Source organism: Xenopus laevis, chromosome 6L, assembly GCF_017654675.1.
Source record: "Xenopus laevis strain J_2021 chromosome 6L, Xenopus_laevis_v10.1, whole genome shotgun sequence".
NCBI lineage: Eukaryota > Metazoa > Chordata > Amphibia > Anura > Pipidae > Xenopus > Xenopus laevis.
Window position 1 is genome coordinate 23,437,268 of NC_054381.1, and position 72,089 is coordinate 23,509,356.

At 39.3% G+C, this 72,089-nt stretch overlaps 1 protein-coding gene across 6 annotated transcripts; it reads right to left on the minus strand.

Annotated features, from left to right (window-relative positions):
- Nucleotides 1-11,727: 11,727 nt before the first annotated feature.
- wac.L (WW domain containing adaptor with coiled-coil L homeolog) lies at nt 11,728-47,150 on the minus strand. 6 transcript variants are annotated; one of them, XM_018267202.2, is made up of 14 exons: nt 46,743-47,149; nt 46,463-46,565; nt 42,097-42,289; nt 37,078-37,172; nt 35,214-35,329; nt 35,031-35,125; nt 29,058-29,363; nt 24,716-24,952; nt 19,326-19,448; nt 17,541-17,689; nt 16,050-16,168; nt 13,907-14,090; nt 12,827-12,954; nt 11,728-12,720 (listed from the first exon to the last, which is right to left on the minus strand). In XM_018267202.2, the coding sequence occupies exons 1-14, from the start codon at nt 46,781-46,783 to the stop codon at nt 12,651-12,653; spliced, it is 1,959 nt and encodes a 652-aa protein (XP_018122691.1). In that variant the 5' UTR covers nt 46,784-47,149; the 3' UTR covers nt 11,728-12,650. The 6 variants fall into 6 exon arrangements, with proteins under 6 accessions (XP_018122691.1, XP_018122690.1, XP_018122693.1 ...); XM_018267201.2 differs by having other exon boundaries at nt 13,907-14,093; XM_018267204.2 differs by having other exon boundaries at nt 46,532-46,565; nt 46,743-47,148.
- Between the last annotated feature and the right edge of the window lie 24,939 nt (nt 47,151-72,089).

The window sequence follows — 72,089 nt, forward strand, 5'->3', positions numbered from 1 at the left end:
TAGGGTTTACAAACTAAAAGGTTAGGGTACAATTGAGACATTAGGATTGTATAAACACTTTGTCATTTTTGATACAGCAATGATTAATTAAGGTACATCGAATAGGCCTCTTTAAACAGATGGGTCTTTAAGGAGCATTTGAAAGTTTGGAAAGAAGGAGAAAGTCTGACAGCTTGTGGCAGAGAGTTCCAGAGAAAAGCAGAAGCCCAAGAGAAGTCTTGTAGACGAGAATGGGCAGAAGTGATTAGAGGAGAAGTGAGGCGAAGATCAGAAGCAGAGCGTAGGTTTCGTGAAGGAGTGTATTTGGAGATTAGAGATGAAATATAGGGAGGGGTTTCATTATTAAGGGCCTTGAATGTGAGTGTAAGTAATTTGAATTTGATTCTAGAAGAGAATGGGAGCCAGTGAAGGGACATACATATGGGAGCAGCTGATGTTGAGCGGCGAGCTAGATGAATGAGTCTAGCGGCCGCGTTTAGAATAGATTGGAGTTGTGAAAGGTGACTTGTTGGAATACCTGTGAGGAGTAAGTTGCAGTAATCAAGGCGGGAGATGATGAGAGACTGAATCAGTGTTTTAGTTGATTCTGAACTGAGATATGGTCGTATTCGAGCAATGTTGCGCAGTTGAATACGACAAGATTTTGCAAGTGTTTGAATGTGTGGTGAAAAAGACAGATGTGAGTCTAAGATGACTCCTAGGCAGTGTGCCTGTGTGGTGGAATGAAAGGTGGTGTTGTTTACTGTGAGTGATATCTGAGGGACAGGGGAAGATCTTGGAGGAAATATAATGAGTTCTGTTTTAGCATTCATTTCAAAGTTCAAAAGAGGCACAAAACAACAACAATGAATCATATAATATCTGCCTTATTGCTGGACCACATTCACAGGTACCACCAGAATCGATGTGGCCTATGGGAACTCTGTGATGCCATTGGGACCATTTTTACTGATGGCACAGGTGAGACAGTAATTGAGAATTGTTGGGTATTATTTATTACCAAGCACCCAATAAGGGTCAGTGCAATGATGACAGCCCACACTATTTAGCAGTCAAGGGGTGCCACAAGGCAAACATCTGCCCAAATTACATGAAATGCTTCACTTTATACTCAACATTTCTAAAAGTTTATAGTCTCTACATACCATTTAGACCAATCAATCCACTCGATTATAAGTAAAGGGGTAAATACAAGAGTCCTCTGCACTCAGCCCATTATCAATATATTTAAGGCATTGAGACATTTTGTGCATACTGCTACTGAAAAATGCCTTACCCTTTAAACAAAACAGAGATTGTTTGTCCATATATTGCAATATATTTAAGATGGCCAACTACATCAAAGTCATCCCATATCTGGCCAGTCCTACACTCAAATGTCATCTGATTCATTAAGAATTCTAATGACGTAGTTGGCCAGCTTAAATATATTGCAATATTTGGACAAACAATCCCTGTTTTGTTTAAAGGGTAAGGCATTTTTCAGTAGCAGTATGCACAAAATGTCTCTGTCTTAAATATATTGATAATGGGTTGAGTGCAGAGGACTCTTGTATTTGACTATATGTATTTTGTGGTCACAGCCTCATTGCACCCCCGCCTAATGGTTTTAAAAATTAGTGGTGAGCACAACTTTTTCTTTCATTCTTTCGAGTAGAGGGGTGTCCGGGGGGCGATCGGGAGAAGTCCGGACTAAGGAGGAAGCTTTGGGTAGAAGTCCAAGTTCAGCGGTATCTGAAAGGGGTCAGACGAAAGTGTAGTCAAACCCAGGAACACAAGTCAGGAATTCCTATAATCGGGCATCAAATCCGTGACCCGGAAGTTCTTTTATTTCCAAATTTTGTGCCAGCATGTGACGTCATCACGGCGCCGGCATCGATCCACATGGGTCATGGGCGCCGCTATCTTGGATGCGCGGCGCCGGAAATGGGAGCGCCATCGGGTGCTCCTGACAAAGGGTAGTAAATGTGCATTAAAGTGAATCAAGTTAGCCCAATGGGGTTCCCTGATCCACAAAAGGTAGTGGGGATCCAATAGTTTTGTCTTTTCACTCTACTGTAGGAATAGTTGGATGCTGCTGGCGAGTCTGAGGTAGGGGGCCCCAGTAGAGACCCCAAGGCAGGCCAGAAGTCTTAATAAACATCAGGGAAAGGGATCCCACAAATTAGAGCTTGTAGCAAGTGTCAGTAACCTGTGATTATATTAAAGCTATGCCACTATAATAAGCAAAGTAAAATTTCCCTTTTTCTATATCATTGTTAAATATATTGTTCCTGTTCAAAAAGCCACTGGTGCCCAAGATATATTCTGAAAGTTATAGCTCAGCTTTGAGACCCTTTAGCTCCACTATTCTTCAACTGCTTGAGAGGGAATTTGTATGAAGGTTTAAGGGTGCATGGGTATTTATCATAGCAACAGGGATGTTGCTATGTTAAATAGGTGGAGTTAATATCATTTGGTAGTTGTATTTTATGGAAGTTTATTTTTATCATTGTTTATTCCAATCAATGTTTACACCGCTTAGGTGTACCGCTCTGGAAGGAGGCATCCCTCAGGGTCAGTGAGGAAGGAAGGGTATTGCCCTGGGAAGTTCTCATAAAAAAAGCAAGTAGTTGACCCAGGTCTCTTTGGCTGATAAAAAGAAGAAGTGATGATGCCAAGAGCCCGAGGACCAATAACTCAAGAGAATTGCACAAGGTGAGCGATTTATCCAGTATCATTGAGGTAGACCAGATTGCATTCCACTCATCTTAGCTGGTGAGAGATAGGAGCACCTGAGGAAGGGGTTTTCCCCCAAAAGCTTGTGAAATTCCGCTGAAATAAAATGTTTTAAAGGCAAAGTCTGAGGATGGTGTGCTTCATATCCTGTTATTCAAGATAAGGAATTTGGCTGACTTGGAGGCAGCATGGGAGTGGATGCACCCTGGAAAAAGTAAGTGGTGTGCTGAAAAGAATCGTATTTGGAGAGATAGACCAGCAAGCTAAGCAAGGCTTGACCAAGTAAGGTCCCCCTGGGAATACTTGCCAGTCAGGGGCACAGTTTAATGGTCTAGATAGGTTCTTGTTCTGCCCAGAGTGGTAAAACTTTAAGGACAGTGGAAGACCCTCCCGCCCAGCACTGATGGGTCCAATGTGTCCTTATTCAATCATCAACTTTATCATCATAACTGGATTGTTTTTCCATTCAATGTCAGGTAAATAGAGGATTTTATTTCTTTTTCCACTGGCTGTCCCTATAGAACTATATGAAATCCTCTTGCACAAATGCTTTAAGGAAAGGGTTTCAGCAGTGATGTAACTAGATGTTACTGGGCCCCACAGCAAATTAATTTTAGGGCCCCCAACATATACACAGGTTGTCCTGTCTTACCAATATTTATTGAAATGTATATGAATTAGATCCTCATGGGCCCCCTGCAGCCTCAGGGTCTGCTTCCTCTGTAGTTACGTCCCATGGTTTCAGGCCCCTATAGGAATAAGTTGTCTGCTAGAGATTGTACTGTAACCTTCAAAAATGTAATGTTTCTCTCTTTCAGCTGTAAAGGTGCAATATTTAACCCTGTTCAAACCCAAAATGACGCTGCAGCTCGGCACCAGGAATATCATACCCTGTTCATTCCACACAAAGCGTCTGCTCAACCCTCTCAAAGTAGAGCTTGAGTGGGGCAAAATCCCAGTGGGTAAGGACAAGTACGTCCCTCTAATACGCCTAAAAGAAAACCAGGTGACAACGCCCTCACCCGATCTACTGGATCTCTACAACCTTTTTGTGTCTGAGATTTCAAGAGGGAACTGTTCTTTGGTCATCCGCCACACCACAACCCAACCCAAGACAGCGGCACATACATGGTAGGAAAAGCTGTTTGAGCCTGTTCCATAAATCAAAATCAGAGTTATGAATCTGCAAACAAGTATGTTAAATGGGGAAAAATCTATTTAGTGGGGGGATATAAATTGTAATATTGATTCACTTTGCTACCCATTGTATATGAGAAAAAAACTCTGTTATGTTACAATGTTGATGTAGGTGGAAAGCACAGGCGCTATTCTCATTGTATTTAAAAGATGGGTAATAAAAGTCAGGAACAAAATCTCAGGGAGCCTAAATCTGCATGACACACAGAGATTCATGTTCTCCGTTTTGTTTTGGCAGGGACATCACAGGCTACAATATCACATAATAGAGGGAATGATGCCAGAAACCTGAAAGGAAAGAAAGAAGAGCCAACAGCAACCACCGCTCAAATCACTACGACCACCACTAAAATCACTACAACACTTCCAACGACAGTAACATATATATATATAAATGGAAATGATTTTATCAGCTGGTACATCCTCCCTAAACTCAACGGCAATGAGACTGTAGCCCTTATTATAGTGCTGGTTGTTGGAGCTATACTTACTGCATTCTCTGTGTTGGGAGTCGTTGCATGGTAAGTCATTCCTTGTTCTGTATTTAGAAAGAACTAGAGCACTGAGCATAGAGAAGACTATAAACAACATTACGCTGCTAAATTAGGGAAACTTTGCCCTCAGCTTTCTTCTCAAGATCTCAAAGCCCCCTCTGAAATACGAGGGATCCAAAAGAGAGGAATAAAAACCCATATTTTCTTTTCAGGGCACTGTATTTTAAACTTAGGAAGAAAATGTCAATTGGTGATGTAGAAAACCCAGTAGAAACGACTCCAACAGCAAGCTGTAGCGGGTATGTATGCTTGAATAAAATTGGGTTCATTTGCTGAACCCATGTCTTTCCATATATTTCCATGTAATGAGGATACTGTTCAGTAGATGGAAGGACTGGCGTCGCATATAACAAGTCTCCCTCAAACTGTGGGACTTCAGCAGGTGTGACAAATAGGAATGCACCAGATCCTTACTCTCCAAAATTCTCAGAAAGATTTGCTCAAATTCTAATTTGCATATTCAAATTTGAGAAAAATGATTGCATCTGCTGTAAATTAAAAATTGTTACAGTAAAAAAGGTTGAAATCCCGTATTCAGTGCACCCCAAAAGACAAGAACTATAAAATCTTTATGCCAAGTGGCTTTTATACACAGGTTATAACAATCATTTAGGAAGCTTTAAGAACCTGTGCCCTTGTTATGTCTGTGCAGAAAGAACAAAGAATTAGCTGAAATGGAAGGTGAGGTAGAGAAAGCACATTCTGAGAAAGCAGAGAATGAAGATGAATCAGATGAGGAAGAAGTTGAAGAAGAATCAGTTGAGGAGGAAGAAGTTGAAGAGGTATCAGTTGAGGAGGAAGAAGTTGAGGGAGAAGAATCAGATGAGAAGTCATCTGAGGAAGTAACAGAATAAGACAAGGAAGATGAAATTGAAGGAACTTCAAAACTTGCTCCTATCATCTGTTAGATTCTATTTATTTTTATATCAATAAATCAATGTAAAGCTAATTCTGTGTTCTCTTTGTGTTTATTTATAGGGCACTTATTTCAGCTTTTACATTTCCTTACTAGTGAAATGAATTTATTATTTTTACAGGAAGTTCCAAAATTATTTTTAGGTAAGGGATACAGAGTGACTAATGGCTATTTTTACAATGCTCTTCATTTGTAAAATAATAAAAGGGGCAGTGTTCTCCCAGTTTAAACTAGAGGTACAGTGGTGTGAAAAACTATTTGCCCCCTTCCTGATTTCTTATTCTTTTGCATGTTTGTCACACAAAATGTTTCTGATCATCAAACACATTTAACTATTAGTCAAAGATAACACAAGTAAACACAAGTAAACACAAAATGCAGTTTTTAAATGAGGGTTTTATTATTTAGGGAGAAAAGAAATCCAAACCTGTGTGAAAAAGTAATTGCCCCCTGAACCTAATAACTGGTTGGGCCACCCTTAGCAGCAATAACTGCAATCAAGCGTTTGCGATAACTTGCAACGAGTCTTTTACAGCGCTCTGGAGGAATTTTGGCCCACTCATCTTTGCAGAATTGTTGTAATTCAGCTTTATTTGAGGGTTTTCTAGCATGAACCGCCTTTTTAAGGTCATGCCACAACATCTCAATAGGATTCAGGTCAGGACTTTGACTAGGCCACTCCAAAGTCTTCATTTTGTTTTTCTTCAGCCATTCAGAGGTGGATTTGCTGGTGTGTTTTGGGTCATTGTCCTGCTGCAGCACCCAAGATCGCTTCAGCTTGAGTTGACGAACAGATGGCCGGACATTCTCCTTCGGGATTTTTTGGTAGACAGTAGAATTCATGGTTCCATCTATCACAGCAAGTCTTCCAGGTCCTGAAGCAGCAAAACAACCCCAGACCATCACACTACCACCACCATATTTTACTGTTGGTATGATGTTCTTTTTCTGAAATGCTGTGTTACTTTTACGCCAGATGTAACGGGACGCGCACCTTCCAAAAAGTTCAACTTTTGTCTCGTCGGTCCACAAGGTATTTTCCCAAAAGTCTTGGCAATCATTGAGATGTTTTTTAGCAAAATTGAGACGAGCCTTAATGTTCTTTTTGCTTAAAAGTGGTTTGCGCATTGGAAATCTGCCATGCAGGCCGTTTTTGCCCAGTCTCTTTCTTATGGTGGAGTCGTGAACACTGACCTTAATTGAGGCAAGTGAGGCCTGCAGTTCTTTAGATGTTGTCCTGGGGTCTTTTGTGGCCTCTCGGATGAGTTGTCTCTGCGCTCTTGGGGTAATTTTGGTCGGCCGGCCACTCCTGGGAAGGTTCACCACTGTTCCATGTTTTTGCCATTTGTGGATAATGGCTCTCACTGTGGTTCGCTGGAGTCCCAAAGCTTTAGAAATGGCTTTATAACCTTTACCAGACTGATAGATCTCAATTACTTTTACTAGTTTATTTTTTAACAAGGGGGGCAATCACTTTTTCACACAGGCCCATGTAGATTTGGAGTTTTTTTTTCTCCCTTAATAACGTAAACCTTCATTTAAAAACTGCATTTTGTGTTCAATTATGTTATCTTTGACTAATAGTTAACGGTTTTTGATGAGCAGAAACATTTAAGTGTGACAAACATGCAAAAGAATAAGAAATCAGGAAGGGGGCAAATAGTTTCACACCACTGTACATTAAAAGGACAGAAAACAGTTCTCTATGATTGAGCTGTTGTGAACATGGGGTGATACTGTGCATAATCCTGCATGGCATTGTTTGCACTGTGGGAGAGGAATGCCAGGTCCATCTAAAAAAATAGGAGGCCTAAGGCAAATGTGAAATGTGGGGTTTAAGTGAGGGAATGTACAGCCACAGGCAGCAGCACAGCAAGTAGAATTGGTTAAGAGGAACAGGTGCAGCAGTGTACAAACATGGGTCACACACAGATGACAATGACAGATATTCCAACTCTCTGCCAAGCCCCTTTAGCAATGAGAGATAAGACAGTTACCATACAACTCAAGGCATTTGCCGTTCTTATTGAGCACCCATAACTAGAGTCGCACCCAACCCTCCTTATTGGACTCTGCCGAATACCAAACTGAATTTAAACCCCAAGTGTGGCCAATAAATGTAAGCTGTACAATCGGAGACATTGCTAGGTACCAAATGTGCCCATATACAGGCCTGTACCCATATCTGTTCTGAACACTTCTCCATTCACCTTCAGTTTATCCAACTTTCCGTTCATGTCTTCCACAGCCCCTTCACTTCTGCCCTAGTGCAATTATGCCTTTTATTTCCTACATTATGTTCTTCTTAGCACATGTGTGTACCCTCCAGATATTTAATTTTTTTTTGCTCCTTTCATTCAACATTTCTCTTTCCCTCTCTCATCCTGCACTTTGCTTTTTGCTTCTCTTAGCAACCCTGTCCTTTTCTGCTCTTTCAACACATTATTCCTCCACCCAAACATGTTCTTTGCTACTCTCCATCTTTATTCCTAGAAATAACACTTCTTATCAGAGATAATAGATGTTAGGATGGTGGCACACATGAAGATTAGTTGCCCAGCAACAAATCTCCCCTACTTTGGGCGATTAATCTCCCCAAATGTCTTCCCGAATTGCAGACGGGATAGCATACTTTTCCGAAGTCGCCTCACGAGGAATCTTCGGGTGACTTTGGAAATCCAAAGTGATCCTCATGCCATCCGTCTAACGGTACAGCATTTCGGCGAAATTAGTTTAGAGAGATTTGTCGCTGGTTGACTAATCTCCCCCGAATCTTCACATATGCCACCACCCTTAGAGGGGAATGATACATATGAATAGCAGTAATCCCCACGGCAGGGCATTAAGGGGCGTACGCATTATAATATGTTGATATTGTGCCATGTTTTTACCTTCAAGTAACTGAATCCAATTGACCGAGGAGCACATGGGGCAGTGTAGTCTTCACTCGCTTCTACTTTGTTCTGTCCTGTTTCTAAAGTTTTGCACTTACTGCAAATCCCACGTAGATGGTTCAGAAGATATAAATTCTTTCGGTTCTGGCACAAGCGATGACAGTGGCGAGATTGTTGCTTGTCCCGGTTCTACGTTTGGGCTGTCTGTTTCCAAGCTAAGAACCACAGGCATTGTAAGCTAAAGCAGAAATCGTCAATCATCATGAATTGAACTGGAGGCAACTCCATGGTGAGGACCTTGTGTGCACCGTTAGAGATTTCTGTTTTGGGGCCAACCATGATTTTCCCAAATATCCTGTTGGGCCAGTTTGAGCTTGATCAATAGTCTTAGTTATATTTTACCTGTTATTCAAGTACCCTGTGTGATTTAATACATTTTAATTCTAATTAAGTATGCTTAGTGATGCCATCAATTATAATCGGTACCTAATGATTTTACTAGAACATTTAAATCTATGAATTACAAAATAAAAAGTCATACCTGCTGTAAAACAAGGAAAACAGAAGTCACCTTGGAGTTCCAAGACCAATGTATAATAATCTGCCTGCAGTTCTATACCATTTAATATATCATTTAATACACAAGAGTCAGGATTATCCTTTAAATTATATCCTTATAAACGGTGCTTGTGATGTCATTGGTTATAATCGGAGCTTAGAGATGTAATTTCTGTCACATGACTCACTGAAACTTGTGTATTATAATAAATTAAGTAGTAGCTTGGGGTTGAATGACCTGTATAAAAACTTCAGCCTTGTGTTTTTATATGGTCATGGAACTCCTCTGTAACTTATAATATCCTTATAATACACAAAAGCCATGAATATCTTGTAAATTATATCCTTATAAACGATGAGTTCTGATGTCATCAGTTATAAACGGTGAGCTCTGATGTCATTTCTGTCACATGACTCACTGAAACTTATGTATTATAATAAATAAAGTACCCCCAGTTGCAAAATATGAGGATATTAGAAGTTACCGAGGAGTCCCATGGCCAGTATAAAAACACTTGGCCTTTGACCTCGACTTTTTATATGGTCATGAAACTCCTCGGTAACTTATAATATCCTAGTAGGGGCTACTTTATTCCCTATATATTTTGCACGTTCAACTCCATCTTGCCTTCTAATACCCTTATAGCTATTATAGAGAGTGCATTATTCCCTGTTTAAAGTACAGGTTTGGGACCTGTTATCCAGAATGCTCAGGACCTGGAGTTTTCCGGATAATGGGTCTTGCCATAATTTGGATCATCATATCTTAAATCCACTAAAAAATTATTTAAACATTGATAAAACCAAATATGATTGTTTTGCTTCCAGTAAGGATTAATTATCTCTTAGTTGGGATCAAATACAAGCTACTGTTTTATTATAACAGAAAAAGGAATTTTTTAATAAATTTAATTTATCTTCTATGGAAGATGGCTTCAGGTAATTCAGAGCTTCAGGATTCCACACCTGTATATTATTTATAAAGCAGGTCACCTTGAAATTAACCTTATGACAACGCAGAAAATGCTGTTCTAACAACTGGCAAATGGATTTGTATTCTTTGCATATTTTTTGTTGAGTTGCTCTACAGTTTGGTATGTAAACCTTTATCTGGTTGCTAGGGTTCAACATACCCTAGCAACAAGACAACCTATTGGATGTCAGATAGGAAGATGAATACAAGTCTACAAGTGATTAACAAGCAAATCGAGCCCCAGGACGACTGCGCTTTCCAGTTTTCCTGGCATTGTGGCCTTTACAATACAATTAAGAGGGTTAGTTATCAAAATCTGAATATGTAATTTTCTGAAATATACTCCGAACAAATCTGCATCGTTTATTTCCTGTTATTTATCAGCACATTTTCCCGAAAACAAAGTCAGACAAAAACTTGAAAAAATCGTGAAAATCTTCCAAAAATTCGAATCGTATGTTTTTTTCGCCCGAAAAATCAATTGTTTTTTTTGGATTTTGCCCAAAAAAAAACACAAAATCTTTGGATTTTTGCACAAAACCCAGCAGAGATCAGGATGTATTCAGGACTTCTCCCATTGACTTGTATAAAAACTTGACAGGTCTGCGATGCTGGATTTTCGAAATCAGACTTTTTCCATCCGCGGGTATAATTAGTCACAAAAATTTGGTTTTTTCCCACTAAAAATTCGGGGGGGGGGGGGGGGGGAGAAAAAACTTGAATTTTTCAAGTTTTTGGCATTCAGACTTTAATAAATAACCCCTTAAGTGTCAGGCTGGAAAATCAGATTCTTTAAGAACCAGGAAAATTAGGACTGTATATTGTCTGGATACCCCCTATCTACAAGTGAACTGACCCATTAACAGTTACCCTTAAAAAGAAAATGTAAAAAAAAAAAAAAAAAAAAAAGCTTTTTAGTTATCAACAGAAGGCTTTTTTCTGTTTATTTGTATATTTTAGAAAACAATATACAAAGCTGAGACTTTCCACTATCTGTAGACAAACGCGAGTGGTTTGAGATGGCTAAAAACAGTTAAATCGACAGCAGACTGCGGCACAAACGGTATTAAATGAAAAATGGACACCCAACAAGACAGATAAAAGAAAGTCATTACACGGGCCAGCTGCTGGGGACACACTGAGATCAGGCTGGAAATTGTACAGGCATGGGACCGGTTATCCAGAATGCTCGTGACCTGGGTGTTTCCGGATAACGGATTTTTCTGTAATTTGGATCATCATACCTTAAAGGGGTTGTTTACCTTTAAATTAACTTTTCATATGATGTAAAGAGGGATCTTCTGAGACAATTTGCTGTTGGTTTTCATTTATCATTTGTGTTTTTTGAGTTATTTAGCAGCTATCCAATCTGCAGTTATAGTAGTCTGGTTGCTAGGGTCCAAATTACCCTAGTAACCATAAACTGATTTTAACAATTAACTGGAATATGAATAGAAGAGGGCCTGAATATAAAGATATGCAATAACAATAAATTTGTGGCATTACAGAGCATTTGATTTTAGATGGGGTCAGTGACCCCTATTTGAGAGTCAGATGAAAACGGCAAATAATTCAAAAACGGTTAAAAATAAACAATGAAGACCAATTGAAAAGTTGCTTGGAGGTGGCCATTCTATAACATACTAAAAGTTAACTTAAAAGTGAACCACGTCCAAGTCTACTAAAAAAAACAAAAACATGTAAATAAACCCAATAGGCTGATTTTGCTTCCAATAAGGATTAATTACATCTTATTAATTATATCAAGTACAAGCTACTGTTTTATTGTTGGATAATGGGTTTCTGGGTAACAGATCCCATACCTGTACTGTAAAACTGCCTTGGGCAGTTGCTCTGCAATGAAGCGCGGATTCATCGCCTCGTATCTTACACAGAAAGAAAGTAAATAGGCTGATCTCTCTTTTAACATGTTTATTACAACAGATACAGTTCACATCTGACTAGCTTGGTTTCTTCTGTTCCCCCACACAACCATATTATGTATATCTTATTTGGGCTAGGGTGGTTTTTTTTTTGTATTATATGACTGAGCAAATGATGTACTTTAAGCACACATGCCCAACTGCTATGAGTAGCTCTTTATAGGGTGCGAGTGGAAATACATTTTTTTTTTCAATAATTTATACAAACGAGTGGCTTTCGCTCAATCACTGCAATGGAAGCTACTGTACACAGGAATGAAAAAGAGAATAGGAAAAAAAAAGTGCCATAGCAACAGTGCCATAAACGAAATGGGGGGAAAAAATACTGAGTCTAGAACGTGGGGAGGAACAATTATAGGATATATTTTTTATAAAATAAAAAAAAAAAATAAGGAAAGCACTGCTCTTACACAAGGCTGTGGTGCATCGGATGAGAAAAATGTTTTTTTGTACACTGCCCAGACTGTGAGATTTCAGACATGGATACATTGCCCGCTGCTGGCATCTAATTTCTGGAAAAGCGAGGATTTCTGAATGATAAATTAACAGAAAAAAAAGAAAAAAAAACAGCTACATTTTCAGACGCATAGATGAAAAAGGCATTTAACCACCTCAGCATTGATTAGTTTTGGATGTCAAAGCTCTGATACACATGGGCTTCCCATGGCTTCAATCTACAAAACATATTTACAACGTGAAGGATCCATCTACAAGAAATCTACATTTCAGGGTTTTTTTTACAAATCGCTCTTGTATTTGCCTCCCCCTGAATTGACTTCCTCCAGTCCCCACACCCCGTGAAGAGTCCACAGTCTAAAGCTTGCTCGTGAGCAGTCCATAAATCTTGAGACTGGGCTCTTCCTTTTACAGTTCTAAAACCTTGTGCAAGTCAGGTTTTCACACCATGAAGGAATTCTGGTTTTTCAGTTTTTCAAGTTCCTTGATTTGTTGTCTCAAGAACAGTATCCTGAAACACAAGGCAAGGAAAGAGTCAATGGATTGTAGAATAAAAACATACATCCCTGCGTGGTGCTTTGATACGCCCTCACTACAGAGAATGAATTCCCACTAACCTTTGCTCACGCAAAGTTGCTTGAATTTCACAAACTCGAACTAAAGACCTTAAATTTTTCAACTCTGTACAAACTTCAGACATGTGTATGCTTCCCATATTGTGGGCTTCGTCCCGTAATCTTGATGCCTGAAACGAGAACAAGGTATTGTTTAAAGGAGAACTAAAGATGTAGCTAGAAATGTTGTAAATTATGTGTTGGGCTTCTGTACCAGCCCAAGGCAACCAAAGCCCTTTAGCAGTAAAGATCGGTGTCTCCAAAGATGCCCCAGTAGCTCCCAATCTTATTTTCTGCTGATTCACTGCACATTCTCTGTGCTGCTGTCACTTACTGATCTTAGGGATTGACGCACAATATACTGAAGATATACAATATAAATGTCACATTTTTAACTTAAAGTAATGGTGTTTTTCTGGCCACTCTTCCATAAAGCCCAGCTCTATGGAATGTACGGCTTATTGTGGTCCTGTGGAAAGATACTCCAGTCTCTGCTGTGGAACTCTGCAACTCCTTCAGGGTTACCTTTGGTCTCTGTTCTGCCTCTCTGATTAATGCCCTCCTTGACCGTTCGGTCAGTTTTGGTGGGCAGCCCTTTCTTTGCAGGTTTGTTGTGGTACCATGTCAGAAAAGGTGTTTATATACTGACAGATCATGTGACAATTAGATTGCACACAGCTGGACTTCATTTTACTAATTATGGGACAGGATTTTTTAGGGGCTTCATGGCAAAGGGGGTGAATACATATGCACATGCCATTTTTCAGTTTTTTTTTTTTTTATTCTTTTTTATATATATTTTTCTCATTTGATTTCACCAACTTAGACTATTTTGTGCAGCTCCATCACATAAAATAAGATTAAGAAACATTTAAATTACAGGTTGGAATGTAACAAAATAGGTTAAAAGCCAAGGGGTGAATACATTTGCAAGGCAGTGTATTTATCTATCATCTACCCACCCGCCTATCATCTGTCTATTAATGTATTATCTATCTATCTATCAATAACCTGCAGGAAAAATGCATAAAATCAAGGCACTGATAACTAATGAAAGCCACAGAGCAGATCAAGTGTGTTTACCTGCTTCTCTGCATGATCAGCGGGCCATCCTTGGACATGCTTTACAAGGTTTTCATTGAAGTAGGCAGCTAGTGTAGGCGTCAACGAACATGAAGATCGGGCAGAGGAGTTCTGTGGTGCAGATGTACTTGATACACAAGTGCTGGAGTTATGATTTGGACCAGGAGACGGGCTTCTCTGACTACTACTTTTTGTGGGGGGGAAAAGATGGCACACTCAGCATTCAGGGAGAAAACACGTTACCTTGGATACGGAAATGGCCAAATGTCTGTTACCAAATTCCGAAATATTAAATCAAACTTAAAGGGGACCCGTCAGCCAAAAAAATTATTCAAAATCCTTTTTTATCACATTAGTCAAGCAAAATGAACTTTAATTACACTATATAAATTATTTGAATCGTGTTTCCTTCAGTCTGGGAATTCATAATTATAGCAAGCAGGCAGCAGCCATTTTGTGGACACTGTTATTAGGACAAAATCTTGTTTGTGCACCAGAATGGGGGACCCAATGTCCATCCCCATGCCCTGGCTACACAATTAAATGAATAGAGAACGGAGGAATATGTGGAGAGCAGTGTCATTTAGGAAGTGCTGAATGGAAAGTGAAAGTAATTGTCTGCCCCGCCTCTTTGCCCAGGGCATAGAGGATTGACAGCCAATATTTGATTGACAGCGGAGATTTTTAAATGAGTTTACAACAGCTATGAATGCTTTAATAAAAAATAGAAATTGGATTTCATGTTTAATTCAAAAAGGACTTTTATTATACAGATTTGTGTGTCTGGGTGACAGGTCCACTTCAAAGGAACAGTTCAGCGTGAAAATAAAAACTGTGTAAAAAGATAGGCTGTGCAAAATAAAAAAATGTTTATAATATAGTTAGCCAAAAATGTAATGTATAAAGGTTGGAACAATTCATTTAAAGAGGTTGCTCACCTTTAAATTAACTTTAAGTATGATGTAGAGAGTGATATTCTGAGACAATCTGCAATTGGGATTAATCTTTTATGATCTGTGTTTTTGAGTTATTTAGCTTTTTATTCAGCAGCTCTCCAGTTTGCAATTTCAGCAATCTGGTTGCTAGGTTTCAAATTACCCTAGCAACTATGCAATGATTTGAACAAGGGACTGGAATATGAATAGGAGAGGGTCCAAATAGAAAGATGAGTTACAAAAAGTAGCAATAACAATACATTTGTAGCCTTACAGAGTATTTGTTTTTAGTGCCAGTGACCTCCCATTGGAAAACTGGAAAGAGTCAAAAGAAAAAGGCAAATAATCCAAAAACTATAATTCTAAGCAACTTTTCAAATGGCCTTCGGTTTTTCTTTTTTAGCCATTCTATAACATACTAAACGTTAAAGGGATTGTCATAATTTTTATGATGTTTTTATTTCTAAATTACACTGTTTACACTGCAAATAATTCACAATATAACATTTCATTCCTGAACCAACAAGTGTATTTTTTTTAGTTGTAATTTGTGGTGTGTAGGTGCATCTCAAGTCTTTTTGCCTGGTCATGTGTTTTCAGAAAGAGCCAGCACTTTAGGATGGAACTGCTTTCTGGCAGGCTGCTGTTTCTTCTACTCAATGTAACTGAATGCGTCACAGTGGGACCTGGATTTTACTATTGAGTGCTGTTCTTAGATCTACCAGGCAGCTGTTATCTTGTGTTAGGAAGCTGCTATCTGGTTACCTTCCCATTGTTTTGCTGATGGGGTACTGTGGTGGTGGTGGGGTGATATAACTCCAACTTGCAGTAAAGAGTGACTGAAGTTTATCAGAGCACAAGTCACATGACTAGGGGCAGCTGCGAAACAGAATATGTCTAGTCCCATTTCAGATTTAAAAAAAAAAAAAAAGTTTGCTCTTTTGAGAAATGAATTTCAATGCAATCCTGCTGGAGCAGCACTATTAACTGATACATTTTGAGAAAAACATTTTTTCCCATGACAGTATCCCTTTAAAGGTGAACCACCCCTTTAACAACCCCTGTCCTGTCAGTCAGTATAACCCGATGCTATAGCTGCAAGAAATTAAGACTGCTCCTAAGAAACGACTTTGTCTGTAGTGAATTATTTCAATGAAGTGTACAGGTGAAACCTTGGGTAGAGCCAAAGCAAACTTCACACATCTTACCTTTGACGCTGCAGGTTTCGAGGAGATGCAGGCTCATGCCCTTGGGATTTGTCAGTAGCAGAGGACTGCTGAGATACTGTCTGTGCGGATGATCCTTGCTTTGAACCAGTGGTACTGACCTACAAAATGCCAGTTGTTTACAAATGTGGCAATGACACCTTTTATTGGGGATGGCTAATCCCTTCTCATACAGTTAATGAGTTTAAAACTACAAACTGAGTTAATGAAGGCCACCAAACTAAAATTAAACCAAAACAGTTCTTGTCTGTTAAGAGAGCAAAGTATTTTTCAGTTAAATGAAGCTCCTGAAATCATGCTGCACAAATCTTAAGTAGTCGACTACTGCATGTTAAACCAAAAATGTTCTCTATATTCATGCTGTTGTAAAATGTATTTATGTCATATTAAAGGACCAGTAACATCAAAAATTTGTTAGAAAATTCGTTAGTATACAAGAAAAATAAACACCAAGACAAATTAAACTTTTAAATAGCAAAGCCTTTATTAAGAAATAACTTACAGAAACTCCACTTCCGCGCCTCTTCAGAAAAGGCGACAGGGCGACCATCCATCCTGCGGTGTTCGATTTCTCCTCCCTGGAATCAGTACAGCCAGCACAAACCCTGCTCCACCAGCCAACACGCTGCTGTCAGTAGAATTGCCAGGGAGGAGAAATCGAACACTGCAGGATGGATGGTGGCCCTGTCGCCTTTTCTGAAGAGGAATGGAAGTGGAGTTTCTGTAAGTCATTTCTTAATAAAGGCTTTGCTAAAGTTTAATTTGTCTTGGTTGTTTTAACAAAAAATTTTGATGTTAATGGTCCTTTAAAATACATAATCAGCCCACATGGAGCCTAACGCGTTTCATGCTTACCCAGCACTTAATCATAGGCAATCCCAAAGGACAAATACGTCTCTCTCTCTCTGTTTTATTTTTATATTTTATTTATTTATTTTTTTCAAATTGTCCCACTCATTTATTAAAACCAATCGTAAAAAAAAAAAAATTATTTCTACATAACGAAAAAAACCCACCAAGACACAACTTTAAATTCTCAAAGTCTGTATTAAGAAATAACTTACCGATTCATCCGCTTGTGCTCCTCTTCAGAAACTGCGACATGGCAGCGATCCATTGTGTGGCACTCGCTTTCTCCTCCCTGCCTTATATAGGAGATAGCCAGGGAGGAGAAATCGAGCGCAGCATAATGGATCGTCACCATTTCTGAAGAGGACTGCAAGCGGAGAATCGGTAAGTTATTTCTTAATAAAGATTTTGCGTATGTAAAGTTAAAAGCTCAATTACAATTGGTTTTAATACATGGATGGGTCTGTTTGAAAAAAAATATATTAAAAAAAAAGGCCCTGATGTGGGCCGAAACGTTGGATTGATGTACTAAATAAAGATTTTGTTTGATTAACTACAAATTGGAGTCTCTCTCTCTCTCTCTCAGCAAAAAGAAAATGTTGCTATAAAGAATGTAAGCATTACCTTTGGCTGTGATGTCACAGGTTGCGTGTTAAGCAAAGGTTTGTGAGGAACGGTGTTTGTCTGGGGCGTGCTGATTCGAGGGGATACATATGACCTTGGCGATGAGGCATCCGATGTCAGAGACATTGGAGACTGATTAGACTGAGCAGCTGAAAAACAATGGTATTTTTTTATTTTTTGGCCCATACTTACAACTATTTCAAGTTAAAACACAAATGTTTACAGAATTTTCCCGACTGCACTTAATCATCTATACAAATATTGTATGCGGTCAACCAAATATTGTCAGAGTTAACAGCTATGTATAAGGCATAAACAATGGCTTCCCAGATAATGTACATGTACAGGTATGGGGGCTGTTATACAGAATGCTCAGGATCTGGGGTTTTCCAGATAACTGATCTTTCCGTAATTTGGATCATCATAACAAGTCGACTAGAAAATCATGTAAACATTAAATAAACCCAATAGGCTGGTTTTGCTTCCAATAAGGATTAATTATATCTTAGTTGGGATCAAGTACAAGGTACTGTTTTATTATTACAGAGAAAAAGGAAATCATTTTTAGAAATTTGGATTATTTGGATAAAATCGTAATTGCATATCGTAATTCGGAGCTTGCTGGATAACTGGTTTCTGGATAACGGATCCCATACCTGTACTATAATAATGTACTAGGTCATTCCAAGATATTTCTTGCAAAAGCTGGAAAAACTGTGGCCAGTCACTGACAAAGTTCTCACCTGAAGAGCACAAGTCCCTACATTGAGTCAAATTGTTGATCTGGGGGTCAAACACTCAAGGTCACCAAATGAGCAGAACTACCTTTGCCTAGCCGGTTTCATACAGAAAAAACTGTGTTGACAGTTGTTTTTAAAATATTTAAAACCAAAACTTGGCAATATAGACCATTTATGTAACATGAGCCCGATAGAAAGGGCTTGGGTTGCAAATCTACTGCATATTCTGAATATCTGTCCGTCACTAAACAATACAGAACGAGACTGGATTACATGTTTTTGGTCATAGGAAGAAGGCAGTAAACCAAATTACTCTCCCTGTTTAAAGGGGAACTATAACAAAAATGAAAAATTAATATTAGCTTCATCATACTTAAATAATAAACTTTCTAAATAAAATAATCAAGTTTATCTTCACTATTCATCTTTCAGCATCTGTTTCTTCTCATTTTCTCTTCATGCAGAAGATGGGTGTCAGATGAACGATCCAATATATTTTATAGGGGGCTCCTTTTGCCTAGATCTATTAAAGCTCACTATTAAAATCACCAGAAATCCTGTGTCTCTACATGCAGAATTTGTGCAAAAGGCAGTTATTTTGTTAGATTTTGTTTGTACTGGAATCAGTTATTTGAATGAGCTCTAATACATCTGCTAGGAAAGGGAGCCCCCCCTATAAGATATATTGGATCATTCATCTGACATCCAACTGCTGCATGAAGGCAGAATGAAGAAAAACAGATGCTGAGAGAGGGATAGTGAACATAAACTTGATTATTTCAGAAACAATGCAGAATTTTTAATTGATTGTATTTAGAGTTTCTTACTTCAGAATGAGCAAGATTATATTCCATTTTTATTTTTGTTATCGTTCCCCTTTAACATACTTGCAAAAACAAACAGTCTCCTTATCTCCAAACCTGTAACAAGTTGGCAACTGGGAGAAGAGTGGAGAAAATGTCAAAGTGTTCTTCCCTAAAGCAAAAGCAATTAACATTTCTGTGCAAAGCTCGTACAAAAAGAAATGCCCAGAAGAAGTTCTCACCTTGTGCCGATAGCTGTGCAACTTGAGAGATCAGAGAGGTGATATTGAAGGCTGATGGGCCGGCAGTGAGAATCTTATGTAGAATCGATTGCAGAGAAGCCTGTGTCACAGCCGCTGTAAGGACTAACGATAATAAGCATGTTAATGAATATGAAGATGGGCCAGAAAGGGACAAACATGGACACACACTGGTGACATTCGGATTCATTAGAAATTAACAACGGTTTCCCATACCATTATATTAGTAATGTGTGGCACACCAAGGATTTATTGTATTAATTAAAATGCTATATGTGAAACATTTTTTATTTTGCACAGCCTATTTACCTCGTTTTTATTTTTACACTGAACTGTTCTAATTATTATTATTATTAAACTATGTGATCAGCTACAAGTAACTTGTTAAATCTAGAACAGAACATGAAAGGGGAAAACCCGTAACAAGAAATACTAAAATTCTACACGGCTTTCAGTAGTAAATGGGCCAACTTTTCTGCGGGCATATTTTAACTGGCCACAAGTGCTTGTGATTGCCTCCTGTGGTTTCCAATAACTCAAATGGGAACACAGAACTATGCAGGTGGGAGCATTTTGTGACCCAAAAACACTTTGCATGTTCAGGTCATAAACAGTTTAAAACTATGCTGCGCGGTATTTTTCAGGTCACAGAAACCTTAAATCTGTGCTGCCCAGTATTTTCTTTCAAGTGAATACAGGGTGAAATAAACCTTATAAAAATATAAACATTAACAAGGACATACTGACATTGTTCATCAAATCAAATAATCTTTAATCTATTAAAAGCATGGATTTGAAAGTTTACTAAAACACCACAAGATGGCAGCAGGGAGTAGCCTTTGTATTGACATACAGGTATGGGACCTGTTATCTAGAATGCTCGGGACCTGGGGTTTTCCGGATAACGGATCTTTCCATTATTTACATTTTTATTAGTTACCTCTAGTAGAAAATCATGTAAACATTAAATAAACCCTATAGGCTGGTTTTGCTTCCAATAAGGATTAATTATATCTTAGTTGGGATCAAGTACAAGCTACTGTTTTATTATTGCAGAAAAAAAAGGGAAATCATTTTTAAAAATGTGGAATATTTAGATAAAATGAAGTCTATTGGAGATGACCATTCCATAATTTGGAGCTTCTGGATAATGGGTTTCCAGATCGCATACCTATCACATTAATTCAAGCTTTTATTGCATTCTTCAACTCTGTGACGCTAATTTTATACAGTAAAAAGCAAGTAGTAGTGATCAGCATAATGTCTTTGAATAGTTTCTCCTTATGAATTTTCTTCTCTCTATGCATTTCTGAACATTAAAAATGCAAAAATAAAACCTGTAACGTTAACCAGTGCCAACCTGGCCTCAAAACTTAAAAATAAATCAATAAGCAACTAGTGATGTGTGGGTGGACGAATTGTTGATCAGCACCAACCTGGCCTCAATCCAACAAGCATGTAAAAAACAATATTCCTCTTTCCCCCAAACTCTCCAATCTAGAATTGCCTTGTGCTTGGTTAGAGCTCGGCACCTCTCCCACATTAATAAAACTACAAAATACCATGCACACAAAAGGCACGTGAAGCAGGGAGAACCCCTGCATGTAGGGGTTCACCACACTCAACCCAACGAGGTCATTCAATGACAGAATTAGACCTGTGCCCACCTCACCCCTCTCAATGATGTCATGGATTGGCGAGCAAAAACATGTTAAAGCGGTTGTTCAGCTTCCAACACTTTTTCCAGTTCAGTTGGTTTCAGATTGTTCTCCAGAAATAAAGACTTTTTCCAATTACTTTCCAAAATCTAATGTTTAAAGTGTTTGATGTTAATGATTGAGTCTCGCAGCTCAGTAATTCAGGTGCAGATTCTGAACTGTTATAATTTTGCAACATTTAGTTGATATGGTACATTTCTCAGCAGAATCTCTGGAATATTAGCAACTATTGTATCAATTCTAACAGCTGCCTGTAATGAAACTCAGAGATTCTACTCAGAAGATACAAAGATAAGAAATGTATCAACTAAATGTATTAATTTAGAACAGTTTAATGAGTTGGCGACTGCTCCCCCCCCCCCTCCCAGAGCAGCTTTAGTAGGTGAAAAATTACACTTCAATATTAGAAAAACAGGCACACATACAAAGTAGAAAGTAATTGGAAAAAGTCTTTATTTCTGGTGAACTGTCTAAATGAAGTGTTGGAAGGTGAACAACCCCCTTTACGTGATGCTGAGGCAGGCCCTGCAACTAGCCACTGGGGGTAATTTACCAGCCACCCTCAGTTCAACAGTGGGTCAAACAGCAGATCCCGTGGGTGCTGACCAGGCCCATGCACCAGTAAAAACTAGCTATACATACGCTGACACTGGCTTCTGTACTGCACCAAAATTTCCAAACAATATCCAAGTGCAGATTGCTCCAATATGAAAATCCTGTAGTACAAAGACCTAGAACTAGTTGGTCAAATCAGCAATAAAAGGAGAACTAAAGCTTAACTAAAGAAGTAGCTAGAAATGTGTTTTGTGCTTCTGTACCAGCCCAAGGCAACCACCGCCCTTTAGCAGTAAAGATCTGTGTCTACAAAGATGCCCCAGTAGCTGCCCATTTCTTTTCTGCCAAATCACTGCACATGCTCTGTGCTGCTGTCACTAACTGAGCTTAGGGACCCACTCACAATATACAGTACACATAGAATAGAAATGTCACAATATAAGGCTGATTAGTAATTAATACAGATAATTGCTACAAGGCAGAACAGAAACTAGTGCAACTAACATCAGAATTTAATAATCAGCCTTTATTACAGGCCAACCTCATTTTCTGCTGGATAATTAGTGACGAGCCCTAAGCTTAGCTTCTCAACAGCTGCTCAGAGCCCACTGAGCATGTGAGTGTCACAGACACTTTCCAAGATGGTGACCCCCTGTGACAAGTTTGAAGTCCTGGATCATTGCTGCTATTGACAAGCTGAAACTTTAGGCTGGTGCAACAAGTTCAGTATATAAAATATGGGATTTTAAATCACATTTTTAGTTATCCTTCAATGCTCTCTCTTATATGCTATCGCTGTAGTCAAAGACCTCATCTGCCAACAGAATACAATGTTTTAGCTTATCACAAAAGAAGGTTTTTTTCTCCTTACATCAATATAAATCAAACAAAAAAACATTCTTTTTTGTTTTTTTAAAGGAGAAGAAAAGGCTAAAATTGAGTAAGCTTGATCAGAAATGTCTATATACAGTGGTGTGAAAAACTATTTGCCCCCTTCCTGATTTCTTATTCTTTTGCATGTTTGTCACACTTAAATGTTTCTGCTCATCAAAAACCGTTAACTATTAGTCAAAGATAACATAATTGAACACAAAATGCAGTTTTTAAATGTTTACGTTATTAAGGGAGAAAAAAAACTCCAAATCTACATGGGCCTGTGTGAAAAAGTGATTGCCCCCCTTGTTAAAAAATAACTTAACTGTGGTTTATCACACCTGAGTTCAATTTCAAAGGTTATAAAGCCATTTCTTAAGCTTTGGGACTCCAGCGAACCACAGTGAGAGCCATTATCCACAAATGGCAAAAACATGGAACAGTGGTGAACCTTCCCAGGAGTGGCCGGCTGACCAAAATTACCCCAAGAGCACAGAGACAACTCATCCGAGAGGCCACAAAAGACCCCAGGACAACATCTAAAGAACTGCAGGCCTCACTTGCCTCAATTAAGGTCAGTGTTCACGACTCCACCATAAGAAAGAGACTGGGCAAAAACGGCCTGCATGGCAGATTTCCAAGGAGCAAACCACTTTAAGCAAAAAGAACATTAAGGCTTGTCTCAATTTTGCTAAAAAACATCTCAATGATTGCCAAGACTTTTGGGAAAATACCTTGTGGACCGACAAGACAAAAGTTGAACTTTTTGGAAGGTGCGCGTCCCGTTACATCTGGCGTAAAAGTAACACAGCATTTCAGAAAAAGAACATCATACCAACAGTAAAATATGGTGGTGGTAGTGTGATGGTCTGGGGTTGTTTTGCTGCTTCAGGACCTGGAAGACTTGCTGTGATAGATGGAACCATGAATTCTACTGTCTACCAAAAAATCCTGAAGGAGAATGTCCGGCCATCTGTTCGTCAACTCAAGCTGAAGCGATCTTGGGTGCTGCAGCAGGACAATGACCCAAAACACACCAGCAAATCCACCTCTGAATGGCTGAAGAAAAACAAAATGAAGACTTTGGAGTGGCCTAGTCAAAGTCCTGACCTGAATCCTATTGAGATGTTGTGGCATGACCTTAAAAAGGCGGTTCATGCTAGAAAACCCTCAAATAAAGCTGAATAACAATTCTGCAAAGATGAGTGGGCCAAAATTCCTCCAGAGCGCTGTAAAAGACTCGTTGCAAGTTATCGCAAACGCTTGATTGCAGTTATTGCTGCTAAGGGTGGCCCAACCAGTTATTAGGTTCAGGGGGCAATTACTTTTTCACACAGGTTTGGATTTCTTTTCTCCCTAAATAATAAAAACCCATTTAAAACACTCATTTAAAAACTGCATTTTGTGTTTACTTGTGTTATCTTTGACTAATAGTTAAATGTGTTTGATGATCAGAAACATTTTGTGTGACAAACATGCAAAAGAATAAGAAATCAGGAAGGGGGCAAATAGTTTTTCACACCACTGTAAATACACCAGTAACCCCTCAAAGTAATGCTGCACTGAGTCAGAAGAAATATCATATTTCTTTCCTTCTATTGTGTACACATGGGCTTCTGTATCAGACATCCTGTTTTCAGCTTAAACCTCCAGGGCTCGGGCTTGAGCATGCTCAGTTTGCTCCTTTCCCCCTCTCTTCCGTGCTGTTATTGGAGCCCAGAGCTATGAGAGCAGGGAGAGACTCGGGCAGGAAGTGATGTCACAGCAAGCTAATATGGCTGCTATAGTAAATAAACAGTGTCTAGAGCGGTCTACTCAGGTACGGTAAAGTATTCTGCAAATTATATATAGTGTTATAGCTTTTCTTCTCCTTTAAGGGTAGGAACTTTAAGTTGAGCCAAAGCAACAACCTGCCCAACACATCTGACTGGGTTAAAAATTAGCTTTGGACAATGACCAAATCAGGCTATTTATACAGACCTCTCCTGTCGGGCTACACAGCACGTGGGCAAGGACATATTTTCTATGTCTCAAGTTCCATGGAATAAATTCATCATTTTTAGATTTGGCTAAATGCAGAATCTTCCACAAAAGATTTGGCCAAATACCAAACCCATCTTAGCATATTTAAAACAAACAAAAAAAATATATACTTTCAGTTGTCCAGAACTTTAAAGTCACATGATTAAACACTTCGGCCAAATTGTACTGTGGAAGTAAGCATACCTTCATTAATTTTGGATATATCCACATTGGAATTATTTAACTGTAGAGTGGCTTGCAAAGCAGGAAGGAGCTGCCGCAAAAGGTTTGGATCATGCAGTATTTGGGGGATTGGGGACTGCGGCACAGGAGAGACTGGGACTGTGGAGGAGGAAGAAGGAGGAGCAGCAGACGGGTTTAATCCAGGCGCAGATGATGTGGAAGGAGTTGTACAGGATGATTTATCAGAAGGTGTAGTTTCTAAAAAAAAAAAAAAAAACAGTAATTAGAAATATTCCATTTTGTGAGGAATGGGTAAATATGCCCACTTCATACCTTAAGTCTTCAAAAAAATCATGTAAGCATTAAATAACCCCAATAGGCTGGTGTTACCTCCAATAAGGATCAATTATATCTTAGTTAGGATCAAGTACAAACTACGGTTTTATTATTACAGAGTAAAAGGAAATTTGTGTCAACAATTTGGATTATTTCATCATAATAAGAGTGTATGGGAGACGGCCTTCCTGTAATTCGGAGCTTTCTGGAAAACGGGTTTCCAGATAACAGATCAAATAGCTTCTAGCATTAACTTTTACACAGTAGAACATTGGTTGTCACACATTTTGAGCTTGCTTAAAGGGCATGTAAAGTCTAAAATAGAATAAGGCTAGAAATGCTTTATTTTGTATACTAAATATAAACATGAACTTACTGCACCACAAGCCTAATCAAACAAATAATTTATGCTTTCAAAGTTGGCTACAGGGGGTCACCATCTTGTAACTTTGTTAAACATCTTTGCAAGACTAAGACTGTGCACATGCTCAGTGTGGTCTGGGCTGCTTAGGGATCGTCATAAACAAAGCTGCTTGAGTTCTGCATGGCTGGGAAGTAAGGCGGGGGCTCCCCCTGCTGTTCATAAGTATGATTGTTTCCCTGCTCAGCAGTTAGGGACCATCTGACAATTCCTATCCACAGCAGTAAATGATGGAAGAATTTTACAGCATACAGGCAGGTTTCTTATAAAAACGGTACACATTTTTTAATTAAAGTATATTGGAGATAGGTTTATTTTTCAAGAAAGTAAAAATGGGATTTTATTTTTTGCCTTTACATGCCCTTTAAAAAGCCTTTGTTTGGTCAGTGCTCCCCTTGGCTCAAAACAAGGATACTTATTGAACAAAAGTTGACCGGCAAATATCAGCATAAGTAACCTTTAAGATAGGCTTCTAGGAGGAAGTATGAGAGTAAAAAGGCATTTGGGACAATTCTCACCTTATCTGGTCACCCTCCCAGTTTTGTCATATTGTTTTTTTTATTTAAGATTTTTGAATGCTGCAATTCAAACAGCTTTATGGTTCTTTGAGTTGTCGACAAAGCAACAAAAAGCAGGCTGTGAGGTCTCGTGGTATTGCTTATGTTTTTGTTATTGACTTCTATTCATCACACAAGGGAAACGCTCAATAAGCTCCTACACCTTGTCCAGCCCACTTGTACGGATTTACAAGTGGGCTGCGTCACATTCAGTTACATTGAGTAGGAGAAACAACAGCCTGCCAGAAAGCAGTCCCATCCTAAAGCCTACAGACCAATATTACAACTAAAAAAAATATATACTTGCTGGTTCAGGAATTAAATTTTATATATTGTAGAGTGAAATATTTGCAGTGTAAACCGAGTAATTTAGAAATAAAAGCTACATCATAAAAATCATGACAGTATCCCTTTAAGTCTACTAGGAAATCCTTTAAACATTAAATAAGTGCAATAGGCTGGTTTTGCTTCCAATAAGGATTACTTATGTCTTAGTTTGGATCAAGTACAAGTTACGGTTTTATTACTACAGAGAAAAAGGAAATAATTTTTAAAAATTTGGATTTGGATACAATTTTAAGTCTATGGGAGATGGCCTTTCCGTAATTCGAAGCTTTCTGGATAATGGGTTTCCGTATAATGGATCCCATACCTGTACCACCCGTGCCAGGAGCATTTCAGATCACGTGAGATGGGTTTCTTGGAGCAGAATTATGTTTGACCTATTCCTTCTACGGATGTCTAGTAGTAGCTTAAGTTTTATGGTGTCATTAAAGCCCCTCACATTCCAGATAAGTTTAAGAGCCATATTGTATTCACTGGGGTATATATTGAACCGTGTTTCCCACCCCGTGGCTTGGTATAAGTATCGGAACATTTTAACACTGTACCTGAACCATAACAGTAACCATGCAGCAACATTAAGACCCCAACTCTAAACCCCCCCCCCCCGTCGCAACCTTCCTGCCCGGAACCCCAACACCTTGCAGAGTTCACCCCACAACTGTGAACAATTTTAGGGTGCTTTCAAGTGCTAGGCCACTCCAACAAGGCCTTGAACGAACAAGTAGGTGTTTAAAAACAACAAGTCAACAATGGAGCATTCTGCTGCCGGTCTGTGTAAACAAGGGCGACCAAAAACTCTCAGTGCAACTATATGTCCAACTGCTTGGGAGTCACTGCCTCTGGACCTTGGGGAAGGCATATAAAGGATTCCAGGGAGTTTCCTTCCGCTCTCTCTGGGAAGCCGATAAAAAGGTTATTGTGGCAACATCCAAGTCGTTGGATTTTGAGGTACATGCCGTGACCCCCTGGTTGATGTGCAACACCCAGTCTGGGAATGCTTGACAGAGATCTTCCACCGAGCTGACTCTTTGCTCCAACCTTGCTGCCCTCTCTTTTTGTAAGTCTTGCTTAATAATAGAAAGCTCGATTTTAATCAAGCTGGAGCAGAAGTCCTTGGACACCCAGATCACAGTAAGTAGATCTGCCAGTCGGTTCATGGTCTGAGTAAGTAGATGGTGTTGTGTTCAGATGGGTCTGGTGATTGAGCACCTGCACCATTTTTGACACTCTCTGGTATACTTCTCTTATCGAGCTGCAGCATCCGATGCCTTTTTTTGTCCCATGTTCTTTGGGGTAAAGACTGCCAGGTGGGTTCACTTGGCTCCATTGTTGAATGGGATTTTTGGGTGAAATTTAAGATTTTGCAGACCGGGATGAGGAGCACTCTTGCGATGCCACCACTCACTATTTTGGATTTGGCCAAACTCCCGAATCCTTTGCGAAAGATTCGGCCAAATATCGGTTGGGAAGGGGAAAACATTTTTTACTTCCTTGTTTTGTGACAAAAAGTCATGTAATTTGCAAATGCAAATTAGGATTTGGATTCAGTTTGACCTGGCAGAAGGATTCGGCCAAATCCTGCTGAAAAAGGCCAAATCCCGAACCGAATCCAGGATTGGGTGCATCCCTAAATATTACCGACTCGAAAACTCTAATCGAGTTTTTTTCTCCAAAAAATACTCACTGTCAGGAAGGCTATTAACATCTTTAAATGGGTCACTGGACCACTGCCACTGACTTACACATGAACTCGGCAGGTTTTAAGTGGCGAATAGTCAAGTTCTAATTATTCCAAGGGTAAAGGTTTGATAAATCTCAAATTTACTCTTCGATAAATCTGCCCTAAATGTTAATTTAACAATGACTTAAAGGGGTTGTTCACCATTAGGTTAACTTTTAGTATGATGTAGAGAGTGATGTTCTTAGACAAATCACAATTGGTTTTCATTTTTTACGATTTGTAGTTTTTGAGTTATTTAGCACCTCTGCAGTCTGCAAGTTGAGCAATCTGGTTGCTAGGGTCCAAATTACCCTAGCAACTAAGCACTGATTTGAATAAGAAACTGGGGCTGAATAGAAAGACGAATAATTAAAAAGTAGCAACAATAAATGTGTAGCCTTATATGAGCATTTGCTTGTAAATGGGGTCAGTGACCCCCCATTTGAAAAGAAAGCGTCAGAAGAAAAAGGCAAATAATTTAAAAACTATACAAATTAAAAAATGAAGACCAATGGAAAAGTTGCTTAGAATCTGCATTCTAGAACATATTAAAGGTTAATTTATAGCTGAACCACCCCTTTAACAGAACTCAAACTTTAAACTTCGTGAAACAGCAGGAATCCAGCATATTATAAAAATCACAGGTACAGAGAAAGCTGTGAAATATTTTTGAAACATATTGATAAAGGAACTCCGCTATGTCTGATATGCGACGTATGCATGTTATTGATGGAGAATGCTTATAATAAGTCCAGGTTCTGCCATACAGACAATGACATCATAAAATACACCACTGTTGTGCTGGCCTGTTCGTTTCATTGGTATCCCTCCCCCCCATACTTCTGGACCTCAGCTCCCCAAATCCACATGTCTAGATAGGAGAATCTGTATGTTATTATGCAGAAGAGAGGCTATCATTTCCAAATTATTACACCTAAATCCTGTGCTTGCTTCTCTAAAAGGAGGCGTATTTATAAAACATACCTTTCCTTTCAGATTTCGGCACTGGTATGGAAGACGTGGGTGTAGGCAGTTTGGATAAAGGAGCTCCATTTGCATCATAAGATTTCTTTGGAGGAGGATCAGGCTGTACTGTAAAAGGACTAGAAGGAATCACACTTGGAGCGGCAGCTGGGTGAACGGCGGTTTTAATGGAGTGTTGCACTGGGGCAGCACTACTGTGAGTGTCTGTTCGTGGGAGTCTGTAGTCTCTGTCATTGTGCCGGCTTGTTTGAGACAAGATATTCTGTGGCAACATCGTGCTGGCGTCACCGGAATGTTTCTCCTCCACTGGTTGGTCGCGTGAAGAAAAAAAAAGAAAAAAAAAAAAAAAAGAAAAAATAATTGATGTGATTTTGTTTCCTTTTTTTTTTTTTTATAACATTCACCTCCTGTATGGCGGGATTTAGGAAAAGCTGTGCCAGGTAGCAATTCATTTTATACTAATTATTTATTGCAAAGTATTTTGCAGTAACACTCCCTTTAAATACAATAAATAAGAATGGTCAACGGAGTTGGTAGCCGCTAGAAGACTGCAATGAAAAAACAGACACCGTAGTACTATACTTGAGTAATAATAAACTTTGAGGTAGCTATTGTTGAAGGGGGCACAAACAATCAATCATAAACTGGAAAATTGTGTAATAGAAGAACAAAAAAAAATGTTAAAAAGGAAAATATGGAAACAAAATACGGACATTAAATAGTAATAGGGATAAAATGGAAATACCCGGGAAAGCATATTAAAGGGGACCTGTCACCCAGACACAAAAATCTGTATAATAAAAGTCCTTTTTAAATTAAACATGAAATCCAATTTGTATTTTTTATTAAAGCATTAATAGCTGTTGTAAACTCATTTAAAAATGTCAACTGTCAATCAAATAATGTCTGCCACTCCTCTATGCCTCCTCTATGCCTTGGGCAAGACAATTACTTTCACTTTCCATTCAGCACTTCCTAGATGTCACTGCTCTCCACACATTCCCCCGTTCTCTTCACCATTTAATTGTGTAACCAGGGCATGGGGATGGACATCAGGTCCCCCATTCTGGTGCACAAACAAGATTCTGAGATGATACAAAGCTTGTCTTAATAACAGTGTCCACAAAACGGCTGCTGCCTGCTATAATTATGAATTCCCAGACTGAAGGAAACAAGATTCAAATAATTTAGATTGTGTAAATAAAGTTCATTTAGCTTGACTAATGTGATAAAATAGGATTTTGAATATTTTTTTTGGGTGACAGGTCCCCTTTAAGGAGATTTATTAAGGGTTGATTAGTAAATTTGAATTGTTTTATGGTGTCAAAATTCACACACTTCTAATTCGAATATTCGCCACCTAAAACCTGACAAATTTATGTACAAGTCAATGGCAGAAGTCAGTTGAACCATTTGAATATGTTAATTGCCTTCATGACATTCACAGAAAACTCGTACGATTCAAATTGGTTTAGAATTCTATTCAAATGTGATTCGAATTTTCAGGTCGGGACTATTCCATCGAATATTAGACAAATTATTATCTTAAGCTGCCATTCGAGTATATTATATTCAAATTTATTAATTCGCAAACTCAAAATTTCGACCTTTCATAAATCAGCCCATAATAATTTTCAAAAATAGTTAAAAATAAAGGACCATAAAATGCTACAACCACCTTTTTATGTTTGCCAAGAACATTCTTTGGGAAATGTAGTCTTTTCAAAGACACTTAAATATTTCCATTTCCCATATGCTCCAAGTACCTCAAAACTGGAAAATACAAAAACCCACATAAAAAAAAAAAAAAAAAAAAAAAGGATTCCACATGCAAGGCACACTATACAAGCAGATTTATAAATTCCTCTTTCAAATTAGGTACAAACATCCTAAACCAGGAACAATACATTGTCCTGAAATTATAATTCATTTATCCATATAAAAAACAATCTAAAGAAGCCAGAGTGCCTACACTTTATATAAGATAGTGGTCAATATTAGCTCCTCAAAGACACACAAGCAGCTCATGGGGAGAGAAACAGAGTCAAAGAACCATGTCCACAGCTACAAATAAAGATTTTATTAGAGAGGCTATATTTTTTAAAAAATGCTCTATTTTGTTTGGGTTTTTTTTGGTTGATAGATGTATACAATCAACGAAGAAGTCATTAAAGGGCATGTAAAGTCTAAAATAGAATAAGGCTAGAAATACTGCATTTTGTATACTAAATATAAACGTGAACTTACTGCACCACAAGCCTAATCAAACAAATAATTTATGCTTTCAAAGTTGGCTACAGGGGGTCACCACCTTGTAACTTTGTTAAACATCTTTGCAAGACTAAGACTGTGCACATGCTCAGTGTGGTCTGAGCTGCTTAGGGATCATCATAAACAAAGCTGCTTGAGTTCTGCATGGCGGGGAAGTAAGGCGGGGGCTCCCCCTGCTTTTCATAAGTATGATTGTTTCCCTGCTCAGCAGTTAGGGGCCGTCTGACAATTCCTATCCACAGCAGTAAATGAAGGGAGAATTTCACTGCATACAGTCAGGTTTCTTATAAACACAGTACACTTTTTAATTAAAGTATATTGGAGATAGGTTTCTTTTTCATTAAAGAAAGTAAAATGCCCTTTAAAGAGATACTGAAACCAGAAATTAAACTTTTTTTTTTTTTTTTAACATCATAACATTGTCTTGGCATGCTATCTATAATTGTGCCATAAAAGTATTCACAGATGCTTTTACATTGCCCATCTGATTCCCCATGTTCCTCTCTGAGGGTGCTGCCATATTTAGCATTAGAAACGGACATGTTGAGAAGGGACAGTCAGGTTGACAAGTCAAGGTTTAGTAACTTCAAGTAACAATTATTACAAAAGCAGCCCTATGAGTGAAAAATGATCAACATGACCTATAGGTAACTTTTAATGTACATGAATATTTTTTTAGTGTCAGTATCACTTTAAGCTTAGAGAGTTTACGCTTTGATGGAGTTCTGCTAAAGGTTTCGTTCACCTTTAAAATAACCTTTAGAATGTTGTACAGTTGGTCTTAATTTTGACCAATTCAGCCCAGCAGAGGTTTCAATGAAAGACTAGAACAGTGCTGTCCAACTTCTCTGGTAACGAGGGCCAACAATAGTCAGTGTTGGCAACTCCCCCTTTTAAACCACACCCATATTACCACAATAACTTTTAAGATCATATCCACATTAACGGTGGCAGCACACCAAAAAACCAAATGGTTGGTGCTCACTGCAGGGAAATCCCTCATCACTCATATGTGAAAAATTTAAGTCATGTTAAAAACATACCCTTAAATCCATATGCCTCTTCCTCCCCCTTGGATAATACAACAACCCCCGAACACACGATTAAACACCTTAGGGGCCCTTAGCAACAATTTCCAAATGCTAACAAACCCCAAGAACAAACCCCTAACAGGCTTACATCCCACAGGTAGCGTAGGGCAAGCAGAGAATGGCACACCCAAGCCGCACTGGGCAAGCAGAGAATGGCACACACAAGCAGCACTGGGCAAGCAGAGAATGGCACACACAAGCAGCACTGGGCAAGCAGAGAATGGCACACACAAGCAGCACTAGGCAAGCAGAGAATGGCACACAAGGAGGGAAGACAGAACAGAGCAGGAGACAGGGAAAGCTATCACTCTAATATGTACTACATACAATGATACAGTGCTGGTGCCCCATTAGCTTTTTGAACAAGGTATAAACAGGTGAAGAAAGTGGGCAGTTTCAGTCTGGGTCTCAGGTGTGAACAGTACAGGGTTTTAGGATATAAACAATAGAGGTGTCACAGGTGTGAACAACCCAGGGAATTGGAGTCTGAATTTGAGGTTTAAACAATGCAGGGGCCAGTTAATCTCTGTAGTGATACCCTTTAAAGTTTACATATGGTAATCAGACACAGCATGTGGGGGGCCACAGAAGGGGGGGCAGTTGGACAGACCTGGACTAGAAGATTAATATGAGAGGTCTGAAGAGAATAAGTAATAGAGAAATAAGAAACATTCAAAAGCTGTAATTAGGCAAATGACGATAACGTCATGACACACATCAGCCAAAGCAATCATCAGCTGAAACATATTCCATCCTGCCCCTATCTGAATGGAATATCAGATTGTTTTAGGCTACAAATAGGCCAATATTAACTTGATTTGGAAAAATATGGCCTCTGTGCTCAACATTAACGTAGAATGTTTCTACAAATGATAAAAGTTAAAGGGGTGGTTCACCTTCCTAACACTTTTTTTCAATTCAGTTTTTTTTTTTTTTTTAGATTGTTCCCCAGAAATAAACACTTATTTCAATTACTTTCCATTATTTAGTTTTTACTGTTCAAGTTTAAAGTTGAATGTCCCTGTCTGGCAGCTCAGTAATTCAGGTGCAGACTCTAAACTGTTACAATTTTGCAACATTTAGTTGATCCATTTCTCAGTAGCATCTCTGGAGTATTAGCAACTATTGTATCAATTCTAACAGCTGCCTGTAATGAAACCCAGAGATTCTGCTCAGCAGGGACAAAGATAAATGTATCAACTAAATGTATCTATTTAGAACAGCTTACAGGGTTGGCGACCCCCCCCCCCTCTCCCAGAGCTGCTTCAGAAGGTGAAAAATGACACTTTACTCTTCAATATTAGAAAAACTGTCACACATAGAAAATCATTGGGGGAAAAAAAAACGTTATTTCTGATGATTATCTGAAAACAACTAGTTGCTTGAAGGTGAACTGCCCCTTTAAGGACTGTGCAAAGGCGGTACCTAAAATCTAAGTAGATAGCCAGCCTGCATATTACTTCTTTAATTAAAGGAACTGTAAAACCAAAAAAATTTTAATGTTTTAAAGTAATTATAATGTACTGCACTGGTAAAAAAAAAATTGTTATTGCTTTACAAAGATCACTATAGTTTATATAAACAAGCTGCTTTGTAGCCATGGGGGCAGCCATTCAAAGCTGAAAAAGGCACAGGACAACAGTTTTGTAGAATACAACGTGATTCTGTTATATACTATGCAACCCAAGCCTTTTCTCTTATTTACCCCAGACTGAATGGCTGTCCTAATGGTTACATGGCAGCTTGTTTGTATGAACTGTATGTAGTAGGATTTCTGAATCAAACTGATCAGGTTTACCAGCAGAGAGCAAAAGTAATATTTTTTATTACTTTAAAAAAAAAATATATTTTTGAGGTTACGGTTTCATTAACCAGCTTCAGTTAGAGGACTAAGAGAGTACATCACAGAAGGTGCACCTTCTTTAGAACACACGCCTCACTTTTACAACAAATGATTTAAAACGCATCTTAAACAGCAGACAGCAGCCCCTGCAGAGATTCAGATAAAAGCGGCATGTTGATAGACAGAATAGTTCCATTCCAAACACAAAAACCTGTAATAACTTCAGAACAAGCTAGTGTGTTAAAGGGGTTGTTCACCTTTGAGTTAACTTTTATTATGATGTAGAGAGTGATATTCTGAGACAATTTGCAATTGGTTTTCTTTTTCGATTTGTGTTTTTTAGTTATTTGGCCTTTTATGTAGCAGCTCTCCAGATTGCAATTTCAGCAGTCTGGTTGCTAGGGTCCAAATTAGCCTAGCAACCATGCACTGATTTGAATAAGATGACTGGAATATGAATAGGAGAGGCCTGAATAGAAAGATGAGCAATAAAAAGTAGCAATAACAATAAAATGTGTAGCCTTACAGAGCATTTGTTTTTAGATGGGGTCAGTAACCCTCCATCAAAGCTGGAAAGAGTCAAATACAAGGCAAATAATTAAAAAACTAACAAATGAATAATGAAGGGAAATGGAAAAGGTGCTTAGAATTAGCCATTCTATAAAGTTAATGTAAATGTGAACCACCCCTTTAACTAATGGCAGAAGCAGCTTAAAACGGACATTGCCATTGGACCAGTATTTGAACTTGAACTGTGAAAACACTCACCAGCTGCAGCAGCTTGCATTGATTCTCTTCTGTAGTCTCTATCCTTGGGGAAACTGTTAACTGCCACTTTGCTCGACTCTTTTTGTCGTTGCTCTCTGCAAAACATGAAATTGAATATAAAAAAAAGAGATCGGAAAAAAAAAGAAAATATATATAAAAGTTATTACAGTAAATATTTCTCACCGTTCAAGCCAGTCTTTAGGTTTTTCCCACTGGGAAACTTCAGTTCTGCAGTTATAATAGTATTTTTTTCCAGAAGAACTAATATGCTCAGACCAGTCATCTGTAGGATCATACGCCTAAAAAAAAACAAAAAACGATGCATTGGGATTGTATTTGACATATGCACCTGGCATTCAGCTCATTGTTACCCTAGTTTTATGTAATATTACCATCTTAAAATGTATTCACAAAACAGACCTGATTTATTTATCTATGATTAACCTGATGAGTAGAAGCTGGAGCTACCATGTTGGTTGGTCTGAAATGGATTAATTATATCTCATCAGAATAATCAGTAAATGCCGGGGGGGGCAAACCTTCATAAACAATATAAAGTTAGGTCCATACTTATTTAGACCGAGAACCTTTTTCTAATTTTGGTTCTGTACATTACCACAATGAATTTTAAATGAAACAACTCAGATGCAGTTGACCTGCAGACTGTCCGCTTTAATTCATTGATTAAACAAAAAGATTGCACAATCACTTAATTTCAGGGGCTCAAAAGTAATCGGACAAATTAAAAAACTGAAAATAAAATGTTCATTTCTAATATTTGGTTGAAAACCCTTTGCTGGCAATGACAGCCTGAAGTCTTGAACTCATGGACATCACCAGATTCTGGGTTTCCTCCTTTTTAATGCTCTGCCAGGCCTTTACTGCAGCGGAAAGCCCCAGGTCACGAGCATTCTGGATAAGAGGTCCCATACATGTACAGTGCTGTGGAATATGTTGCCACTTGTATAAATGTGTTATGATGTTGTGTATTTCACAAGATCAGTGGTCCTTTCTAAATGATTGTTGGGAGGCTATAGGTAAACAAATCCTATACAAGCTTTTTTAATCTAAATCTGATTGATGGATTTGCATTTTCTTCCCTGTTTTTGCTGACCTTTACCATTACTTGCACAGCTTTTGTGCAACCAAAGCCCCCGGCTTTAGAAAGGCTGTTTTAACAGTTTAACATTCAAGAGATGTAAAAAAAATAAGAAATCACATTCCTAAAGGTGGCCATACATGTAGAGATCTGGTCGCTTGGCAACCTCGCCAAACAAATGGATCTCTCCCGAATATGCCAACCTTGAGGTGGGAGATGATCCGATCATGAGCACTAAGACCCAACAATGGGATCACAACATTCAGCATATGTGCAGTAGGATTAGGGATGCACCAAATACAGGATTCGGCCTCTTTCAGCAGAATTCGGATTCGGCCGAATCCTTCTGCCCATCTGAACCGAATCCAACTCCTAATTTTCATATGCAAAACTAATTTGCATATGCAAATTAGGGACAGGAAGTTAAATTGCGTGATTTTGTGTCACAAAATAAGGAAGTAAAACAAGTTTTCCCTTTCCCACCCATAATTTGCTTATGCAAATTAGTATTCGGATTGGCCGAATCTTTCGAGAAGGATTCAGGGGTTTGGGCAAATCCAAAATAGTGGATTCGGTGCATCCCTAAGCAGGATAGAGGAACGCTTCAACAAACCAATGCGGTCCGTGATCCCATGAGATTTTTAACCCTGCCCGATCGACATCTGCCTGACTTTTGGACGTCTATCAATCAGGGAAGCCTATTGGAGAGCCCCATACACTGGGCAATAAGATGGCAACTAAATCTGTCAGTAGCTTATATCTGCCCGTGTATGGGGTTATTAAGAAGGCAAAAGGAGGGTGCTTGCAACTAATAAGATCTGAGAAGCATGCAGATCAAGAAAGATGTTAGGAAGTAAAATGAAGACAGGAACTTGAGCCACAGGGTCTATGTGAAACAGAGCACCCAATGAAAATAAAGAAAGCAATGGTAGATTAATGCAAACTTACAGAATCAGCCGTTTTGCTTGGAGTAGAAGAATGTGAATTTGAGCTATGAATAGCACTGTGGTTATGGGAATTTTCTTGTGGAGAAAAACTGGTCCCTGGAGGTAGGAATAAAACACAGAAGCGTTACAATAGTTATTTACAATAAAATCAGTGTGTACATCCCTAAATGAACATTGTGCTGCTGCAATATCAAACTGTTGAATTAAAAGATCATAAATGTATTTTCAGACTGTCTTGAATTCAGTATAAACTTTATTCAGTCATTAAATCAATCTTAATTACATTTGGGTTTGGAATGAAAAAATAAAGTAATCTGTATAGAAGCATCTGCAGTCTCATCAATGCTGCTTTATTCCCAGTAGTGGGAAATAAGCCTAGGAAACAGTTAAGATAAGCAGTAATCCATAATCAGAAGCTATCCTTCACAGCTGTTTGGTCCTTATACGTTATTTATTCAGAAGACTTCCTATCCCAAAAACAAAAAAAGGAAATTTCAGATATAGGATATTGTTGCACTAAACAGGTTAAAACAGAAATCATTTTCACTTTCCAACTGCCTGGTGCTGCCTAGTACCCATTTGCAGATAAGGTAGTAAAATAAATTAACAGTCAACAGATTAACCCTCTGTATAACGCGTTATGCATATGCAAGTTAGGGGCAGGATTGTGTAGCCAGGGCATGGGGATGGACATTGGTTGCAGAAACAAGATTCTGAGATGATGCAAGGCTGGTCTTAACAGTGTCCACTATTGCTCCTGCCTGCTTGCGATAATTATGAATTCCCAGACCAAAGGAAACAAGGATTAAATAATTAAGACAGTGTAATTGAAATTAATTTTGATTGACTAATGTGATAAAATAGGATTTTGAATAATTTTTTTTTTGGTGACGGGTCCCCTTTAAGGGGTTAGTTAGCAGCTTGCCTGCCGCTGTACGGGCCCTACCTAACAGATATCTGGATGAAAATCAGGCAGATAGCCATCAGCCAATTTTAAAAATTCCATTGGGCAAGGGCTAACAGAGTGGTGTTCACAAGTTAACAATACTCCAGAGTTTCTAACCTTTTGGTCTGTAGATGAAACTGTACATACGATATTCTGCCCAGTGCAACCTATTTGCTGTGCTGGTAGAGAAAACCAGTCTGGTGACTGTAAACAGCCTACAAAGCTGCCCTGTTCTTCCTTCATTTGATTACTGAACTTCACTTCTGTACCAAAGTGATTCATGTAGAGGCATGGGACGTATTATCCAGACTGATTGGGGGACCTGGGGTTTTCCAGATAACAGGTCTTTCTGTAATTTGGATTGTCCTACCTTAAAGGAATTGTTCAGTGTAAAAATAAAAACTGGGTAAATAGATAGGCTGTGCAAAATAAAAAATGTTTCTAATATAGTTAGCCAAAAATGTAATGTATAAAGGCTGGAGCGATTTGATGTATAACGTCAGTCAGAACACTACTTCCTGCTTTTCAGCTCTCTTGGCTTACACTGACTGGTTACCAGGCCTCAGTGACTTGAGGGGGGGCCACATGGGTCATATCTGTTGCTTTTGAATCTGAGCTGAATGCTGAGGATCAATTGCAAACTCACTGAACAGAAATGTACCATGTGGCCTCCCTTCAAGTCGCTGACTAACTCAGAGTTATAGAGCTGAAAAGCAGGAAGTTGGATTCTGGATGTTTTATTAGACATCTGTTCACACCAGCCTTTATACATTACATATTTGGCTAACTAACTATATTAGAAACATTTTTTATTTTGCACAGCCTATTTACATAGTTTTTATGTTCACACTTTAAGTCCACTAGAAAATCATGTAAACATTAAATAAACCCAAAAGGCTGGTTTTTCCTCCAATAAGGATTAATTATATCGTAGTTGGGATCAAGAACAAGGTACTGGTGAAAGGAATTGAAAAAAATTAATTAATTAATTAAAAAAACACTAAGTCCAGTTGATTTTACTTATTTCTACAGATATACCATGACCTGGATGAATGAGAATTGTCACAAACATACATGCAGAAAGATACAGGGCAGATCTAGTTAGTTTGGGGCTACATTGTGCAGTTTCATGGTATCTTTATAAATGAATAATCAATGTACTGCTGATCAGAAAGAATTGAAGATGTAGTGGGCTAGCCCCCCTCCCATATACTTACATTAGGAACCTAAATTGTAGCTTCCACAAAGTAATAACTTTTCTAGAATTTTGTAGTTCAAACAACTACTTTCATCAAAAAATACATAACAGTGGCGGTCATAGCACACATTATGTAAACCGCTAACATCAGACACACTTGTAAACTTAAAGAGGTGGTTTGCATTTAAGGTAACTATTAGTATGTTATAGAATATCCAAGCAACTTTGCAATCAGTCTTCATTATTTTTATTATATAGTTTTTGCCTTTTTTTGTATTAGCCTTTTTTCTTCTGACTCTTTCCAGCTCTCAAATGGGGGTTGCTGACCCCATATATAAAAATGCTCTGTAAGGTTATAAATGTATTGTTATTGATACGTTATTGCCCGTCTTTCTATTCAGGCCTCTCCTATTCATATTACAATTTCTTATTCAAATCAATGCATGGTAGCTAGAGTAATCTGGACTCTAGCAACCAGACTGCTGAAATTACAAACTGGAGAGCTGCTGAATAAAAAGCTAAATAACTCAAAAGGTACAAATAAAAAAAAAAAAATGAAAACCAATTCCCAATTGTCTCAGAATATCCCTCTCGACATCATACTAAAAGTTAATTTAAAGGTGGAATCCATGTTCTGATACATAAGCCAGGAGCTTGAGTCCTGCGCGGAACCAATTTCTAAGAACCGGACCCAAACCGGCAGCATGCGACTCGAAATGCAACCCGCATATTTACCCACTTTGATCCGCTACCCGGACCCGCAACTGCCTTATCCGCAAACCGCCGATCACCATCTAACAGTAAGTGATGGTGCTGTAAACCAGAAGTTACGTCATCAAAAGTGGGCGGGGAAGAAAAAAGTTTTGTAAAACTTTAAAAGGAGTAAAATATAGACAATATAAGATAAGATAACAAATTTAGATGAGACCCACAACCGACCCGCGGGTATACCCGCAACTGAAAATCCTCCCCTGGCCCGCTGCAGGACTCTACCAGGAGCATACTAGTGGACAGCAATTTGCTGCAATCTCTCACCCTTGGTTCGATAAATTCCTGGTCTGTGCATGGGGTCAACAAACTACTGAGGTGGGCATATCGGGGAAAGAGCCACAGAAAAAGCTGATCTTTAGCTGACAGTAAAATCATGCCTTCAGCTGATTACAAGGCAGGGTTGTTACTTCTGCTTAATAAAAGGGAAATTTTAATTTGAGAAAAAAAAGTGCAAAAAGCTATACAATATTCATTGAAAGGAGACTGTAGAGCACAGCAGAGACATCCTGACGCGTTTCGTATCTAAACGATACGTAATCATAGGCATGACAGTACAGCTGGGTACTATGCTTCACAAGGTAGCAAGTGCTAACTTATGGTTCCCATTTAAGTTGAAGGGACAGTATACACACCCCTTTTTAAAAAAAGCTGAATGAATAGGGCTTGTGAACGATAACTGATCCAATACCTGTACATTCCAAGTGTATCCAGCATAGATACAGTAATATACAGCTTTAGGCTTTTCTAACCTTAGTTCGGAATACAACAGTATATATACTATGAGCCTAACAAGTTAAGTGTAAAAGTATTTGGCATAAATGTACAGGGATGACAGCAAAGTCTTTAAAGTCTTGCAGGAATAAGCAGAGACCATACAACTAGAGGTCCGGTAGAAAAAGTTGCTGACAATAAACCAAACTGAAGATAAGGGACAGTACACAAAAAAAATCAAAGAAACTATAAAAGAGAATGTAATTTTACTTTCAATTTCGCCCTGCCTAGTGCAAGGAAAATATATATATATATATTTATATAGTATGTACCCTAAGCAGACGCAAACTTCAGTATGGGCACAGCAAAAAATAAAATGTAACTTACATTTCAGAAAATAATCAAGTTTATCTTCACCATCCCTCTCTCAGCAGGTTTCTCTTCATTCTCTTTTCATGCAGTAGTTGGGTGCCAGATAATCAATGACAGTTATATCCGATATATATATTATCTATTAAAATCAACAGAAATCCTGTCTCTCTCCATGCAAAATTTGTGCAAAAGGCAGTTATTTTGTTAGATTTAGCTTGAACTGGAATCAGTTATTTGAGTGAGCTCCAATTCATCTGCTAGGAAAGGACGCCCCACCCTAAAAGATATATTGAATCTAACAGTCAATGATTATCTGACACCAACTGCTGCATGAAGACAGAATGAAGAGAAACAGATGCTGAGAGAGGAATAGTGAACATAAACAATTATTTCAGAAACAATGCAGAATTTTTAATTGATTGTATTTAGAAAGTTTCTTATTTCAGTAAGGAAGCTGATATTAAAGTTTAATTTTAGCGATACTTCTCCTTTAAGTTTTTCTTTTTGCAGCAAAAAGTAGCAGCAGTTAAAAGTGCCGTAGTATTTAAATATTGGAAGACACCGGCAGACAGTATTATATATATCACAGCTGGCTGACATGCCAGCAGGGTACCACACTTTAGTGGGAAGGTGGTGAATTTTCACACAACCAATTTTTGCATTTAACACAAAGGTAAAAACAGCTACTTCAGTTACTTTCAGCAAAAAGCACCTGTTTGTCACTAGTTTTGATAAAGAAACCGCAATTGCAGGGTCTATGACAGACGTGATTTGGACAGGTGAAGCATTGTTTGGAAAAGCTTAAGTGTTGATTGTGGTTTGACTGCCGTTTTCAACCTGAGAACAGAGTTGGTTGAAACGCCCAGTGTAGAACTGATCTAAAGCTGGCCATAGCCTTGCAGGTATTACCTTTGTATCCAACGAATGATCGACATCTCAATCTTCCGATTTACCACTAACCGTTCAGATTAAATAAAGTAGTAAAAGAACAAATCAGACGATATGAATGAGCCTCAACTTACCTCCATCCCTCTCACGGACTCTGTGAAGGTGCACACTTTTGGCTTTCCCGTGTCCTGCCCCGTCAATATACTTATTTTCAGGACTGTTAGATCTTCGCATTTTGTTTGGTGGAGAAGGATCGGTGGAGTCTCGCATCTTGTCATGACGGTGATCACTGCTGCTGGGATGACTCTTGGATGAATACTTAAGAGTCTGGAAAAATGATGGAGCTCTTTTATACGCTCTGTTATACGAACACATCCAATATGGATGTTTTAATCTAACAGGTAAGAAAACGTAGACAGGCATCTACATGGGATTCATTTTAAAAGGATACCATCAACCATATGTGAAGAATAGCTGCCTACACACCAAAGCGTCTTGCAATTTTGCTGTATTTGTAATCTCATGGTGTAAGCCAAGCAAATACAATTAGCAGTCTCAATTATTCCTACAGGTTTTCTACAGACATTTTGCAATTTGAGCTTACCATCTGTACTGCTGCTTCAAAGAGGAGCAAATGTTAAATGTCCTTTAAGTGTACATAACACCAGCAGATAGTGGCCACTGCAGAATCTACAGTCACTAAAGTACATTTCCTCAAAGGTGTTATGGAATGTCATTGGCAGTTGCATTTAGAGACTTTTCTCATTCATGCAAACATTTGTACAATGGGAAGACAGAAATGAACGATATCCCACAGGTACAAAAGCTTTAAGCATGGAGACACTTAAAGGCACATTTATCAAGGGACAAATTTCGTGTTTTTTTTTTTTGTTTTTTTTTTTAACTACCATAAATTCGACCAATTGAAATGTATTAATAAAATCAAATTGTCTAAGCTCGGACGAATTGAATCAACCCGAACACTCTAATTGAATTAGAAAAACTGTCAGGAAGGCTGCAAACATCACCAAATTGATTCATGCAGCTCTCCCATTGACTTATACAGCAATTCTGCAGATTTAAGGTGGCGAATGGGCGAATTTGAGTTCTTAAAGAGCCAGAGTATGATAAGTCTCGAAATTTGAATTAAAACAAATCAAATTTGGGCGTTTTGACCAATAAAAATAAAAGCAAAATTTAAGAATTTTCACTTTAACCCTTAATAAATCTGCTCCAAAATGTGGCACCTTCAACAAGGTATTGCTGTAGTTATGCAAGTCTGGAGAACACTAAGAATCACCATCTTCATCAGCCTGAAGACTAAGTTATTTACTACTGAAAAGGTTTAATGTACACACTCTTTATCAAGTACAATCAGAATGCACCCCTTGTACCCAGAATGTACATTGATACAACACATTTAAAATCTACGGCCAGAGCAGCGCAAAAGATGTATGACGTGCAGGGGAGGGGGGCAAGGTTGGTGCAACCACAATGCAAAAAGAAAAGCAGTGTTTTAATCTGAATAACTAAAGGAAGAGTGTGCTTTAGGAGAAAAAAAAACTACAGCAGAAAACCAGTCTGCAATAATGAGAGCAATCAGTCTGCTTCCAAATATCTGCCTTTTCTTCTCCTTTAAGTGGAAAATAAACACGATTTGCAGCCAATAACTTTGGTTCAGTCTGAATGAAATTATTTTACATCTTAATTAAAGATTGAAACTAATATATTTCATTATTTGGGGAATAATTGCAAAGTACACAACAAATGAGCCAAACTAAAAACCTAAAAAGACTATTAAAAGCCCTTGGAAGAGATCCTTTCCTCAATATTGAATTTACTTTTATTTCTTCTCCCTATGGTGTAACTTTACTCCTTGTACTTTCTAATTGTAAACTATATGAAGACTTTATAGGACATATCAATAAATGCATACATATTTAAGAGCCCTAACACTGAAAATGCATGCACATCAGCAGTCTTAAATTAATTTACATGCCTCAGGAGCACTTTGATGCATTCCAGGGGAAGACAGGTATCATGAGCTCAAAGCAAGTGCTGTAGTGCAAATGCTTTTAGGAACTGCAACATAATGCATCTATGGTCCAATTCAATTAGTTGGACGAATAATTACAATGTATTTCTATGGAGTTACCATACCAAATCTATGTAACAAACAAAATCAGATTTCACATGGGGGCTTGCTGCAATAATATTACAAACTGTTTCGCGACATTAACAGACCTTTATATTTTGCATTAGAGGAAGACCTTTTGCTTGCACTTTTCTTCTCCTGCTCAGGAACATGTGCAGCCTCTTGACAAGGAAATGATGAGTGCAAAGAAAGTATTTTTCTTCCTTGTGATATGAACATATAGCCTAAATCCCTTCCTGCATTTACATATGTAAAATAATGTTCCATTATCAAATTAGGTATTTAACTGCTCCCATAAAGTGTCACTCTAAGCAGCTTTCTAATATACATTGAAGTTATGTTTAATTACTGTTGAAAGCAGTATATGTCTGTTTATACGATCTGCACTGCAGACTGACTGCACTGCAGACTGAATTTAAGAGTCAAAATAGAAAAGGAAAAACAAATACTGCTTTCAGCTGCTGAAACACCCCTATAAACAAGCTTAGTGTGTAATGATGTCAATATTGTCATATCCTACTGAACTAAATTATAAATTGTACTGCAAATTACGTTTTTTTTTACTGAGCAAGAGGAGAAGGTAAAATAGTTGGAGAAGACATTACGATGATCTGAATACCTGACAAATCGAATTGATTTCCCATAAAGCTTCTACTTGTATTGTTAGTTTAGCAGAGTGAAATGCAAGTAAACATCAGCTATACTGCCCCATGCTCCCCCTATCAGCTTATCAGCAAGAACCAAACCCCAACTATAGTTCCCCTGCTAGTATAAATTCTCACAAGTTTTCCCTGGCAAAGCAAATATGCCAAATGCTCAGAATAAAAATCTACAGTCAAGTACTTGCTTTCTATTTCTAACTGTTTCCAACAGACATTATGCTTACTATTCAGGTAGTAATCATAAAAGTTTTTAGGGGTTCCCATAATGTTCACAGAGGTGTATACAGAAAGCTGCTGTCTTGTCTGTTGTGCCTGGGTAAACCTGCCACTGCTAATACCGCTGTCACTTAACACCTAGATACAAACTGGAGATACCTAAAGTATTCACTAGTAATGATTTGGAAAATAATGTGCAGTATTCAATATAAAATTTAAGAAGGCGTGCATTTACAGTTCAAATAATAGTGACTGGGAGTTGCTATTCATGCTGGATGTATGCCTGATGTAAACACTTAAAATATACACCAAATAATACACAATATACCCTGTCTCTCATAAAGGCCTTTGGCAAATAAACGCTCTTCAATAATCTAAATCTGTCTCTAACAAAATCCCTAAATTAAAGAGATAATTCACCATTAGGGCAGACACACACGTGGAGATTCGGGGTTACTCTGAGCGATTCGTTTTCTTTAGTCGCCCGAAGTTTCCTCGTGAGGCAACTTCAGAAAGCAAAGTGCTCAGAGTGCCATGTGGAGATTTGGGAAGATTTAGTCGTCCGGTGACAAATCGCCTCTTCGGGCGACTAATCTCCCCGAACTGCCTTCCCGTCGGCTAGAATCTAAATCACCGGCGGAAAGGCAGTTAAGGGAGATTAATCACCCGAAGAAGAGGCGATTTGTCGCCGGGCGACTAACTCTACCCGAATCTCCACATGTCTCTGCCCTTAAGTTAACTTTTAGTAGGTTACAGAATTGCCTGTTCTTGACAACTTTTTATGTGGTCTTCATTTTATTTAAATAGGTTATTCTGCCTCTTTCCATCTAAAATGCTTACTGGCAGTGTGGGAGGGGGTGGCTGTCCCATGCAAACCTGTTGCTCTGTTAAGATACAGGTTTATTATTACTTATGTGTCTATTCAGACACCCTTCTATCCATGTTCTGGTCTGTCAAAAAAAAGCACTGCCTACTTGCTAGAGTGATTAACCCCAAGCAACCAGAGTAAAATTGCTAAATAATTCAAAAAGCATAAATAGAAGTAAAAATAAAGGGCAAATGAAAATGTTAGTCTACATTATACTAAAAGTTCATATTAAGGAAACTATCCCTTTCATGTGCAGCTGCCGGAGACAGGTATATAGGGAGACAGGTATATAGAGAGACAGGTATATATAGGAGACAGGTATATATAGGAGACAGGTATATATAGGAGACAGGTATATATAGGAGACAGGTATATATAGGAGACAGGTATATATAGGAGACAGGTATATATAGGAGACAGGTATATATAGGAGACAGGTATATATAGGAGACAGGTATATATAGGAGACAGGTATATATAGGAGACAGGTATATAGATGCAGCTGGAAGGGCCGCGGGATAGACAGGCCTCGGAGAGAATGCTGACAAGTTGGTTTCACACAGACTACTACCCCTATTGCTGCAGTACTAAAGTCAAACCTCCGATCCGGGGCCTACTGTACAGGCCGAAGCCTGAGCTAGAGTAGCGGCGGCGCTCGTAGGCGATACCTGGTAGGGTTGGGAGTCCCTTCGGTCGTGACAGCTGCAAAGGACAAGGAGAGAGAAGCGCCGTTAGAGACGATGAGGTGGATAAAGAGAGAGGGGGACAAGGCTCCCTCCCGCCTCCACTTCTCGGGGGGTTCGCAACAAAAATGGCGTCTCCGCCAGAGGGGAGGAAAGAGGGAGAAGGGGGTGAGGTAACGAGAAAGCGGTGCATTACCCATCACTGAGTCTCGCTTGTTTCCTTGCATACATTACCATCAATGCCGTGTGTGAGTGGGGTGTGGAGGCGAGAGAGAGAGCTAGGAGGAGGAGGAGGGGGAGGGCTGGAGATGATGAGGATAATAATAATAATAAACCCGACCACCGGGAGGCGGCGGGACTCGGAAACCTTCGGAGGTATCCGGGAAGTGGGCGCCTCTATTTTAAAAGGCTCGGGAGACTTTATACAGGGGGTTCGATGTGTTTAATGGGGCGAGTGCCCGCGATCCATCTTCCCCCCCGCACACACAGACACAGACGGCACGACGCAAGCAGTGGGAGCGCGGATATTCCGGGGACGCGCAGCGACTCTACCAAAACCGACTCATCCGTGAGCGCATGCGCACACCAGCCTTTCCTGCGTCAGTGCGCGCAAGCTCAGCCCAACCTCACCTTCCTCCGCCCTGATTTCCTACAGACAGCTACGTCACTGCTTCCTTTTTCTAAAAAAAAAAAAAAAAACTTTATTTGTTTCTCACAATTACAATACACGAAAATCGGGCTTCTCAGGTTTTGCTTTGAGTAGACGTGTACCGAGCAAACTGGGGATGTTTGATATAATACATTTTGCCATGCAGGCACTATTTTGAAAGACTAATTCTTCTAGCTTGTTTAGCGAATACAATAAAGGTGCAAATCGCGTTTGACAACCTATTAAAGGGTTTTTTTACTCTGAAATTAACTTTTAGTACGATGTAGAGAGCAACATTCTGAGGCAATTTGCAATTGGTTTTCATTTTTTAATTGTGGTTTTTCAGTTATTTAGCCTTTTTATTCTGCAGCTCATTTTCAGCAATCTGGTTGCTAGGGTCCAAATTACCATAGCAACCGTGCATTGACATTGAAGTGGGCGATATCGGGCTGATCTCATCATGGGCCCTAGGGCCCAACGATAGGATCAGAATGGAGGCGATATGGGCAGTTGGATTAACCGCATAAACGCACAAATTGCGCCCGCTTTCCAACTGAGATATGGCCGACTTTCCGCCACATATCGATCAGGGAAGCCCATCGGATGGCCCCACACACGGGCCAATAAGCTGACAACTCTGTCTGTCGGCATCTTTTATCATCCCATGCCTTTAGAGAGGGCCTGAATAGAAAGTTGTTATAGAAAAATAGCGATAACAATACATTTCTAGCCTTATAGAACATTTGTTTTTAGATGTGGTCAGTGATCCCCATTTGAAAGCTGGACAGAGTCAGAAGAAAAAGGCAAATAATTAAAAAACTATAAAAAAAAAACTGAATAATGAAGACCAATTGAAAAGTTGCTTAGAATTGGCCATTCTATAACATACTAAAAGTTAACTTAAAGGTGAACCACCCCTTTAAAGGAGAAACAAACCCATAACATAAAAAACCTCTATCCTCTACCCTTCGTAGACCTTCCCTCCCTCCTCCCCCCTCAGCCTTGGTGGTACCCGGGGGAAAATTCGGAAATTTACGTGACTGTCGGCACATGTGCAATTGTTCGGGACTGGACAATTACTCCAACTGTGCATGCGCCGAAAACAAAGGTCTGCTTCAGAAGTTTATCGAAGAAAAGAAGATGGCTGCCTTGAACTGCGGCATAGGCGGAGGGTGACTTTTGAGTTTGGGAAGGCTAATTAAAGATCGCCTATCACCAAAAAAAAATTCCCCTATTAGAGGTGCAGGCTAACAGTGCCTTCAGTGCAGATAGGTGAAACAATAGAATTTTTTTTAAGATAAGTCCCTTATAGAGTGCTATAGCCACCTCGCTCATTAAGCAAATACGTGTGCCCCAATGTGGTCGTCCATACCAGGAGAATTCCCCCAGTGCAAAGGCCACAGTGCTTGATAGGGGTCTTTTCTTAAAACAGAACTGAACCCTAACAGTAAATAGTAATGATCTAGGACTTCAATGTTGTCACAGGAACTCCCTATCTTGGATTTGTTAAAGGAAAACTATACTCCCAAAATTAACACTTAAGCAACAGATAGTTCATATCATATTAAGTGGCATATTAAAGAATCTTAATAAACTGGAATATATATTTAAGTAAATATTGCTCTTTTACATCTCTTGCCTTGAGCCACCATTTCGTGATGGTCTGTGTGCTGCCTCAGAGATCACCTGACCAGAAATACTACAACTCTAACTGTAACAGGAAGAAGTGTGGAAGCAAAAGACACAACTCTGTCTGTTAATTGGCTCATGTGACCTAACATGTATGGTTTGTTGTTATGTTTCTGAGTACAGTGAATCCTACGATCCCAAGGGGCGGCCCTTATTTTTTAAAATGGCAATTTTCTATTTATTATTACCCAATGGCACATACTACTAGAAAACTATATTATTATGAAAATGGTTTATTTACATGAAGCAGGGTTTTACATATGAGCTGTTTTATGCAATATCTTTTTATAGAGACCTAAATTGTTTGGGGGGGTATAGTTTTCCTTTAAGAGTGGCATTAACACTCACATGCTCAGTGAGCTTTGAGCAGCTGTTTAGAAGCTAAGCTTAGGGCAGGGCCGGAACTAGGGGTAGGCAGAGTAGGCACGTACCTCCTCTGTCGCCTACCCCAAGTCCGGTTCCCTTCTCTTGTCGTCTTTTCGCACTTTGTGCGCTTCTGCACATGCGCAAATTCACGCAAGCGCACGTGAGCGCAAATTCACGCACGCGCATACTAAACAGGCGCTGCGACTGCCGGGCCTGCCCAGCGTGGCCCGGCACTGGCTTAGGGGTAGTTGCAAATCAGAAAATAAGGTTGGCCTATTATATAAACTGGTACTACAGGCCTGATGATTACATTCTGCTGCTAATTGTGCTGGTTTGTACCAATAATCTGAATTATGTACTGATCAGCCATAGATATAAATATATATTGTGTGTCTGTCCCTAAACCCAGAGCATGTGCAGTGAAGTAAATGATTGGGAGTTGCTGGAGATGGGGAGCTACTGGGGCATCTTTGGAGACACAGATCTTTACTGCTAAAGGGCTGTGGTTGCCTTGGGCTGGTACAGAAGCCAAAACATAATATACAACACTTCTAGCCTATTTATTTAGTTAGGCTTTAGTTCTCATTTAAAACAAATATTATTGTGTGCCCCATTTGGAATGAATCTCTGGTTGGTGAAACATTTTTTAGATTATAGGCATCCTAAACAAAAGCTATGGTTAATAGTAACCCTTCATGAATTCTCTCTCTATATACCTGTATATGTTTTGTATTCCAGGTTTTCTATAAAATCCAGTTACAGCCGTGATCAAATAAACTAGTTCCATGTATAGTGTATAATATCCCTGACAAACACTGAAAAATAAATGCAGCGTAAACATCAAGTATAGCATAGTATATGTCAGAAATTTCTTTTGTGAACCTAGTGGAAGCCTTCACCTAAAAAAATATATATTTTCCCCAAAATATAAAGTTATGTGATTACATGAAAAAGATACAAACTAAGGCTAGTGTCTCTAAAAAAAAAAACAAAAAAAAAAACTGTGTTTCCTTGCTTTATTTCTCTTCACTTTCCTCCTCCCTGTACTCTAGTATTGGCACCAGGATTCCATGTGAAAAGCACATCTTGGCATGGAAGGGGTAAAAATGCAGCAAGCTGACTTTGATTAAATAAATTGTAACCATGGGATAAAGGAGTACAAAATACATGTTATACACACAGCAAACTTTCAGACAAGTAGTAGGGAGTCAATGGGATGGTTAGTACATATAGTTGCTTCCTGACTGAGGAGTCCATATCACATCTGCTCCTCTTTGGGCTATGGGGATCAGACAGGGGCATAATATAAATCTAAATAGGCAGAAATGCTCTTCTCCCTATCTACAACTCTTGCGTGTCTCATAATAATCCCAATACCTCCGTATAATCATAAAGCAGTCGGAGCTACTTGGAATTGTAGTTTCCAATTGCCTAATGGTTCTTTGGAGTTTGCACTTTGTACATTATTTCGAACCTGCCTGTATACAGGATAATGGGTTACTTGCAGGGCTGGTCCTATCAAATGTGGGGCCCAATTGGGACCATGTTGGCGGGGCCCCTAGACAAAGTTTTGCTGGCTCCCGACACACCAAGTATTTAGGAAAATAAGGGCATACAGGCACAAAATAGAAAGGAAAGGGGCAGACAAGGTAAGAGAGTGAGAGGAGTTGGGGGCAGGCCAGGCAGCATCATGTGCTGGGGGAAATATTACCTGTGCTGCCTTCTGGTGCGGGGCCCCCAGAGGCGCGGGGCCCAATTGGGCCCAATTGGTCCAATAGGCCTAAGGCCGGCCCTGGTTACTTGCACATTAGTAGAGCACCAACATATCCCACAGTCCTGTACAGCATATGGGATTATACATAAAACATAATGACACAATTCTCAACACAGGAGGTGTATGATTAGATACTTTCTCAATGATATATATATTTAATCAAATGACGGCCCACCCTCCTTTACAATATGTATAGAGAGAAATAAGCAGTTTTACCCATCACACTAAATTACACTAAAAACAAATTAAGTTTATTTACTAAAGGGGTTGTTCACCTTTGAGTTAATTTTTAGGGGCAGATAAATCAAAGGTCGACTTTCGAAGTGAAATATACTTCGAAATTCGACCATCGAATGGCTATACTTCGAATATCGAAGTCAAAGTTTTTTTACCGAATCTGACCCTTTTGCAGTTGAAATAAAATCGTTCGATTGAACGATTAAATCGTTCGAATTCAACAATTCGAACGATTTCAGCGATCGATCAAACAATTTTACTTTGACTACAAAAAACTTAGAAAAATGCATTAGAAGGTCCCCATAGGCTAACATAGCACTTCGGCAGGTTTAATTTGGCGAACTATTGAAGTCGAAGTTTTTTTAAAGAGACAGTACTTCGATTATCGAATGGTCGAATATTCTAACGATTTTACTTCGAGTCGAAGTAAATTCGAAGTCATAGTATCCTATTCGATGGTCGAAGTATACAAAAAATTACTTTGAACTTCGAATTTTTTTTACTTTGAAAATTCCCTCGAATTCACTTCGACCCTTGATAAATCTGCCCCTAAATATGATGTAGAGAGTGATTTTCTGAGACAACATGTTACTGTTTTTTGTTTTTTATTATTTGTGTTTTTTTTATTCATTTAACTTTTTATTCAGCAGCTCTCCAGTTTGCAATTTCAGCTATTTGGTCGCTAGGGTCCAAAACTGGAATATGAACAGGAGAGGACCTGAATAGAAAGACGAGTAATAAAAAGTAGCAATAAGAATACATGTTAAGCCTTGCAGAGCATGTGTTTTCTAGACAGGGTCGGTGACCCCCATTTGAAAGTTGGAAAGGATCAGAAGAAGAAGAAGGCAAATAATTCAAAAACTATAAAACAAAATAAACAATGAAGACCAATTAAAAAGTTGCTTAGAATTGACCGTTCTACAACAGGGGTGAACCACGACGTTTTTTCCTTTATTCTTGTCCCTGTGTTTGGCAGGACAATGGCGCACTGCCTAACAAACAACTGCCCAAAACAAAGAGGAAAGAAAGGAAGAAGAGAGGATGCTGTTCTGATCTTGTTTCCTGCCAGGCTTCCCAGGATCAAGCAGTAGTTGCGCAGTGTTGGCAAGCATCGAATGAGGCAAGAAGTCCACGATCTAGACATGTTGGCGCAGCATATTTTGGAGGAAGCGAGCAAACGCATCTGTTCAGCTCATTTCGCTCCAAAAACATTTTTTAAAATACGTAAATAGGAGAGCACTGGGGAACAACACTGTACATACTGTTTTCGGACTTGGCAATGTGAGCTGTCCTGTACAATGTGACAGCACAAAATACCCGTAGAATGTACCCTGGATGATACATCAGAACCTTTATCCTATACAAATATGCCTCCTCACTTTGCAATCATTCGTTGTTTTTTTCTTAAGCGACTTTTGGAAAAATGAGGAGCTTCTCATAGAAAACAGAAACAAGACTAGCCCGCCAAGGCTAAATACAAGTCATGGGGAAGAGAAAGAAGCCTGGGTCACCTTCCCTGATCCCAGTGTTACAGGGACAAGCCCAAGAGGTAAACAACATTCACTGTACCGATTCACCAGGACTTTAAAGTCATTCAAGTGCAGAAGTCTAGTATCAACTTTGGAAACTGTTCCAGAGGTATCCAAAGGCCTAGTGGGGCAGAGCTTTTCTTGAACAGAAAAAGGAGGCTATCTTTTTATTTATTCAGTAAATTATTTTAATAAATTCTGATGAACTAGACACAGCATCTTGCATGGGTTGTACCTGTATTGCCATGTAATCATTGTCTAAATCCGTGAGGCTTATATCCCTAATCACATACATACATACATTAATGATGTTAAAGGGCAAAGAAAGTCCAGTTCACTGGGCGGTACCAAATATTAGATACCCTTAGGCAATTCTATTTGGTAACTTTGGATCCTTGGCCAGTGCTCTGTTAAAAAATGCACCGTTTGTATGGGAGCGATGCACCAACCATCTTTGCCTTATTTTCCATGGGTTCCAGCACGTGTGGACTATAGACAAGTCTGTAATTTTACTGTAGATCTATCAAAGTTATTCTGTGCTAGTATGCTTTTCAGCAGTGGCATAAATAGATATTACTGGGCCCCACTGCAAATTATTTTTCAGGCCCCAAAAACTTTTTTGTCCCTCTTTTTATTTTCAAAATGTTGGGAGGTATGCCCTATACCTCCTTGGCCCCCCTGCAGGGTCTGCACCCCGACTTTTCAGCATAGAGTGCTGGCCCAAGGTCCAAGTTTAGTGATTGGTTTCACTAACAAATGAGCACACATTGGCTTTCATTGTCATTTAATCAGAATCCAAGAGAAAAGCTCCATATATTAATGAGTATATTGCAGGGATGCCTATCCTTTTTTACTCATGAGCCACATTCAAATATTGGAAAAAAGTTGGACAGGAACACAAGCATGAAAAAAGTTATTAGGGGTGCCGATTATGGGCTGTGATTGACTATTGGTAGCCCCTCTGTGTACTGGCAACCTACAGTAGGTTCTGTTTGGCAGTACACCTGGTTATTATGCAACTAAAACTTGCCTCCAAGCCTGGAATTCAAAAATAAACACCTGCTTAAAGCCACTGTGAGCAACATCCAAGGGGTTGGTGAGCAACATGTTGTTCCTGAGCCAGTGGTTGGGGATCACTGATATATTGTGATCCCATACATTGGGATGAAGTCTGGGATGCTTGCATTGGGCAGCCACACCTTCAGGTTTAATCTTTTAAGTTTAAAAGTTGTGCAACATTAGGCCACAGGGCCCTGTTTCTTTATACCACTCTCAAAATCTACCACCCAGTCCCCAGTGTAGATTCAGCCAATAAGTCGCTTGCCGCCCAAAGATTTTTACCACCCTAGGCCTAGGCCTTTGTGGCCTGCCTACAAATCCATACATGCTGTCTTTGTTTTTTTTATGAGGCAGTAAAATTACCTATTTTTCTTATTCTTCTTTTGTTCGCTCATCTTCAAAATGCATCTTAACCAGAGTCACCAAGGAGTTATTCTGAAGGCCACATATAAAAAGCATCACAGCAATGCACAATGGTTTTTTGTGGGGTGAAATTGCTATGTACAAGAAGTAAAAACCTTGTGTGTTGCTGTCAGAGCCGGGCCAAGCAGGGCAGGCGCCCTAGGCAGCCTGCCCGGCTGCTGCGCCGGCTGGTTGCGCGCATGTGCGAAAAGACGCTTCTGCGCATAAAGACGCTTCTGCGCATATGCGAAATGACACTTCTGCGCATGCGCGAATCAACTGTACTTGCTTACTCGCACAGATGTGGGCAGTCGGCAGAGAAGGGACCGGACATGGGGTAGGAGTAAGTACGTGCCTGGCACCCCTCCACCTTTGCGCCCTAAGCACATGCCTACTCTGCCTACCCCTAGTTCCAGCCCTGGTTGCTGTGATGCTATGGAACAAATACATAGGGGCAAATTTACTTACCTCCGAAATTGTGCCAACGACGGCTTTGCTGACAACACTTTGCCAGGGGTAGATTCGCCAGGACAACTCTAATTCACGAAAATCCGAAGTTGCGTCCAGGGTTCCGAACGCTTGCGAAGTTACGCTAGCGATAATACGAGAAACAGTTCAAAGTTACGCTAGCGATGCCTAATTAGCATACGGCGTGAAGTCAAAGTACAATGGATTTATGTTGCACATAACTACATTACACTACATAAGGCCAGGGAACCTTAATAAAATAAAATAGAGGTGTTGTATTGCCCTATACATGAGCCCACTGTATAGTTTAGGTGCCATATGTTAGGAAATGTAGGGGGGAAGGAGGGTACCCCCCAAAAAAAAATGTACGCTCTTTTTCAGCCTATCACCCTGTAAAAAGTAAAAGACGCCAGCATTTTTTTGGACTTAGAAAAATTTTCAACAATTTTTTGAGGAACTCCTATCTACTCTATTGTACTTTGCCTGGTCTGAGGTGGCGAAGTCAAGTCTGGTGCAAGGGGTAACGTTCAGTAAAATCCGCATCTTTGTGAATTTGCGTAGTTACGTCCATTCGCCAGAGCAAAAATTTGCCTGGCGTTAGAGTGCGAAGTAGCGATAGAGTCTATCTCCTTCGCTAGCAAATGCAGTGCCCATTAGTAAATCGCGAAGTTCCGAAATGACGTCACTTAGTTAGTCACTTCGCCCTTTAGTAAATTTGCCCCATAGACGTGTCCCAATTTACCCACCACTTGAGGGCGCTGCCTAGCAGTATCTAAAAAGCTGTTGCTTTGGCAAAGATCTCATACTGTGTGGACCATTATCTGGAGTGGAATGTGAATTTAGGACCAACATGCGTTACCTTCTTATATATTTGCAACCTGATTATGAGCTAAGGGGAAGCCCTGAGTAAATGATGTCCATAAAGTCAAAAATAAAGAAAAATGTTTCCATTCGCTTCCCCAAGCTTGCAGTTTATGAAGGATCTACTTGCTCAGTTCTAGCCTAACCCAAGCTGCTCTGCCCCATTCCCCTAAGAGGACTTGTGGCGACTGTTTGCACTTATAAGGCAGTCATTATGGTCAAACACCTGCACTACTAAATTTGTACACTAGAGGTCTCTATTGCCATTTAGAATATAACCACAACACTGAGCTTTATGATTTGGTTGTAAAATATTATTTAACTTGCTTTATACCACTGTCAAAATCTCCCACCCAGTCCCCAGTTAAATATTATTTATCAACTTCACTTATTGCAGCAAAAGTGAAAGCAAATACGATGTTTTAAGTTGTTTTTTAACTGAGACACAACAGATTCCCTTATCCAAATACAAGTTTCTAGGGGTGTTAAATGGCAATGGCAAACGTGGGCCTATTGGCTCTTTAACAATAAAACACAACATCAGTCTGCTTTCTGGTTGGCAGGGTCACTTCGCCTTAGCAACTGATTTCCATTTTCACTGAAAGGCAGATAAATCAATAGCTGCTTTAATATATAATGATGCCTGCTTGCAGTTTTTGCTTAAGAGTATATGACATTGCGTTCTTGGTGTTGCCATGGATACAGAATATTTTTTTCCAGTGCTAGTACTTTCAGTATAGTAGTTTGTTTGTTTATTAATTATATAGCATAGATCCTGCAGAAATGGGAATTGCAGACAAGAGCCACATTTGGCTACATTATAACTAGGGTTGCCACCTGGCCGGTATTTTACCGGCCTGGCTGGTAAAAATGAAGCTTGATGCCAATGTTATTAATAGGAAAAAACAGCAAGAATATAGGAAAGCCGGTATTTTCTTCCAGAATAGTTGGCAACCCTAAGTATAACTGATACATCGGAATTGTATTTCCAACACTTTAAAAAGGCCCTGTAGCATGGTTATGTGCTTAAATACCAAGTCACTGTGCTTCATACCTGTATCCTATCCCCGCTGCACTACAACTCCCAGCATTCTTCAACTTAAAATCTAGTGTTAAAGCATGCTGGAAGTTTGATATGTTTGATGTTTGATACACAGGGTGCTGGACACTGAGGCCATCTCTAAGGGATAATTTTCATCCAGGATGCGGCATCCTTGCAGCAGAATCATGACAAACTGGCAATCAGGATGGCTAAGTGGCAGATGAGATTCAATTTTGATAAATGTAAAGTCATGCACCTGGGATGTAAAAATATCCAAGCCACTTATACCCTTAATGGGACTGCACTAGGCAAATCCATAATGGAAAAAGACCTTAGAGTCTTTGTAGATAACGAACAAGCAATGCCAGTCAGGGGCAAACAAGGTCCTGAGCTGTATTGCGGGAGGAGGGGGTCATTCTTCCACTGTATAGAGCACTTGTAATGCCCCATCTAGAATATGCCGAACAGTTTTTGTCTCCATCACTCAAACGGGACATTATTGAATTATAGAGGGTCCAGAGAAGGGCAACTAAGCTGGTAAAAGGTATGGAAAATGTTAGCTATGAGGAAAGACTGGCCAAATTGGGGATGTTCATGCTGGAGAAGAGGCGCTTAAGGGGTGATATGATAACTATGTATAAATATATAAGGGGGTCGTACAATAACCTCTCTAATGCTTTATTTACCAGTAGGTCCTTCCAGCTGACAAGAGGGCAACCATTCCAATTAGAAGAAAGGAGGTTCAGTCTAAATATTTGGAAGGGGTTTTTTACTGTGAGAGCTGTGAAGATGTGGAATTCTCTCCCAGAATCAGTTGTACAGGTACATTAGATAGCTTTAAGAAGGGTTTGGATGGCTTTTTAGCAAGTGAGCGAATACAGGGTTATGGGAGATAGCTCATAGTACAAGTTGATCCAGGGACTAATCCAACTGCAATGTTGGAGTCAGGAAGGATTGGAGAGGCCTCAAATGTTTTTTTGCCTTCCTCTGGATCAACTAGCAGTTAGGCAGGTTATATACAGACTTAAGGTTGAAGTTGATGGACGTGTGTCTTTTTCAATCTAACTTATGTTACTATGTTACAAAATCATAATGTCTGCCGATATCATATCTTAAGGTCTTTATCCCAATGGAAGAAAATAGTTCATAGCAATATAATGTTCTATTATAGCTGTACAAAGGAAAAACTTTCTGGCCCCGGGCCCAACCCCTCAGCAAAATAGACATTTATGGCTCCACCACCTCTCATACAACATTTTATATACATGAAGAAAGGACTCATGTAAGGAACATGTCTCCCCCAGTCCAAACTGGGACACTGAGGCCCAAATAGTCCCCACCAGCCCCATAAATATTAATTGTCTGTGGCAGCCCCTCTGACATTTGCCTGAACCTACAGAATATCAGTCCAGGCCTCCCTCTCCTTAAGTTCTGAAGTTGAGAGTTGTGCTCCCCCAGTAGTTATGCCATGCACAGATGTATATTTGGCAGATGTATTGCCTGCCCTGACTTGCTACTTGCATTTCAGACTCCACTACTGCCCCCTGCAGTTCTGCCTGCTTCTCAGACTTGCAATACTGCTGCTTGCCTTTATACCTGCATCTCATACTCCATTCCTGCTGCCTGCCCTGACCTCCCTGCATCTCAAGTTCACATTCCTTCTGCCTGCATCTTAGACTCCCATTCCTGCTGCCCACCTTGTCCATTTTTACTTTGTCTTTGCATTCTGCCATTTGTCGCCTGCTCTGACCTTTGGCCTGACTTTCTTCGGTCTACCTTTTCTTTGTAGAGTTTGGTTATCTGTAGGTGCTGCAGAAAGCCTAACCCTCCCCAAAATTGCATTGGTCAATTTCAGTAGCTACTGGGCACTCCACCCCTACCAAAGTGGTTTTAGTGAGCTGGTGGTCTTATTATTTGTTTTATTCGTGTTTTTCCTCCTTGGGCTCCTCTTTCCTCCACACAACTCTTGGTGCCTTTTGGCTGGACAAACCAACTTATTAAAAAGACATACATTTCTTTATTCTATTGCTAATTCATACATATCTATATGAACAATTAGAATGAGATAAGTTGGTAATTGTGCTCCTAACAAGAAGCTATCAGTAAGATTTCTAAAGTGTAAAAATGTGTATGGAACGTGCCAGTACGCTTTGTGCTTGTTTATTCATAAGGGTAAATTATTTGTTTTGGAGAATGAAATGTGTTAGTAGCAGCAGACTGTTATTATATAAATGAGATATTTGTTCTCTCCCCCCATCTGGAAAGAACTAGTGAATCTATCCAGCTCAGCAACGCAGAGAAGCATATAATTTCATTACAGCCTATGTTCTTCTGGCAAGCCTGCAAGGATACAGCTGTCAGTCAGTAGAGCCCGGGTATCCAAAATAATTTTGTGTTAATTTCAAAAAAGGATTTTCTAATCCGTCCATGGCTGAGTGAGTCGAACAGTCGGAACCTTCAGTGCTTCTCATGCAATGGAGCAGGGTCAGGCAGCAGCGCTCGAGTCTTTTCCTTTGGAGAAAACTCAATTATGGCTTGCATAAAGGCATTATTGTGTATAGAGACCTTTCAAACAGATGGGTTTCTGTCTGCTCCACAACAAATAACAAAAAACAGAACAATTTATTGTTACTTTATTTCTAACACTGGATCTGAGTTGGAGTTAGAGAGCTAAGGGCAAGTTTAAGGAAGCACATTCCTGCCAGTTTGAGAGAATCTTAACACTCCCCCTAGAAACAGTGACCACAAAAATGGAATTAAAAGACTAGAATACTTTTTAGAACACTAGCTCAGTTAAAAGGGAATGTAAACCCAAAAACAAATGTTTACAAGAAAGAAAATGTAACTCTAATCAACTTTCCAGTATATGTTCATTAAATAATTTTAACAGGTTTTAAAGTCATTAAAGTGTTTGTTCATAGCTTTCTGTTCTCTGGGTCTGACTCTTAAATCATAGTAACAGGAGTCAGTTCTCCAGCCAGAATAGGTCTAGTAATCAGCCGGCTTTTGCATTGTTTCAGATGTCAGAACCACAGGGGCAGACAATGCAAATGGACAGACAGATAATGCTTTCAATAACAGTTATACTTACAAATAAGTTTGAAACCATAAGTAATGATTGTTTAAGTTGTGCAAGAGATGGATTCAGAGAATTGGTTCAGAGAATTGCGTATGTTCTTGACCCTGGGCTGAATATAATATGTTTCTTAATTTTCCCTTTAAGCATGGCTTTTATAGGGAAAACATTCTCCAATGTCTCAGAGATTATCATACTTTTATTTATAGTAAAGATAAAGGTTACCAAACAACCCCACCTTTGCAAGTTTTGGCTTCCTTACTACGATATGTCAAAAATAATACCCCATAACACCACTTATTCCTTAAAAAGTCAAAAATGTAAGGCGGTGTATGTATTTTTCTTTTTTAAAGGAACAGTAACGTCAAATAATAAAAGTGTTTTAAAGTAATAAAAATATAATACGGTGTTGCCCTGAACTGGAAACTGTTGTGTTTGCTTAAGCAACACTACTATTGTTTATATAAATAAGCTGCTGTGTAGCAATGGGGGCAGCCATTAAAAGGAAAAAAGGCTCAGGTTACACAGCAGATATCAGATAAGCTCTGTCTGTCTAATGTTGTTATCTGTTATCCATTAGTTAACCTGTGCCATATAGCCATTTTTCAATTTCAGCCATTGCTACACAGCAGCTTGTTTATATGAACTATAGTAGTGTTTCTGAAGCAAACACAGCAGTTTTACCAGTGCAGGGAAACAGTACATGACATTTTCATTACTTTAAAACACTTACATTTTTTGGTGTTACTGTTCCTTTAAATGTAATTTGAGATACATTTTTGACTATTTAAGAAATAAGTGGTGCGATGTTATATTCTTTTTGATATATGGTGTGCCCTTCTGGGGGCTTTATCCCAGTGACCCAGGCCTTTTTTTGACTGGCCATTTATACTACTCGTCTAGTACACCTCAGCGACCAAGGTAGTGTTCATTGGTCATCTGATTTGGTTGCTCTGGATTACTAGACCTAGACAAACTTATCTTTAATTACCTTTCCCTCTATATGTATAAAAGGACATTATTATAATCAAGTATGGCATTGGAAATAAAAAAAACATGCTTTCTATGACTTTTCTTATTTTCTTATATCTAAGATGCTCCTAAAACAGAACAATCTATACCTAACCCGTATGTTGAACCAATAAGACAATGGATGTAATGAAGAAACTGCCTCTCTAAGACTGGCTTCTTCCTGCCGATACAATTTCCCTTGGAAAATTAGCTTAAAAACCTTTGGGAAACATAACTGTCAGTCATCATTGAGTTTGGATATTCAGCCAGATCAGTAGAAAAGTGTTTGACAGCTATGGCCCAGTGCCATGAAGAAGAGCCAATAATATCTGCTGAGCAATAATTCCCAAGAGCCCAGAAGCCATAAATACAATCTATATTTCATATGATTCACAGACATGACTTGCTATTTGATTATTTTGGATTATAGACAGCAGCCTAATAGCGGTCTCTTTACAACTGTATCCATGGTGGAATGTTGAGCCCCAGATGATGGAGATTAAACATATTTTTATACACTATTTTCTTGCTTTTATCCAAATTATGGATGACATTTAATCTTTCCTAAACACAGAATAGTGGTGAAAATCTTTGAGCCCGTGTCTGGTGTTGACAGGATTTATGTGCCAAGAAATAGAGGAGCATTGCATCTGACATATGTTCCACAAGAAGTCTACAAACCCAGAAATGGAAATATATGGCTGGTTTCCACCACACTCACAGCAAGAGACTTAAGATATATCCAGTATTTATAAGGCCTTATGTAATGGTGCAAAGCAAAGTAAAAAATATTGGGGCAAACATCGCATTTTCTAACTATAATACAGTGTTTCCTCTGCAACAAAAAAATTGGTGCGCAGTGCCCCCCCCCACAACTGGGACCACAAAGGGTTACCTTTAGGGGGGCCCTGCCATGTTGCACTTACTTCATTAGCATAGCCCACCTGCTGTAAGTCAGCTGCCAACTACAGAAGGGAGGGGGGGAGCAAAGGTGGCTGCATCTTCTTCCAGTGACAGCATTTTCTTCTCTTATTGGTCACAGAATTTCAAGTCCCTGTAAAGCTGCATGGTGATTGGATGAGCTGGAGGGGAAGTTCAAACCTCAGCTATCCAATCCCTGAGAAGCTCAACTGGGAATTAAACTCAGTGACCAATAAGGGAAAGGAATGGACAGAAGATACCTCCCCCTGTGCTCCCGCCCTGCCTTCCCAAAGTCGGCAGCTCTCAGAAAGCAAGGGGGGCCGACCAATCAAGTAAGTGCGGCGTGGCCAGGGCCCCCCCCCTCGGGCCCCCTACAACTCTCCCCCTGTCCCCCCCTGATGGCAGCCCTGCCAGGAAGTCAATCAGAAGGTTTAAGCAGAAGAGGTAGTCGGTATTCAGGCAAGGGTCAGGATCCAGAGGTCAGAATAGTCAGGCAGGGGTCACAACAGGAATCAAACAGGTTCAAAACAGGTTTAGCAAAAGCTCAGAAAGCACCAGCAACAAACTCCTATAACGGGCAATGATGAAATAACTGAGCTCCCTTAAATACCCATTTGAATTTTGGGCCAATGAGCCAGCGTCAATAAAGCCCATGAGGCGCGGGCGCGCGCGCCCTAAGTAGCTGCAATGTCGGCCGAAGAGGATCGGCGGCGGGCGTCCCTGCCGCACCGCTGGACCACCAGGTACAATTTTTATTACAATTATAGGAATGGGGTTGAGTGACGTTTTGAAGGTCTGAAGATGCTGGGAATGTCTAATGGGACAAGGAGGGGGAGTTCTACAGCTGCAGCACATGAAAAATCGTGGATGCGGTAGTGTAAGGAGTGAATAGGAGAGCAGGTGCAGAACAAGGGTTTTATCTTTAAACTAATGTGGCCCTATACTTTTAAAAATGGGCGTTAATTTGGACAATTCCTCTCCCTTAAAAGCTGCATACTGGCGGGGGAGGATAGATCCTTCATACTGAAACCAAGGTTCAACAGACACTGATTACGGATAATGCTACTATGCAGAGAAGTAAGACTTTTTATACTATGGCCAGAGGCAAACAAGTTAGGGACGGCCATATGGGGTTTACCTTGACGTGGTATGGTGGCTTTTCAACTTTATGAACATAACTTTGTAACTAAAAAACCCTGTTTTGTAAACTTACTTTTGAGACAGGGGACCAGGGAATGTGCATTAAAACTAGCACTTCCATTATACTTAAATATACTATATCTTAGCCTTTAGAGTGCTTCCACACACCCCCATTTTTGTACATTATATCTGGGGCAGGCCCGGACTGGCAATCTGTGGGTTCTGGCAAATGCCAGAGGGGCTGCTGTATGATTCCATAGAAAGTTACCATTAGGGTTGCCACCTGGCCGGTATTTTACCGGCCTGGCCGGTAAAAATGATGGCTGACCCCAATGTTATTAATAGGGAAAAAAGATAAATATATAGGAAGGCCGGTATTTTTTTCCAGAAAAGGTGGCAACCCTAGTTACCATATAGTGGGCTGGTGGGGGCTGTTTGGGCCTCTTTGCACTTGGAATAGCAGGGCCTATTTTGACTCCCAGTCCAGGCCTGATCTGGGGGTATACTTTGTATTTAGAGAGGTGAGGTATAGTGGTAAAATATTGTTGAGTGCTTTGTGACTACAAGACTCTTGAATTCAGGTCTGTGTATGACAGGTGGCAAGGGCAGGGACTGGCAGCACCCAAAACTGCAACTGGATGGCAACTGAGGTAATTTACAATAATCAGATTGAAAGTCATAAGGATACCAAGGGGCAAATTTACTAAAGGGCGAAGTGACTAACGCTGGCGAAAATAATTTTTTAGGGGAAATAGGCTTACTGTGTATCATAACACTCACCAGGAGGAAAAGTACCTGGGTCCTGAAGGCAACAATCTCTCTATACAATCGCTACACTCAACTTCAATCTGAATAGCCCATGTTTGTTCTTATATAATGTACAATATGTCATTGATACATAGGAGCCTAGTTATCGTGCTGTGTAAAAAGTGGAATGAAGCATTACTGTTGATCACAATCACGAATTAGATATCAACAGTTAGAAAACAAATGTAAAGATATGATTGGTTGCTATGAACAACATCACTCCACTTTTAACCCAGCATGATAAATAGACCCAATAATGTGCTCTTCTAAAGCCAGTTCTTTAGCATCCTCCTTTCTCCTGTATAAAATAATGATGCTGCCCTTTGATGCTGTGCTGTGACATTCACCAGACAATGATCCCTGTATAATAAAATCCTTCATGTCAGAGAAATACTAGCTTGAACGTCTGCTTCTGCCAGTCTTGCCCTTTCACATTGGAATGGAAGGGATTCTATTAAAACACTACCTGAATTTTAAGGCAATCAACTTGTTTGTCTGGCTGTTTGTTATTTGGAAAACACCTGGGTGTGGATTGTGGGAGTGGATATTGGTTACAAGTAATTACATGTAAAAACAAATTACAATGAGAGAATGTTGTCTAATAAAATGTTTGTTTTAAGTAAACGTTCATTATGTTTGGGCCCTTGGCCCTAAGGGGGCCCACGAACAGAAATAACTAGATATTTTACCAAAGAAGCACAAGATGTTAGTAGGAAGGGGGCACTATATGCAGACAATAGGTAGGAGGTTATTAGAACAACAGCAATGCCTGATTTGTGCTGCAGATATACAATATTAAAAAAAAATCTCTTATAAAATGCAGGCTGCTGATTTTAATCAGAAAACAAAAATTGTTTTCTCTCATAAAAAGATGACGGATTCCCTTTAATCAGTCGCCCGGCATTGTTTAGGAATTTATATCATCTTTCTCATATCTCTATTGAAAGGGAAGAAGTGTTACCCAGCGGGGGCTGATCAAGATAAAAAGAGAGAGAGATGAGAAAGTTAATAGCCATCAGCGTGAGCATTCACATTCTCTTCTATTCCAGCCAGATGTCATAGAATGGGAGCAAGGATGCTACTGGGGAATTCACTCAGCTCAGCAGAGATGTAACGTCTATACTGTGCTGAGCCGTTTTATGGACTACATTTAGGGCTGGGACACACTGGGCGATTCGGGGAGATTTAGTCACCTGGCGAATAATCGCCGCAACCAATCTTCCCCGAATCTTCGCTCTGCGCCTGGCTAAAATGAAAAATCGCCTGCGCTAATCACACGCGGCGATTTGTTTTCCAAAGTCGCCCAAAGTTGCCTCGTGAGGCAACTTCGGGCGACTTCGGAAAATGAATCGCCGTGCATGATTAGCGCCGGCGACTTTTCATTTTATCCAGGCGCAGAGCGAGGGGAGGCATTCGGAGACAGTCGACAGGCGAATAAATCTCCCCAAATCGCCCAGTGTGTCCCAGCCCTTAAAAATAAGTATTTAGTTCAGTTTAAAGGAAAAGGTAACCTGCAGGAAAAACATGGCAGAATGTCTAGACCAGGGATCCCCAACCTTTTGAACCGTGAGCAACATTTAGAAGTAAAAAGGAGTTGGGGAGCAACACAAGCATGAAAAATGTTCTTGGGGTGCCAAAAAGTGCTGTGATTGGCCATTTGGAAGCCCCTATGTGGATTGTCAACCTACATTGAGGATCTGTTTGGCAGTGCACCTGGTTTTTGTACAACCAAGTCTGGAATTCAAAAATAAGCACCTGCTTTGAGGCCACTGAGAGCAACATTCAGGGGGTTGGAGACCAACATGTTGCTCACGAGCTACTGGTTGGGGATCACTGGGCTAGACCTTCTGGGTGTGATGCGTAGTACAGGTATGGGATCCAAAATCTGGGACCTCTTATACAGGAAGCTCCAAATTACCGGATGGTCATGTCCCATAGACTCCATTTTAATCAAATAATTAAATTTTTTTTTAATTATTTCTTTTTTTTCAGTAATAATAAAACAGTACATGGTACTTGATCCCAAATGTGCTTATCTTATGTTTAAGTGATTTTTTTTAGCAGACTTAAGGTATGGAGATCCAAATTATGGAATGATCCCTTATCCTGAGCATTCTGGATAACAGGTCCCATACCTGTACTCAATGATTTAGCACTGTATAAGGGTTGCCAGTGAAAGACGGGGGCAGTGTCATTGTACCTTGTACTGGGCTGCATTATAAACTTTGGCCATGTTGCTTATACAGGTATGGGACCCGTTATCTGGAAACTCGAATTATGGAATGCCCCAAATTATGGAATGCCTATCTCCCATAGACTCCATTTTATCCAAATAATCCAAATATTTAAAAATGATTTCCTTTTTCTCTGTAATAATAAAACAGTAGCTTGTACTTGATCCCAACTACGATATAATTAATCCTTATTGGAAGCAAAAACCAGCCTATTGGGTTTATTTAATGTTTATATGATTTTCTAGTAGACGTAAGGTATGAAGATCCAAATTACAGAAAGATCCCTTATCCGAAAAAACTTCCGAGCATTCTGGATAACAGGTCCCATAACTGTACATATAAGATGTGGTAAATGTTGCAGAAATGGCGAGGGAGTCATTTTAATGCTTTAATCAAAGAAAACTAAATATACCCTGCTTGTATAAGGCCTTGTTTTTATTGGAAACTGTATTTTAACAACAAATGAAGGATTACAGGTTGGCCAACAGTGTTATTGTTATAGTCTTGTCCTACAACTGCCATCTTGCCTCCTTGCAACATTTTGAAATAGGGGTCACTTGAAATAGGGGTCACTGGTGCCATCTAATAACAAATGCTCTGTAAGGCTACACATGTATTACTGCTACTTTTGATTACTCCTCTTTCTTTTCAGGTTTTCTTTTCCAGCTAAATAACTCAAAAAAACACAAATAATAACAAATGAAAATCAGTTGCAAGTTGTTTCAGAATATCACTCTCTACATCATGATAAAAGTTAACTCAAAGGTGTACGGCCCCTTTAAGTACTGTTTAGCAGTCTGAATGTCAATGACAAAACCTGAATCATAATGCGGCATCTATATTTCAGTTCTGCCATTCATTATCTTGCAATGTACATAACAGAATTCAATTTATTCACATCCTAGGACACATACCCATTACCCAAATTCTATTGTACTAATCTCATTTCCCCATAGATAGAGTAACAATCAAGCTGTTTAACAGACAAAGCACAAAGGATAATCTAATCATGGATCATGGAACGCTTAGATGCACATTACCTCGTTTTTCTGTTTCTTTACTTTTGCCATTCACTTGTCTTTGAAGGTTATTTCAGTTAGCAGAAACAATTTGTGATCAACAGTTATGCTGCAGAAATCCAGTACGTTTTACCATGAAAATATCTTTGCTGCTTTTTGTTTGAAGACCAAAGAGAGGTGAACACTGAGCAGCCAGCAAAACAAAATGGATTTCTATTACACAAAAAAAATCCCAGCATAAGGCCAAGGTATCAGTGGAAAACAAGGATACAAACCACACTACTACTACAGTGAAGCATAACTGGTAGGCCCGGATTTGTGGAAAGGCCACTAAGACCCGGGCCTAGGGCAGCAGCATTTTAGGGGGTGGCATGCTGCCCAACCACACCCACATTGGTTCAAAAACACTGGGGATCCGCAGGAGATACAATCGTTTTTTAAATTTCCTGTGTGCCAATTCCCCATTGCGCTGGTCCCGATGAAAATTTGCACAAATAAAAGCGGAGGGGACAGGGGCAGGCCTGGACTGGGATTCAAAATAGGCCCTGGCATCAGAAGTACACAGAGGCCCAAACAGCCTCCACCAGCCCACTTAATAGTCACTTTTTTACCAAAACCCCTCTGGCATTTGGCAGAACCCACAGATTTCCAGTAGAGGCCTGGACAGGGGCAACAAATGGCAGTGGGCCTAGGAACCAATGAGATATTTGCTTGTTTTCTAACTGTTAAAATCAAATATTCTTTGAAGTGGGCACTCAAAAAGGCAGACTTTCTCCAGGCAAAGGTTTTCAATATGAAAAGTAGTTTATTGCATCCATAGCCTTACTCGTTTCGTGTTAGCAAACCATCCTTGCCATCCTTGCCTTGGGTGCCAAAGCTCATTTTGCCCAGCTTTGGTATCACTTGGTCAACTCTATGGGTGGTTATTTACTAAAACCTGAATTTATCTCATAATTAAAATAAAATAAGCTCAACCAAACTCCCTTGCCTGATTTTGCCTTATTTATTAATAATATAACTCAAATAAATCAGATTGGAAATTTTTTTTCCCACAAATTGCAAAATTTTAGGGGGGTTTTGCCAGAAAACCCCCATATTTATTCGGCTAAACCCAGTGCAGAGCATGATAACTTTCAGTAAGGTGCCTTGTCCCATTGACTTATACAGGACCTTGACAGGTCTGAGATGGCGGATTTTCGGATTCACGCTTTTTGCAGCATTGGGGTATAATACATCTCGAAAAATTCAAGTTTCTGTCCCAAAAAGCCCGACCAGATAAATTTTTGGTTCACATTTTTGTGGTTTAATAAATAATCCCCTAAAGGCAACTTTTATAAGGAAGTGGCTCGGATCATACAAATGCACCTGGGTACTTGCATAGGAATCATTTGGCTGCATTTTTGTAATTTTTTAAGGGTGATTAAACATGATGGGTTAAATCACCCATTTGCCTCAATTTTAAAAGTTTTGGGGTTAATTTCATAATCTGCAAGGTTGGAAGCTCCACCACAATATCTTATTTTCTCCCCTCTGTATTTCCTTTATTGGGATCAGCAGGTTGAATTATTATCATCCCTAGTTTCTATGAAATTTTCAATATTTTCTCAGTGCCTTCCTTATAGCCTTCCTTAGCCCTCGTACTGTGTTATAACTCTCTTAAAACCAGCCACTAAATGGATTTATAAAGGCAGAATTATCAGAAATAAACCCCTATTATGTTAATAGTTTGTGCAACGTTGTTTCAGAATTGCAGAGAATACAAATGGTCAGGCAGATGCTGCTTTTAATAGCAATTACCTATATAAATAACTGTAAAACCATTGCAAATTGTTGGTAAAAGGAGAGCTAAAGCTGAACATAGAAGTAGGTTAGAAATGCTGCAAAATATGATATTGGTTTCGTTACCAGCTCGTGGCGACCACAGTCTATTAATAGTGAAGATCTATGAATCTGAATATGCCCCCAGTATCTCTTCAGCTCCTTTTCTGCTGATTCAAAGATCATGCTCTGGGCTGCTGTCAGTTCAGGTGCTGGCTCACAGTATACTGTATATGTACAGTGTATCAAATTCACAATACAAGGCTGATTAGTAATTTTTTTATATACATGTTATTTGGCAGCTCAGAAATCATTGCAGTCTGCGTCAGATTATAATAATCAGCCCTGCAGCAATAACTTTTTGACAGATATAACCTCATTTTCTGCTTGATTTCTGATGAGAAGAGCCAGAGGACACTGAACATGTGCAGTGTCACCGACATGCCAAAAGTTCAAATACGGCAAGCTCCAGTTGACAATCTTGAAGGCCTGGATTGTGGCTGTTACAGAACTGCCGAACCTCTCTGCTGGTATAGGTGTGGGATCTGTTATCCGGAAACTCGTTATCCAGAAAGCTCTGAATTACGGAAAAGCCATCTTCCATAGACTCCATTATAATCAAATAACTCAAATTTTTAAACATGATTTCCTTTTTCTCTGTAATAATAAAGCAATACCTTGTACTTGATTCCAACTAAGATATAATTAATCCTTATTGGAGGCAAAATAATCCTATCAGGTTTATTTCATATTTAAATTATTTTTAATTAGACTTAAGGTATGGAGATCCAAATTAAAGAAAGATCCCCTATCCGGAAAACCCCAGGTTCCCAGCATTCTACAACAAGTCCAATAACCGTACAAAAAAGTTCAGGATAAAAGAAACAGCAATTATATCCATTTGCATTTTAAGGCTTTAGTTCTCCTTTAAATAAAAACGAAACAGTGCTTAGAATTACATGTTTATTACATTTATTTTATTTCTTTGGGTGGGGATCGACTTAGTACTGAGTGGTATTTAAAAAAAGTGGCAAATGCTATATGACATTTTTTCATCTTTTGGCATGTTTTTCTAGATCTTGCTTTGTCCTTTCTATATTAGAAGACAAGAAGTTAAAATCAAGCCAATGGGAGGAAGATATTTGAACTGCTTTGAGAGAGGAAGTCCACAAAATGTTGTTTATATCTGGAGACTGTCAGTGTATAATATCTATAATATATCTCCTCTTTATACTTATAATCCTTCTGTAGTAATGTATATACATTTCCTCAGAAGTGAAAGTACTCAAACCAATTTATAGTGCTATAAAAAATGAAGAATAATATTTACTGCCCATGTATAACTCCAAGAATGCAGTTTTTTTTCTGAAAGGAAAGGATAAGTGTTAATTCAACTCCCCTGGTTTTTAGACAGCATTACAACCTCTATGTACCCTTCCTGACTAAGCTTTAAATCTTGCCCCTTTCATGTCAGAAGGTTATCACTTTACTAATGCCTAGTCTGTAAAAGCTACATATGGTATGAGTCTCTGGGATACCAGAAATACTTTTATGTGAAATTATGTCACCTACACAGAGCTAAAATAAGAACATGTTATCATCCTGTACCATTCTCTTCCTCAAAATCACATTGGTGGTTTAAGCATTATAAGGGTCATTTTAAAGTAAAACTATATCAAAATACTTTTTGATAACTTTGTGACATTTTTGTTAAAGGGATTCTGTCATGATTTTTATGGTGTAGTTTTATTTCTAAATGACGCTGTTTACACTGAAAATAATTCACCTACAATATAAAATTGAACTCCTGATCCAGCAAGTGTATTTTTTTTTATTTATAATATTGGTGTGTAGGTGCCATCTCAGGTCATTTTGCCTGATCCCGTGGTTTCAGAAAGAGCCAGCACTTTAGGATGGAACTGCTATCTGGCAGGCTGTTGTTTCTCCTACTTAATGTAACTGAATGTGTTGCAGTGGGACCTTGATTTTTACTATTGAGTGCTGTTCTTAGATCTGGTTACCTTCCCATTGGTCTGTTGTTAGGCTGCTGGGGGGGGGGAGGAGGGGGGTGATATCACCCCAACTTGCAGTACAGCAGTAAAGAGTGACTGAAGTTTATCAGAGCACAAGTGACATGACTGGGGGCAGCTGGGTAACTGACTATATATCTAGCCTCATATCAGTGTCCTTATCGGCACCCAAAATCCAGAACCAATGCTAGGCTCCCTGGTCTCAGCTCTTGCTTCTGCCTTTAACAGCTTCACTTCGGGAGGAACCCTCGCCTAATTGGATGCCACCAGGTGTTATAAAGAGAGGAGACAAGCTAAGGGTTCTGGACGAGCAGAGGGGCACGGGTCGGAATACAGATTTCAGAATAGTCGGTTACTAGGCAGGGGTCAGGATCACGGAAGTCAGATTAGTCAGGCAGGCAGGGGTCAAAACAAGAATCAGATACAAGACAATAACAGGAACGCACCCAGGAACTCACAAAGACGAACTAAATAACGGGCAATGAACGCAGTACTGAAGTCCCTTTAAATACCCTTAGAATTTTGCTGTAGTGTTGTGAAATATCTCTCAGATATCTGGCTGCGCGTCCTGCGCCAGAGCCCGCCCCCCTCTAGTTTTAGGTACTTGTACATCTTATCATCTGTGGGCCGTGGATTGAGCTGTACCTAGGGTTGCCACCTGGCCGGTATTTTACTGGCCTGGCTGGTAAAAATGTTGCTTGATGCCAACGTTATTTATAGGAAAAAAACCACAAAATTATAGGAAGAGCTGTATTTTTTTCCAGAAAAGCTGGCAACCCTAGTTGTACCCAGTTTTGCACCAAGGCTAATAGGGGTCCACTTTTCCCTATAGGATAAACGCTGGTAAACGCTAAAATGTTATTTAATACCACTCCACATTACCAGTACCGGTTGATAATACACAAAAGCCATAAATATCTTGTAAATGATATCCTTATAAACGGTGAGTTCTAATGTCATCTAATGTCATCAGTTATAGTTCTGATGTCATTTCTGTCACATGACTCACTAAAACTTGTGTATTATAATAAATAAAGTCTCACCAGTTGCAAAATATGAGGATATTAGAAGTCACCTCGGAGTTCCATGACCTGTATAAAAACACTCAGCCTTCAGCCTCATGTTTTATATGGTCATGAAACTCCTCGGTAACTTATAATATCCTAATATTTTACAAGATGGGGTACTTTATTCACTGTATTATCTATACTCATGTGATATCACTGAATGTCGTGCTTTCCCTTTGAAATTGTTTATTTCCCGGTATTGTGTGACGCAGAACTACGAATACACGTTTATTTCGTCACAATATTACGCGATTGAGGCGTGGTATCATCACCCGGGCACCAGGTGAAACCTGACCTGCTCCCACACACCTAGACCTTGCAACTCAGCTTTAGATGGTTCTGTA

Excerpts from the sequence above, each read along its gene's own strand:
- wac.L (XM_018267201.2), bottom strand. The coding sequence starts at position 46,783 with ATGGTAATGTATGCAAGGAAACAAGCGAGACTCAGTGATGG. Across the intron at positions 29,364-35,030 it reads AATGCAAGCTGCTGCAGCTG|TGGAGGAGAAACATTCCGGT; the intron begins GTGAGTGTTTTC and ends GCGACCAACCAG. Across the intron at positions 24,953-29,057 it reads GCCGAAATCTGAAAGGAAAG|AAACTACACCTTCTGATAAA; the intron begins GTATGTTTTATA and ends TTTTTTTTTTAG.